We start from the raw sequence: 71,365 nt of genomic DNA on the forward strand, positions 1-71,365 counted from the left end.
ATCCCACCGAACTCGTAGAAAAAGAGATCAGACTCGTGGTTACCAGAGATGGGGGCTGGGAGAGGGGGGGATTGGAGGAAGGTGGTCAAAAGATACAAACTTCCGATTATCAGATGAACAAGGAGTAGAGATGTAATGTACAGCAGGGTGACACAGTGAACACTGTGTCGAGACATAGGAAAGTTGTTAAGAGAGAAGATCCTGAGAGTTCTCATCACAAGGAGAAACTTTTTTTCTTTTCTTTTTATTGTATTTATACAAGATGATGGATGTTAACTAAACCTATTGTGGTGACCATTTCATATTTATATGTAAGTCTGACTTTGCTTTACACCATAAATTTATACACTGATCTATGTCATTTATTTCTCAATAAAACAGGAAAAAAATTCAAACAATACAGAAATGAAGAAAAAGAACCGTGATGAAGATGGACAATTGCAATCAAATGCCATGTTCCATGCAGACTGTCGGCAGCCGCCCAAATCCAGCCTTCGTGCTCATCTCAAACGTGGCTCTGGGCACAGGTCCCCTGAGGCATCTCTGCCCAGCTGACAGGGCTCTGGACCTTCCCTCCCCTGACTGGTGACACAAGGTCGGAGGTCATCATCCCCATTTATGGACGGGGAAGCTGGATGAAGGCCCGAGTTCAGAGAGCTACCCTGGGCCAGCACTGACCCCAAGGGATTGTATCTATTTAACAGTCACCCGCAGCCCTGGATTTCCACTCCTGGCAGGAAGCAACAAGGGCACCTGTGGGCCGATGGACTAATGGTGGTCCCCGCTGCCTTGACCCTAGGAGGGCAGAGGGGAGACAGCACTGCTGAGGGCCTAAGCGCCCAGCCCCACCACAGATATTTTGCCCCACATGACCTCATTTAACACCACAGACCTTTCTGGTAGTTGTCACCCCACCCTACAGTCTCAGAGTGGGGAGGGAATGTGCTTAGGTGACATGGAGGACACCCGGACCTCCTGACTCCAGAAGGCAGACTGTCCCCACTGCCTCTGTGCCTACTGCATACAATCCACTCACTTGAAACCAGAGGTGGTGAGTTTGCTCACCAGGAGCTGTCCTGTGATGGACCAATGGGGCACATGTGCCCTGCTGTCTCCAGTGACAATGAGCCACCACGTGTGGTCGTTCTCACTTGTTCCCAACCTCTTCTAGGTTCGTGTCTCTAGTCCCAGGGAGACTTGACACTCCCCCCCAACTCCGAGAGAGTCATCTCCAAGCTCCAGACCTGAGCACGCGGCAGGGGCTGGCGCTGTCTGGTGTCTCAGGGACTGGAACAGAGGGGGAGGGTCTGCGAGTAGGGGAGACAGAGTCCCTGCTCCCTAGGCAAGCTCCATCCAAAAGAGACAGCACATTCAGAGTCAGTAGACACCTGGGCTGGGCCTGCACTGGGCGCTTTCCCATCTCTGCAGCCAGACGCTGAGAGGTGGCACACAGGCCAGTCATTCCACACCCAGGTCGGGGTGGGGACAGGCCCCCATTTCTGAACACCTCTTGGGTGCACTGAATATGTAGCAGTAATAGAGGCCCCTGCCGTCGATGCCCCATCAGGGCCAGTTCAGTAAGTGCCGGGCAGTGGGAGCAGGGCAGACAGGATCCCCACCTTTTTGAAGCTTATCATGGGGCGACAGGAGACAGGATCAATCACACACCCGCATAATAAATGTGTAACGAGGTCTGGTGCTGGAAGGAGCCCCAAGAGCATCCACCTGCACAGCCTGGCTTGGCCTAGGGGTCAAGGAGCGTGTGGGAGGAGGTGACCCCTGAGTGAGTGAGCAGTGGTTAACTAGGGGGAGGGAGACATCCTTCCCTACAGAGGAGCAGCCTGCGCCAGGCCCCAGGCCATCTCCTGAAGGAGCCTCATGCACTGCTCCCCACACTGCAGGGCTGCAGTGTAAATAAGGAAATCCATCAGAGAGTCAGAGGCGCTCGGGGAGGGGCGGGAGGGAGAACGTGGACAGCCACAGGAGCCCAGGGCAGAAGGAAATGTGCATAGGCAGTGAGTTCTGGAAGAAGACAGGGCTGATGCCCACAGGGCAGTCTGAGGAGGGCCTGTGCAGAGAAGAGGGAGAAGGGATGTGCCAGGCCAGGGGAGCAGTATGGGTGAGTCCCAGAGGCCAGAGAGCCTTTGATCTCTGTGGGAAGCAGGGGGGCTCCTGGGGCAGAGCTGGAAAGGCCAAGGGCAGGCTGGGCTCAGGAGAAAGAGGCAAAATTCAAAGACTATAAAGCATCCATCAAGCTTAGACATTTCCCCTGTTTGGCCCTGAGAGTAATGGGCTCATTCTCTTTGCCCCGGAGAGGGGCCAGACCCTGCACCTCTGCCTTAGAGCTCACGACCTGCCCAGCGAGGTGCGCCAGGAATTCGGCCCACGTTGCCCGAAACATCAGAGCCACAGAGCAGGGCTGGGCCATGGGTCCTCGGAATGCAGCCTCAGCAGGTTGGGGCTGGGCTGCCTGCTCCCGAGTTAAGCACTTTCTTTCCAGGTTTCACCTACAACACCCTTCAGAGAGCCTTTGCCACACAGCGAGCTTCTTAGATGGGGAACCAGTTGTTGAGTGAATATCAGAATTTAGCAGATGCGTCCTGGAACAGCCTTGGCCCCAGCCTTTCACTCTCAAACTCATCCTTGTACCTGGGCTTCCTCCAAAGTCCTCCCCATGGTAACTGACCCCTCATGGATGACCAGGAGCCCACCTTCTAGAGAAGCCACCTGCCCTCCAGTCATTGAGAGAGTGAGGGGAACCTTTACCCTCCCGCCTACTGCACCAGTGGGCCCTGTCTGGCTGTCTATTCTTCTTAGCATTTCTGTTGGAAAAAATATTCTTACACTTAGAAAACATAAAAAAGGAAATTGTACTAATGCCCTGTGATTTTTCCAAATCAAGACAACTATTTTCATGTCTGCATACTATCTTTTAGAACTCATGGAGAGGCAGACTTTGTTACCTCTCTGAGCTTCTATATCCACGTAGTTACTTATACATTCATTCAGCGTCAAGATTTGTCCATTCATTCAGACACTCAAGCTGTCTGAGCACAGGTACCCAGGCCAGAGAGGAGATGTTTGTGGGAGCCTCAGTGATGGAGCTGAAGCCACTGTTCTTGTCAGCATTCCAGGGTGGGGGCCGTAGAGACCCCTGCCAAGGCCAGTGTGAGGTTCTCTCTGGGGAAAGTGAGGGGAGTCCAGCAGGTGCCCACGTGTCTTCAGTCCTCGGGAGGCTTGGTCAGTGCCAAGAGCTTGGAACAGTGCCCAAGAAACAGGGGTCCAGGGACCAGCTCTGAGGTTACTGAACTGGCCCAGGGAGCCTGGAGATTGGGAACAGCATGAGATCAGAAAACACAATAAAATCATAGAACCTCAACCAAGTAGAGAATGAAACTGGGTAGAAAGAAGAATGGCATGTTCTTATGGAGAGTAGTAGGGACTTGCTGATTCATCTCTCAGTGCCCAGTGCTGAGCACAGAGCCTGGTCCATGGGAGGGGCAGTGAGTGTTTGTTGAAGGACAAGGAGAGAGTGGAGGGAAGGGAGAGAAGGAAAGAGAGAAGGGAAAGTGAAGCATGCAGGCAGGCTTCTGGAAAGCTGAGGAATCCGCAGACTCCACAGGGGCTGTGTTCCATTGGTTCCCTAAACTTTCCAACCGTGACACCAAGTGTGTCCTAAAGGAAGAGGAAGGAAAAGCTCTTGGCTGCCCTGGGTCTTGGTTGATGACTCGGAGCAGCCAGGCCTGGGAAGGAAGGGAGGGGACTCATGGCTGCCTCACCTGGGTGACAGAAGAGGAAGCTCCAGAGAGGTCACCCCAGAGGTGTGCAGGAAACAGCCTGCCTGAAGAGGGTGAATGGCAACCACAGCCTGTGGGGAGGAGGGCTGGGCCCTCATCTGAGCTACTCAGCTGATTTGGGGAACAGTCCTGACTGTACAGAGCTCCTTTGCATCATGGGAGATGATTCAGACCCTATCACCTCTGCATCACCTTCCAGACTCTTCCCCTCAGAACCCTATCACCTCACAGACCCAAGACCTCCCAGACCCCAGCAGTCTTCCAAACCCTCACTTCCCAGACCTCATCACCTCTCAGATCCAACGTCTCCCCTAAACCCCTTAAACACCAGAGAGACCAGAATCCTAGCACTACCAGGTTCTCTGAGACACGACATCCTCTCCCCACCTCCCCCACCTCTGATCAGTCACTCAGAGGGGGCAGCTCTGTGGGAAAAGACAACCCATTCTCAAGAAGGCCTTGTGACCACATCCACTCAGCATAGGACAAGTCACCCAGACACACATTCTTTGCTTGCTTGGGCTCCCTCAGGTCATCGGCTGTGACAGCCCTCTTGCCTTGGGTTCCTTCCCGAAGGAAGGAGCTGAACTTGAGGGCATCTGGTCATTCTGAACTTTCTCTTCTGGCTTCTCTTCTGCACATTGCCTTCCACAGAGACAACTACACACTGGGTCAGGGTTCCCCCTCTAATGTTATCACAATCCTCACCCTCCCTCTAGCCCCATGATGAATACACAACAGAGACCTTGCAGAGCCCTCAGACTATAGAGAGTGAACTGGGGACCTGGGTTAAAAAATCTCCTTTCTGGGGCCGGCCCAGTGGTGCAGCAGTTAAGTGCTCGAGCTCTACTTCGGCGGCCTGGGGTTCAGATCCCGGGTGCACACCAACACACCGCTGGCTAAGCCATGCTGTCGTGGCGTCCCATATAAAGTAGAGGAAGATGGGCACAGATGTTAGCCCAGGGCCAATCTTCCTCAGGAAAAAAAAAAAAAAAGAGGAGGATTGGCATCAGATGTTAGCTCAGGGCTGATCTTCCTCACACACACAAAAAATCTCCTTTCTGCTGTTTACTTACTGTGCAACTTCAGACAGATTACTTGATTTCTGTGCCTTGGTTTTCTCATCCATAAAATGACAATAGTAATCTGTCTCACAGGCTATTTGTGGATTAAATGAGATAATGTGTGTTGAGTGCCCTTTGCAGGGCCTGCCATGAGGTAAACTTTAACATGTGGAAGCTGCTATTAACAGACGCTCACAAAATTCCCCCAGGACTCATCACCATCACTCATGTGTGCCCTTTACTCTCAGAAGAGAAGTCTTCTCCCCTAGTGGGACAGATTCCATTAGAGAACATTCTGGCTCTCCCTCACACGCCTGCGTCCCACCTCATTTCCTGGCAGTCACCTCCCGGGCCTGAGGCTGTTGCTGTCACTTCCTCTTTCAGCAAGTAGAAGTTTCTGTTCTGGTCACTGCAGGAGCCGCCAACCGTGAATTCCTGTAACTCAGAAGATGGGAAGGCCATGGGAGCCTACCCCACAGTCGGCAGCTGAGAACTAAACCAGAGAATGACCCCGTGTGTGAGTCACCCCTGCCTCACTTGGAGCTCTTAGATGGGGTCCTCATGGCCTTGAAATCTAGGGAAGGAAAACCAATTCCAAAAGGTCCCAGAATCTTCATCAGCAAACAGAATCTCAGCCCCAGTAGGAACCTGCCCTTGGAGGACTCGCTTCTTCCATGGCTCACCCCCATTGCTCCCACTGTGCCATCAGCTGGCACCACATCATGATCCCGGCCAGCCTGCTCTGGACACTTCACCCTTGAATGACCTCTCAGGCCTGTGGGGGTCGATAGGGGCCTCCCAGCTATGAAGTAGGGACAGAGCAGAATTGCCACTGGCAGCCCCTTGGGCTCTGCCCTGGGTCAGGCCTGGTTCCCTGGGGTCCTGAGCAGCTGCCTTCAGCCCAGAAGGCTCCATGTTGCCTCCATGAAAACTTCTTTCCCCCTGCTCCAACACCGCCCACTCAGGGGGCTGGGTCCTCTCACCCACCTACAACTGCGCCCGCTGGCCTCTGAGTCCTGCCCTGGGAGGCAGAGGAGGGGAGCATGACTACCTTCCCCTGCTCCTTACCCCTCTGCTTCCCCACCCCCCACATCCTGCTCACACCTTCCTGCCATTGCCCCCTCCCCCACTACCATCTGTGAGAGCCCCTCCCAGCCCCCAGGTGCCTTGTCTACAGCCAGAGCAGGACCTGCTAGGTTGCAAATTCTCTTTCCCTCTCCAGGGAGCTCTTGTAGTTCACAAACTAGGTTCACATCTTCCTTCTGATGATAAGATGTGGGAATGCACTGTTGCTAACTAATTATATGAACAATACTTGCTCCCTTTTGCTCAAGTGTTTCCATGTGCTCACTACTTTATGTTACCTCATTAATTGCCCAACAACTCTACTTAAAAAAACATTTTGTTTTATTGTGGTAAAATACACTAAACATGAAGTTCACCATCTTAACCATTTTTAAGGGTACAGTTCAGTGATATTAAACACACTCACATTTTTGTGCAACCATCACCACCATCCATCCCCATAACTCTTTCCATCTTGTAAAACTGAAACTCTATATCTATTAAAAAATAACTGCCCATTCTCCCTCCTTCTAGCCCCTGGCAGCCGCCATTCTACTTTCTGTCTCTATGATTTTGACTACTCTTCATGCCTCATCTAAGTGGAATCACACAGTATTTGTCTTTTTGTGACTGGCTCATTTCACTTAGCATAATGTCCTCAAGCTTCATCCATGTTGTAGCATGTGTCAGAATTTCCTTCCTTCTTAAGGCTGAATAATATTCCATTGTAGTTGTAGACCACATTTTGTTTATCCATTTATCTGTCGATGGACACTTGAGTTGCTTTCACGTTTTAGCCGTTGTGAATAATGCTGCTATGAACATCGGTGTACAAATATCTCTTCGAGACTCTGCTTTCAATTCTTTTGGAATAGACCCAGAAGTGGAATTTCTGGGTCATATGGTAGTTCTAATTTTAATTTTTTGAGGAACCGCTATAGTATTTTCCAGAGTGGCTACTGCATTTTGCCTTCCCACCTACAGCACACAAGGGTTCCACTTCTCCGCATCCTCACCAACACTTATTTCCCATTGTTTCTTTTTTTTATATTGGTGTGAGGTGGTTTCTCATTGTGGTTTCAATTTGCATTTTCCTAAGGATTCGTGATGTTGAGACTCTTTTCATGTGCTTATTAGTCTTTTGAAAATCTTCTTTAAAGAAATGTCGATTCAAATCCCTTGCTTGTTTTTGAATCGGGTTGTTTGCTTTTTTGTTGTTGAGTGGTAGGAATCCTCTCTATATTCTGGATATTAATTCCTCATCAGATATATGACTTGCAAATATTTTCTCCAAGTCTGTGGGCTGCCTTTTTATTCCGTGATAGTGTCTCTGATATACAAAATTTTTTAATTTTCATGAAGTCCGGTTTGTCCGTTGTTTTTTCTTTTATTGCCTGTACCGTTGGTGTCCTGTCCCAGAAATCACTGCCAAACCCAGTGTCGTGAAGCTTTTGTCCTATGTTTTCTGCAAAGAGTTTCATGTCTTACATTTAGATCTTTGACCCATTTTGAGTTAATTTTTGCATATCATCTTAGATAAGGGTCTATATGTCTGTCTTTATGCCAATACTACGCTACTTTGACTACTGGAAATTTGTAGTGAGTTTTGAAATCAGGAAGTGAGAATCCTCCAGTTTAGGTCTTCTTTTTTAAGATTGTTTTGGCTGTTCGGGGTCCCTTTAGATTCCAGATGAATTTTAGGGTGGGTTTTTCAATATATGCAATAAACATCATTCAGATTTTGATATAAATTGCATAGAATCTGTAGATCACTTTGGGTAGTATTGACATTTCAATGTAAAGTCGTCCGATCCATGAACATGGGATGTGTTTTCTTTTTTTTTTTTTTTTTTTAAAGATTTTATTTATTTTATTTTTCCCCCCAAAGCCCCAGTGGATAGTTGTGTGTCGTAGCTGCACATCCTTCTAGTTGCTGCATGTGGGACTCGGCCTCAGGATGAACGGAGAAGTGGTGCCTCGATGCGCACCTGGGATCCGAACCCGGGCCACCAGCATTGCAGCGCGCGCACTTAACCACCAAGCCACAGGGCCGGCCCTGGGATGTGTTTTCAATTATTTATATCTTATTTAATTTCTTTCAGCAATGCTTTGTAGTTTTCATTGTACAAGTCTTTCACCTCCTTGATTAAGTTAATTCCTAAGTATTTTATTCTTACTGAAGCTATTGTAAATGAAATTGTTTTGGTAACTTTCCTTTCAGGTTGTTCATTGTTAGTGTATAGAAATGCAACTGATTTTTGTCTGTTCACTTTGTATCCTGCTACCTTGCTGAATTCACTTATTAGTTCTAACAGTTTTTTGTTGGAATCTTTAGGGTTGTTTACAATAAGAGTATGTTGTCTATGAACAGAGATAATTTTATTTCTTCCTTTCCTATTTGAATGACTTTTATTTCTATTTCTTGCCTAAATACTCTGGCTAGATCTTCCAGTACTAGATTGAATAGAAGTGGTAAAAGTAGGCATCCTTACCTTGTTCCCAATCTTAGAGGAAACACAATCACCGTTTCACCATTGAGTATGATGTTCACTGTGGGGTTTCCATATATAGCATTTACTATGTTGAGGTAGTTTTCTTCTATTCCTAGATTGTTGAGTGTTTTTACATTAAAAGGGTGTAAAATTTTGTTAAATGCTATCTCTGCATCAACTGAGGTCATCATGTGTTTTTTTTCCCCTTCATTCTGTTAAAGTAGTGTATTACGTGGATTGATTTTCAGATGTTGAACCATCCTTGCATTCCAGGAATAAATCCCACTTTGTCATGATATATAATCCTTTTAACATGCTGCTGAACTCTGTTTGATAGTGTTTTGTTGAGGATTTTTACATTAATGTTCATAAAGGATATCGGTCTATAGTTTTCTTGTGGTATCTTTGTCTGGTTTTGATAATCAGGGTAATGCTGACCTCATAGAATGGGTTTCCATTTTTTGGAAAATTTGAGAAGGACTGGCACCAGTTCTTCTTTAAATGTTTGGTAGAATTCACCAGTGAAGCCATCAGGTCTTTTCTTTGTTGGGATATTTTTGATTACTGGTTCAATCTCCTTACTAGTCATAGGTCTATTCAGATTTTCTATTTCTTCATGATTCTGTCTTGAGAAGTTCTGTGTCTCTAGAAATTTTTCCATTTCTTCTAGTTTATCCAATTTGTTTGTGTACAATTGTCCATAATACTCTCTTATAATCCTTTTTATTTCTGTAGAATTGGTAATAATGTCCCCACTTTCATTTCTGATTTTAGTATCTTGAGTCTTCTCTCTTTTTTCCTTAGTCCATCTAGCTAAAGGTTTGTCAATTTTGTTGATTTTTTTGAAGAGCTACTTTTGATTTCATTGATTTTCTCTATTGTGTTCTTATTCTCTATTTCATTTATCTCTACTCTAATCTTTATTATTTCTTACTTTCTGCTAACTTTGAGTTTAGTTTGTTCTTCTTTTTCTAGTTCCTTGGGTTGTAAAGTTAGGTTGTTGATTTGAGATCTTGTTTTGTAATGTAAGTGTTTCTAGCTATACATTTCTCCCCTCAGGACTGCTTTCACTGCACCCCGTAATTTTTGGTATGGTCTGTTTCAGTTTTCATTCATCTGTAAGTATTTTCTAATTTCCTTTGTGACTTCTTCTTTGATCTACTGATTGTTTAAAAATGTATTGTTTAAAAGTGTAAAAGTACTGATTGTATTAAAAGTGTTTAAAAGTGATTTAAGAATCACTAATGATTGTTAAAAGTGTAAACAATAAAAGTGTATTGTTTAAACTGAAATTTCCACAATTTTATAAATTTTCCACTTTTCCTTTTGTTACTGATTTCTAATTTCATCCTGTTTTGATCAGAGAAGATACTTTGTATAATATCTATCTCTTTAAATCTATTGAGACTTAGTTTGTGGCCTAATATATGGTCTATCCTGGACAATGTCCCATATGCATGTGGGAAGAATGTGTATTCTGTTGTCGTTGGATAGAGTGCACTGTATATGTCTGTTAGATCTGTTTGGTTTATTGTGTCATTTAAGTCCTCTATTTCTTTACTTGTCTTCTGTCTGGTTGTTTTATTCATTATTGTGAGTGGGGTATTGAAGTCTTTCTCAAGTCTTCCTTTGGAAGTTGCAAGCCTTCATGATTCCAGAGTTCCACATTAGTTACATCAGACAGATTCCACCAGTGCAGTTGTTGTCCATGTGTGGAGACATAATCCTTGTGCTTCCTACTCCACCATCTTCCCAGAATCCTCTGACCAACAGTGTTACTCTTTAAGTGGAAACTTTGTCACCTTTATAAATGGAAAAACAGCATCATTCTCCAAATATAGAAAGGAGTTTGCAAATAGATACCATGCAAACCAAATAGCAGGATAACATCCAGAAGATTCTGTGGCCAAACCAAGATCTTTATCAGCTCCTGAGAAATTGAGCAGATGAGGCCCCAATGACAGCAAAAGAAGGATGAGACCCACTGCCCTCAGGGTATAGCCTCATCTGCAGCTCGCTGTGGAGTGGCGTGAATTGACTCTCCCTCTCCAGGGGTTGAGATCCTGTCACTCCATATCTTCAACACATAGCCTTGTCAAATTCTTTAAATTTTGCCAATTTGAGGGGTCTGAGATGATATTTGTAGATGTTCTTTATATTTTCAGGTACTAGTCCTATGACAATTTTCTTTTTTGCTAATGTCTTTTCCCAGTCTGTGACTTCTGGGACAGAAGATTGTTGTTAATGACTGACTTTATCAGGCTTCTCTCTTATGGTTTGTGTTTTCTGTGTCTTAAGAAATTCTTCCCTACCCCAAGATCATGGTTTTTCTTTTCTCATTTAGGACTTCAATCCACATAGATTTGACATTTGTGTGTGGTGAAGGTAGAGATCCAATTTCATGTTTTCATATGATGGATCATTGTCCCAGAAACATTCACTGAATTGTCCAGACTTCCCCCACTGCTCTAGAACCTGCTGTTAGATGCCTGGGATATTTTGGACACATGCACAAGGACTTTGTAGCAGCAGTTGCCTCCAGTGGGTGGTTGGGGGAGAGAAGTGGAAAGAAAAATTATTTTTCCCAGTACACTATTTTGTACTTTTTGAGTTTCATCTGAACTAATAATAAAATAAAAAGAATGATTTATTAAAAAATTGACATTGGAACACTTTTCTCACCATAATTTGACACTACTTACAACCTGAAATCCCCTGGACCAGGTACTCAGTTCTGAGTGAGGGAGGGAGTGTGCGGAGTACATTTATGTCACTGAATGAAGAGATTGGCTCAAATGTGGGGGCCAAGAACTGACTTAACAAATCCTCCCCTGAATCTTTCTTGGCGGTGGTTGTTGTTAACAAGCAAAGGACAGCAGGCTCCCTGGACTTTCCAAATAATTTGAAGATACCTCACAGAGCAACTCCTCGGGGACTTTCTAAGCTCTGCTAAGGTTGGTATTCTTAAATGATAAGTTTGGTACTAGAGTTTTCTCAGGCCCTAGTTCAGTATTTTCCTAAGAAATCTGTCTTGGGAGGAGTGTTAGGCTAAGGCATTCACTGCTAGGTCTGCACACACCCACTTGGGTGGTTACAATTTTCACAATTTTGAGAAAGGTCGCCATATCACAAGTGTCACCCTGAATTTCTCATGGGTTTCAATTGCTACTTTACTTGTATTAATCAATATAGGCTTAGAGTAATTTACTGTTTTCTTTTGTTGACTGCTTTGTTCTTGTGTCAATGCTTCATTTATATTGTGTTACGGTCTTTGTGGTCACTAAGTTCGTCCTGCATTGGAAAGCTGGAACCAGACTGGTGGCTTGCCACCAAAAACCTTGCAACCCTTGTCTCAAAACCCCACAAGGGGCCAGAAGGGAAGCCAGTTCTTAGCTCCTTGTTCTGGGTTCTGTCTGCCAGGGCATCCAGTAGAGAAAAATAATGTGTCGGTTTTGTTTTCATCAGCTGTGGCATGGTGAACAAAGTCAATAGCGTGGAGAAAACAGCCCAGCTCTTGAACAAGCAGGAGTAGAACCTGGGGCTCTGCACAGAGTAGGGAGTGGAGTGAGACCAATGTGTGAAAAGGGTGGTGGGAAAGTAGGGCGTATAGAGTCCTATAAAGCAGAAGTGAGATTGAAGCTAGAAGGCACCTCTCTCCTGCACCTGGCCTGCAGACACCCATCAGGCAGCAAAATTTCCTCTCAACAGCTTTGCACCAAAGCTCATAGAATATCCAAAAGATCTCACCCATCTGTCCATTCTCTTCCTCTTCCTCACTGCCCTGGTCCAAGCCTGAGGCCTCCCTGGCTATGGCCACTGCACAGCCTACTTACTGGTCTGGAGTAGCCTTCTCAAGCTATGCTCAGGGCACTTCAAGCCTGTGATTACCACCTTCTGATGGCCTCTCCTCCACAGCACTGCATGGTTACCCCTGCCCACCCCACGTCATCTCAGTTGTTCTGGCTGTTCAGGTCTCACTGCCCCTCCTCTCAACTCCCCAGACAGAGGAAGCATGTCCCCATGTCAGGGCTTTTGTGCTCTGTCCACGTGGAACACCTCTTCCTGGAGGACTCAGTCACATGATCTCCTCTTAGAGACACCTTCCCTGATACATCCACCCCAGAAGCCCCTTCAGCCTGATGGGGTTTAGGGCAGGCCACCCCGAGATGCACCACTCTGATATGTGGATTATTTTGAGCTGAAGACAATAAAGGCTCAGAAGACTCAGAAAGAACATTTGACCTTCCCCAAAACTGCCTAAAAGAATTTAAGATAGAAGGCCTGTCCCCAGGACAAGCCATCATCATAAATAACTCTGGATATGGATAGACTTGGAGGGTCCTTGCTAAGCCCTCTTATCAAAGAGGGCTAAGCTCTTATCAAAGCTCTGAAAACCAAGTAAAAGTAGAAGCTATCCTTTGTAAGAGACATTTACATTTATAAGGGAAATCTCCATTTGTAAAGGTATCCCCCTCTCTAGACCAGGAAGAAGCAGGATGACTTCATCTCTAGAAACTCTTATCAGTGTGGAAGGCAAGGACTTAAATCTGTATATTAACCTTACTCTTGTTTACTGTGCTTTCTGGTAATCTCCCATAGCTGACTCCCCCGACCCCCAACATCCTCCTTTGTCTTTAGCTGAAGATAGTGTTTAAGATGAGAACCTCTGCCATTTTGTTGAATTACTCAGTTTCCCTTGGTGTCTCCCATGTATACATGTTATTAAACCTTGTTTTATTTTCTCCTGCTAACCTGCCTTTTTAAATATTTGGCCAGCCATAAGAACCTTAAGGGAAAGAGTGTAGGGGGAATTCTCCCTCTTCCGCAACACTCCCCACCACTTATGTCCACCTGATCACTTCTCATGGCTCTTTCTTCTGTTGAAAATTGTCCATTATCTACTTGTTTAATGAATGCTCACCCTCTGGAATGCCTGCCTTGTTCCCCAAGCCTGGAATAACGCTGGCACAGAGAAGGCCCTCAATAAACAGTTGTTGGGTGAGTCAATGAATCTCATAAGGTAATGAGGTGAGATCCTCTGAGGAACTGGAAGCCAGCCTAGTTCAGAAAGCACAGCTGGTCCTTTTGTTTACACTGATGAGAATTAACCTGCAGTTAGCACTTGATGCCGAGCTCTCTTGGGCCAGTGCCCACAGCAGCATCCTGGGATGGAGAATGCCAGGTCTGTGAGTGGGGTCAGGAGGCACCACGTTATGAATTGTCTCAAGTCTGGTTCATGATCTGTGCTGCTTACATGGGGCTGCCCTACTTCCTTAAATCTCCAATCAACATCAAAGAGCACATTTCCTCTCCCTCGGAGATCAGTCAGAATTCCCTCAGTGTGCACTCATTTTGCCCTAGAACTGGTGTCTGATATGACACTCACAGGTTCTTTACACAGTGACCAGAACTTTCTCTGTCTGTCTCTGTGTCTGTGCATTCACCTTCCACTCCACTTGATGCCTTTCAACCCCAGGTACCACTGTGTGGCCCCCACACCTCTCCTCCCTGCACCCCCTAGGGCAGCCCCTTCCCAGGCCTCTCGAGGCACTTTATTCATCAGGCATTTCTCTTACAGTAATTATTTATTAACCCAGGGAACAGGCCTGGGAGCTTTTCAAGGAGAAAACAATTTTATCCTCTCTCTAGACTTATGGCCTGGAGCATCCATGTTGGATAAACAAGTGAACGAATGAGTCTATGAATGAGTGAGTGAGGGAAGGAATGAGTGAGTGACTGAATGAATGATCTATCCTCCCTGGTTGTCATGGCACTAATACAATGGTTCTGACACAAGACTTGCAGGGGACAGATGTGACCTGGCAGGAAAGTCCCTGCTTTGTGAACCTTGGAGGCAGCCTACCCACATCCCTCCCCATCTTTTCTTCTTTCTTGCTCAAGACCCAGATTTTGGTCATGTCTTGGGACCCCGTAAGCTCCAAGGCACCTTCCCAGACCCAGTGCTTCCCAACCTTTCCTGATTCAGAAAGCACTTGGTGTACTGGTGTTTTATAAGATTTAAAGCTTCTTTTGATGGTGAACACAACACATTGACACTTGGAAAGATCAAAGCATCTGGCAAGGCACTGAGGACAAGAGATACCACCCTGCCTGCAAGTGGAATATGCACAGGGCCCAGGTTTGGCTCCATCTTATACCAAGGAGGCCTCCATAGTTGTGCTGAGATTGTGAGGTGCTTCTTTCACTACCCAAGTTCAGCTTGGTACAGAGGGTCACAGGCTCAGGATCTGAGAGAGCCTCTGTGTGCAGGAAAGCCCAGTGTGTGGTCACTAGTTGTGCTCTAATGTGTACAGCATGGAGCTGAGAAGGGCAGTCTCTTGCATCTCTTGCCCATGGGCAACTTCTGGGCAGCACAGAGACCCCAGGAGGCCCGAGGGGAGGCTGTTACAGCAGCTTCTGCAGTGAAGGAGTTTCTGAGAGCCCTAGCAGGAGGGCTGTTGATTTTCTTCTGGACAGCTCCCAGAGCCTTTGTTGGTGAGAGCCCCATCGAAGGAGGGCTGATTTGTAAGTAGCAGCATCAGTGAGATATAGTAGAATTTGTCAACGAGGAATGTGTTGCCTCCAGGACTCAAAAAGGACTAAAGATGCTGGACCTGTAAGTCCTCAATGAGTGCATTAAACAAAATACCTTGGAGGAGGAAGGCATCAATGTAACATGATAGCTGCACTCCTGGGCAAAGGGGGATGCAGTTAGGATGTAGCCTGAGAAGACTGTGCAATGGCAGAGCTATTGAGGTGCCCCGTGGGTAGCCCAGAAAAGGTGTATTGTGTCCCTTGGGAGTGTTTTAAAATGTAGATTTTATTATTGTTCAGGTGTGGCGAGGCCAACAGATCAGCTTTCAGACTGCCATTGAAAAGACAGTTTGCTACTCACAGTCCCAAGAGGAGGGGACGTGCCACACCAGGCGGGGTCACATGGGGAAGCATCAAGGTCAGTGAGGAGGAGGAGGGAGTGGGGAGCCTTTACTGAGGATTTGCAGGAAGGAATGGGCAGGGCGGGGTAAGCAGGCTGAGGATTGGCTGCTTTGCATAATTTCAGCGGGCTCTGGGGCAGAGGGCTGTCGCTAGTTGTCCGGGACCTGGCCCTGGGTGATTAGGACAGAGGGATACTGGCTTCTGGAGTGTAAGAGCCAGGAAGAGGAGGTGGTGGGGGTATGGGCTTTGGATTGATTGGTTTGCAAGTGAGTTGTCTGTATCTCTAAGGATTGGCTGCCCCTGGGAAGGGCAGTCTCCCCTTATCAGCAAGACCTCAGATGCCAGAGCATCAAGAATACAGAAAATAAGAAAATATAGTTACTACACAGAGGGGCAGGCACACTGCAGCTGAGAGTCTATTGAAATAGGCACTGAACACAACATATTATTCAAATCTATAATAGCAAAATATTCAGTGGCTGCTGATTGGATGGAGTTACTGATTTCAACGATGGGTACTGGGTATGGAGGTCTTAATGGATGGGCCCACAGCATTAAGGCTGCAGTAATTCACCATGAGGTGCCATATATCTTTTCAGGGTTAAGAGCAGGCAAAATTGGGCTGTCAATGGAGAACCAGTGAGGATAAACACCCATTTATTAATTAGATCATATATAATAAGTTTTAATCCTTGATGGCCTTGTTTTAACTTACACAGGACCATAGTAACAATTAAAGATTTTATTTATTTATTTTTCCCCCCAAAGCCCCAGTAGATAGTTGTATGTCATAGCTGCACATTCTTCTAGTTGCTGTATGTGGGGCGCGGTCTCAGCATGGCCAGAGAAGCGGTGCGTCGGTGGGCACCTGGGATCCGAATCCAGGCTGCCAGCAGCAGAGCGCACGCACTTAACCGCTAAGCCACAGGGCCGGCCCCATAGTAAAAATTATAACTGGGGGTCCATGGGGTCCCATTTTGTCAAACAAATTGTAAGTGTCCAAGATTTAATTTTACCTTATTGCTCATTGTGTCAGAGCATCTATGGGATATTTTAGGGCAATAGGTACTATAACTATGGGAAATTTAGCCAAGGCTACAGGTAAAGTAAGGCACACCTATCTTTTCTATATTATATTTAGTTTCTTTCCTAAGATTATCGGGGCTACCATGTTTAATTGTAGTGGGGGCCCCAGGTACAACTATAACTTGAGCCCCAATGTTGATTAAGTCCATGAAACTTTGTCAATTGGTGCATTTAAAGAACTGTTAAAGTTAATTTAGAATCTACGCTGTATAGGCAGAAGGCCAATCAGCACTCTTTTATTTTGTTTTACATATTTTTTTAAAGTAAAGTTTAGATTTTCAATGAGTCAGATTATGGACTTTTGTTTCAATTTAATTGTATATATGTATCTGAGAACCATTATTTTATATAATATATTTTAACATCCTCTCCCCACCATATGCAGGTTTCTTTCTTGTTTTTTTTTCAGAAGTGTGGCTTCTAGTAGCCTAAAGCCATGGTTTAGTTTTTTTCTCTGATAACTGACAGTGCGGGACTTCTAGAAGCTTACAAGAAAGGAGGGGGAGGGGCCTCCCCTCCCAGAGATCCCAGTTTGCTCTTAGGAGAGAGAGTAGCCTCTCCTTGGACAGCACAGTTAGCCCCCGTCTGAGGGATCAGGCCCTCTGCGTGTGGACACGCGGGGCCCTTACTCAGGCCCGAGCACACTGGCTGGGGCCCTGCAGTATTGAAGCAGCTGGGTAACTTCCGCAGGTGCTGGGGGTGGGGGAGGGTGTAACTCACAACCCCCCTGAGGATCTGGGGGCAGGAAGTGTGCAGGTGACAGCAGCCAGGTGTGAGCAGCAAAGAGACAGGTAGACCGCTACCCCCACCTGAGCAACATTCACAGTGAGACCCGGAGCCATTTCTCCACCACAGGGGAGGCCAACCAACGCCTTCTTCCACAGGGGTTGCCCAAAACACACCAGGGTTCTGCCCCAAATAGTAATAAAGACAAATGACACTGAAGCAGTGCCCTAAGGTTGGCCCCACCCAAGCTGGTATGCCGTCCCCAGAGTTGGGCCAATTAGCACCACTCATTTGGAATATCCCCACACTGAGGAAATTTGGGTCAGGAGAGTGGCGACCACTGGCAGACACAGCAGCGGGCAACAGGCCAACACACAAGCTCTGTGCCAAGCCCTCTGCCGTGGTCTGGACCAATTAACAAACCAAGAGCAGTCTCCCGACGAGGCCATCCAAGAACCAGAGGTCACGGCCACGCCATCCTGTCACACCACCAATGGGTTCATGAGATTTAAAGGTTCTTTTGATGCTGGACACAATACAAAGACCCTCAGATGAAAGGCAGACCCCTTGTTACTTACAGCTCCAAACCAGGGCAAGCTGCCAGGCAGGGCCACACAGGGGCTTGTCCCCGGGGACAGGAGAGCAGGCAGCTGGAGCTGGAGGGGCAGCCTGTGTGTGGGGAGTGCCCCCAGGAGGAGAGTGAGCCTGCGGGGGCCCTGGGAGGCTTCACAGCAGCAAGAGGGTCAGGGGGGAGGCTCCCAGAGGAGGGGGGGATTGGCTTGTCTGAGTGATTCCCTGGGCTGGCAGGGAACCGACACCTGCTGCTCAGGGATAAACAGGAACTGTGCCTGGGCCCCTTGATAAGGAGGGTGGTTTGGCCAGGGGCCTATCCCTGGGGCAGAGCAGGGAGGGGAAGGAGGAGGTAGGCCATTCAGGTCCCTCCCAGCTACACCAGATATCAAGGCAGAGCATGATGTGGGGCCTTGGTTTTAGTCCTTACACCACAGAGGGTGCTCTGCAGTGTGGCTTTTTTATGACCTTGGACCTTATTGCGTGGAGGTATGATGCTTCAAGCAATGCATAAGTGATCCAGTTTTTCCGCATACTTGTCAGCTTTTGGTATTGTCATTATTTTAAATTTTAGCCATTCTGTGGGTGTATGGGTTTTATTTGCATTTTCCTGGTGGTGAATGAAGTTAAACAACTTTGCACGTGCTTATTGGCCACTCGTATATCTTTTTTTTCACTCAGACCCCTGTCTGCTTTTTACTGGGATTTTGTCTTTTTATTATTGAGCTGTAAGAGTTCTTTATATATTCCAATACAAGTCCCGTATCAGATATATGATTTTCACATATCTTCTCCCAACTGTGAGTTGTCGTTTCACTCTTTTAATAGTGTCCTTTGAAGCATAAACGTTTTATTTATTTATTTATTTTGAGGAAGATTGGCCCTGAGCTGACATGTGTTCCCAATCTTCCTCTTTTTTTTTCCCTTTTTTCTCCCCAAAGCCCCAGTAGATAGTTGTATGTCATAGTTGTACATCCCTCTAGTTGTTCTATGTGGGACACCACCTCAGCATGGCTTGATGTGCCGTGCGTAGGTCTGCACCCAGGATCCAAAGTGGTGAACCCTGGGCCAACAAAGCGGAGCATGTGAACTTAACTGCTAAGCCACCGGGCTAGCCCACAACATTTTAATTTTTATCAAGTCCAGTTTATTTTTTCTTCACTTTGCTTGTGCTTTTAGTGTCATATCTAAGAAACTATTGCCTAATCTGAGGTTGCAAATATTTACTCCTATGTTTTCTTATAAGACTCTAGTAGTTTTAGTTCTTACATTTAAGTCTTTGATCCATTTTGAGTTAATTTTGTATCTGGTGTGAGGTAGGGGTCCAACGTCATTCTCCTGCATGTGGATACCCAGTTGTCCCAGCACCATTTGTTGAAAAGATGATTCTTTCCCCATTGAATTGTCTTGGCATTCATGTCAAAAATCAATTGACCATAGTCATTTCCAAAATATGTAAAGAACTCATACAACTCAACAACAAAATGGACAACCCAACTGAAAAATGGGCAGAGGATCTGAATAGACATTTTCCCAAAGAAGGTATACAAATAACCAACAGGCACATGAAAAGATGTTCAACATAACTAATCATCGTGGAAATGCAAATCAAAACTACAATGAGATATCACTTCACACCCATCAGAATGGTTATTATTACCAAGACAAGAAATAACATGTGTTGGAGAGGATGTGGAGAGAAGGGAACTCTCATACACTGCTGGTGGGAGTGCAAACTGGTACAGACACTATGGAAAACAGTATGGAGAGTCCTCAAAAAATTATAAAAAGAAATACTAGATGATCCAGCTATTCCACTTCTGGGTATTTATCCAAAGAACATGAAAACACTAATTCAAAAAGATATATGCACGCCTATGTTCATCGCAGCTGTAGGGGCAGTAACCTGCGTACCCTTTAACAGCCATGTGTCCTTCTGGCCCCCTTCTGGGCAGGACACCAACATTCTGGGCAGGACACCCAGCTCCTGGGATTTGTAATGATCCAGGGCCTGGCCAGCCCAGATCTTACCTCATCTCATTCAAAGATCATCACATCTTAAAAAAACACAGAGCCCCTCCACGTGAGCTACTGTTCCTGGGAACGCTGGCCATACCAGGGACAGCCCCTCTTGGCAAGCACATAGCCTTTGTGTCCCTGCCTATATAAACAACCCCCTCCCCACCCGTGATTGCTGGTGCACACTTTTGTCCAGCTGCACACTTTTGTCCAGCTGGCCACCACTGGACATTGCCTGTAAGTAACTCCCAATAAACCTATATGTCTCGTTCACTGTTTCTGTGTCTTTTGTGTGGTCTCTCCGCAAATTATCCTGCACAGCTCACCAACTTGGCATGTGGCCAGACAGCAGCATTATTCACAACAGCCAAGATTTGGAAGCAACTCAAGTGCCCATCAAGAGATGAATGGATAAAGAAGATGTGGTATATATTCACAATGGAATACTACTCAGCCATAAAAAAAGACAAAATCATGCCATTAGTGAAACAGAAATGGACCTTGAGGGTATTATGCTAAGCAAAATAAGTCGGAGAGAAAGACAAATACTGTCTGATTTCACTCATATGTGGAAGATAAACAAACAAACACATAAACAAAGAGAATTGATTGCTGGTACCAGAGGGGAAATGGGTGCAGGGAGAGCGAAAAGGGTAAAGGGCCGCATATGTATGGTGACAGATAAGAACTAGACTATTGGTGGTACACACGATGCAGTCTATACAGAAGCTGAAATATAATAACACATAACTGAAATTTACACAATGCTATAAACCAAGGTGACCTCAGTAAAATAATTAAAGAAAAAAATCAATAGACTATTAACATGAGGGTATAATTCTGGATTTTCATTTCTGTTTCTTTGATCTATATGTCTAACCTTTCGCCACTTCCACACTGTATTGATTACTGTACTTTGTATTGTAGTTTTGAAATTGAGAAATGCGAGTCCTCCAACTTGGTTTCCCTTTTTCAAAGTTGCTCTGACTATTCTGGGTCCTGTGCATTTCCATATGAATTTGGGGGGTCAGTTTGTCAATATCTGCAAAAACTGCCAGTGGGGTTTTAACAGGGATTGCACTGAATTTGTTGGTTAATTTTGAGGAATATTGCCTTCTAACAATATCAAGTCTTCAGATTCATATACACAGGATGCCTTTCTATATATTTAGGTCTTTTAAAATTTCTTTCAAGAATGTTTTCAGTGTACAAGTCTTATGCGTTTTAAATTAAGTTCATTTCTAAGTATTTTATTCTTTTTGATTCTATTGAACGTGGAATTGTTTTCTTAATTTTATGTTTGGATTATTCATTGCTAGAGTACAGCCAGCAATCACTTTTAATCGGCCTTTGATTAACACTTGGTTTCAATTGAAAACTTAGTTAAGGAAATACCTTCCCATATTTTAAACTGCCTCTATAAGTTTAATACACACGTTTTCCTTTTTAAGTACTTCAATGATCTGACAACAAAGTCATTTTGAGTCTTCTAATTTCAAATATTGAATTTGAAATATGATGAACCTTACCTTGTCTTAAATGTTCCAACACTGTTTACGAACTTAGACTTCAGCCTAAAACCAAAAGTTTAAAGCAATTATGCAATTACACCCCAGAGTCTGAGGGTCTCAAATCTCTAATCCATTACTTGCATAAAATTCCAGGAATGAGATTCCTTCTTGACACCCAGACTCTAGTATCTAGACATTCTGAACTCACGCACAGTCCTTCTGAGATGGGCATCTGGGCATCTGCTGGGAGGGCAGTTCCCCTCCCCGGTACCTGCAGCCCTTGGGGCCGTTCCACCCACTCAGCTGAGCAGTGATCTAAAGGTCCTGCTGGGAATTGACTGTAGCCAGTTCAAGCAACACACTTACACCAAAAAGTACGTACGAAAATGCAAGCGCAAATTTTTTTGAAAAGACTTATTTTGATGTTTCATAAGAATTCCACATTTAATATTCCACATTTAGTATCTCCCCTAGTATTTGTGTGTGTGTGTGTGTGTGTGTGTGTGTGTGAGAGAGAGAGAGAGGAAGATTAGCCCTGAGTTAACATCTGCTGCCAATCCTCCTCTTTTTGCTGAGGAAGACTGGCCCTGGGCTAACTTCTGTGCCCATCTTCCTCTACTTTATAATGACGCGGCCACAGCATGGCTTGACAAGCGGTGCATGGGTCCGAGCCCAGGATCCAAAGCTGCGTACCCTGGGCAGCCAGAGTGGAGCATGCAAACTTTACCACTACAGCACCAGGCCGCCCTCAGCCTCTAGTATTTTTAAATTTATTTTTATCATAATTACATGTATGTATAAAGGTAATGTGATAAGCCCCATTTAGTTTTCACTAAGTTTTCACTAAGCCCCATATAGTTATCCCAGTTTATCTCAATGTGAAAAAACTTGTATTATTTTCTGTGTGATCCACGGTGTGTAAAAGATTGGGAAGTAAAATGTCAGGAGGTTCTGCCAAGTGCCAGGCTGTCATCCACACACCTCACTTAGTTCTCACAACAGAGGGGCAGCAAAGAGAGTGACTGCCCAGGATTATGCCTCTGGCTGCCAGCCCACCAGCTCTCAATAAACATTTGCTGAGGAAGGAATGGCCTGTATCCACCATTTACACTTTAGTGTGAATTTATTTCTAGAACATTATTTCACCTCTACTCATGAAATGAAAGGCAAATGTTTCATTTAAACTGCACAGTAAGAGACACCTGTGAGGCTGGGTGCTCTCAGCCATACAAGTGTTTTCACCTGGGGCTGCAGAACACTCTGGTCTAATCCAGCACTGTGGACACAGAAGGTGCCAGTCTTGGGCAGATGAATCCACCCTCCTTGGGCACTGTGACTGCACTTCAGGCTGGAGGGGAGCCAGCAGCTTCCTGGGGACAGCCCCCCTCTTTGCAGACAATGTGCCCCCCAGAGCTGGGGCCATTCACCCCTGCTTTATCTTGCCCTCTTCTAGAATGCATGGGAGGTATTGCTAGTCCATTTCTCACACAAGCCACCTGAGGACCCAGGAGCCGGGGAGGTCAGGGGAGGAGCCCTCAGCCCTCTGGACCTTCCCCTCGGCAGTATGGGCCATGGGGGCTTCTGCTGGTCAGAACTAGGCCTGAACACAGCCCCACTGGTCATCCACTCTGTGAGCTGTGTGCCACCTGTGTCCCTTCTCTCACTGTCCAGAGCCCTCAGCCCACACAGAGCGAGGACCCAAACCTCCATCCCAGGGTGGGCACCGGGTGACTGAGCCGGCTGTGCCAGGACGGGCGCCTTGGAAACAAGCCCTCAGCCTGGAAGCCCCCACCAGAAGACAGCACTTCCCCTTCACTTGCTGGGAGACAGGGAGGATGTCATGTACTATCTGCCACCTCTACTCATGAATAGTCATCTTGATGACCGGGGAGAAATGTCAATGTGAGGGCTTAGGTCCTATGAAGTTCTAGAGAATGTTGGCTATTATCATAATTACTGATATAAATTACTAATTTATTTCTAACATGGAAACTCTCATCCTCCTTTTATGTGTGTCATGATGTGGAATCCAAAATGCTGGTGTTTAGTTCTTAGCTTCAGTCACACTGAGAATGCACGCCGGCCACTGGGGTTATTAAGCCAAAAATGGGATAAAATGCAGTGTTAAAAAGAACTCAATTCATAAGAAGGCAGAAAAAGAGGAAAAGCGGCACAAGGAACAGATGGGGCAAATAGAAAACAAGACACAGGAAGGAAGATTTAAATCCAACTGTATCCATAATCGCATTAAGTGTAAATGGTCTAAAGTCAGTTGCATCCAGTTGATTGTGCTATTGAGTTCAACTATATCCTTACTGATTTTCTGCCTGCTGGATCCGTCCATTTCTGATAGAAGGGTGTTGAAGTCTCCAATATAATAATGGATTCATCTATTTCTCCTTGCAATTCTATCAGTTTTTTGCCGCACGTATTTTAACGCTTTGTTGTTATGCTCAGATACATTAAGGATTGTTACATCTTCTCGGAGAATGGACTCCTTTATCACTCTGTAATGCCTCTCTTTATCCCTGATAATTTTCCCTACTTTGAAGGCTGTTCTGTCTGAAACTAATATAGCTATTACCACTTTCTTTTGATTAGTGTTAGCATGGTATATCATTTTCCATCCATTTTTTTTTTATAATTTTATTTATTTTTCCCCCAAAGCCCCAGTAGATAGTTGTATGTCATAGTTGCACATCCTTCTAGTTGCTGTATGTGGGACGTGGCCTCAACATGGCTGGAGAAGCGGTGCGTTGGTGAGCGCCTGGGATCCGAACCCGGGCCGCCAGCATCGGAGTGCGAGCACTTAACCGCTAAGCCACGGGGCCGGCCCCTTCCATCCATTTACTTTTAATCTATATTTATATTTATATCTTTATGTTTAAAGTGGGTTTCTTGTAGATGGCATGCATAGTCATGAACTGCATAATGATGTTTCAGTCAATGATGGTCCCATAAGATTAGTACCATATAACGTAGGTGTGTAGTCAGCTATACCATCTAGGTCTGTGTAAGCACACTCTATGATGTTCACACAATGGCAGAATTGCATAATGACACATTTCTCAGACCATATCCCCATCATTAAGAGATAGGACTGCAGTGGGACCTTGTTTTTGGATCCACTTTGACAATTTCTGTCTTTTTTTTCGCCTGAGAGGGAAATTTTATGGATTTTTTTTTATTGAGGTAACATTGCTTTATAATATTATATAATTTTCAGGTGTACATCATTATATTTCGATTTCTGTGTAGACTACATCATGTTCACGACCCAAAGACTAATTACTATGCATCACTGTACATGTGTGCCCTTCCCCCCTTTTACCCTTTTCCCTCTCCCCTTCACCTCTGGTAACCACCAATATAACCGCTGTATCTATATGCTTGTTTTTTGTTGCTGCTATTGTTTTTATCTTCTACTTATGAGTGAGATCATATGGTATTTGACTTTCTCCATCTGACTTATTTCACTTGGCCTAAAACCTTCAAGGTCTATCCATGATGTTGCAAATGGCAAGATTTCATCATTTTTTTATAGCTGAGTAGTATTCCATTCTGTACTTATACCATATCTTCTTTATCCATTCATCCCTCGATGGGCCCTTGGGCTGTTTGCAAGTCTTGGCTATAGTGAATAATGTTGCAATGAACATAAGAGTGCATATATCTTTATGCATCCATGTTTTTATGTTCTTTGGATAAATACCCAGAAGTGGAATAACCAGATCATGGTAGTTCTATTAATTTTTTGATGAATCTCCATACTGTTTCCCATAGTGGCTGCACCAGTTTACATTCCCACCAGCAACGTATGAGAGTTCCCTTTCCCCCACATCCTCTCCAACACTTGGTATTTCTTGTCTTGTTAATCATAGCCATTGTGATGTGTGTAAGGTGATGTCTCATTGCAGTTTTGATTTGCATTTCCCTGATAATTAGTAATGTTGAACATCTTTTCATGTGCCTGTTGGCCATCTGTATATCTTCTTGGGAAAATGTCTGTTCATATCTTCTGCCCATTTTTTGATCAGGTTGTTGGTTTATTTGTTGTTGAGTTGTATGCATTCTTTACATATTTTGGAGATTAATCGCTTGTTGGACATATGATTTGCAAATATTTTATCCCAATTGATAGGTTGTATTTTAGTTTTGTTCCTGGTTTCCTTTGCCCCACAGAAGTTCTTTAGTCTGATGAAGTCCCCTCTGTTTATTTTTTCTTTTATTTCCTTTGCCTGAGTAGACATGGTATTCAAAAAGATCCTTCTAAGACTGATGTCAAACAGTGTACTGCCTATATTTTCTTCTAGGTGTTTTATGGTTTCATGTCTCACCTTCAAGTCTTTAATCCATTTTGAGTTAATTTTTGTGTATGGTGAAAGACAATGGTCTACTTTCATTCTTTTCCATGTGGCTGTCTAGTTTTCCCAACACCATTTATTGAAGAGACTTTCCTTCCTCCATTGTATGTTCTTGGCTCCTTTGTTGAAGATTAGCTGCCCATAGATGCGTGGTTTTATTTCTAGGCTTTCAGTTCTGTTCCATTGATCTGTGTCTGTTTTTGTGCCCATATCATGCTGTTTTGATTACTATAGCTTTGTAGTATATTTCAAAGTCAGGGATTGTGATGCCTCCAGCTTTGTTCTTTTTTCTCAGGATTGCTTTATCTATTCAGGGTCTTTTGTTGCCCCATATGAGTTTTAGGATTCTTTTTTCTATTTCCGTGGAGAATGTCATTGGGATTCTGATTGGGATTGCATTGAATCTGTAGATTGCTTTAGGTAGTATGGACATTTTAACTATGTTTATTCTTCCAATCCATGTGCATGGAATATCTTTCCATTTCTTTATGTCATCATCAATTTCTTTCAATAATGTCTTGTAGTTTTCATTGTATAGGTCTTTCACCTCCTTGGTTAAATTTATTCTTTCTTTTTGCTGAGATCGTAAATGGGATTGCATTCTTGAGTTCTCTTTCTGTTAGTTTGTTATTACAATATAGAAATGCAATTGATTTTTGTAAGTTGATTTTGTACCCTGCAACTTTGCTGTGGTTGTTGACTATTTCTAATAGTTTTTGGATGATTTCTTTACGGTTTTCTATATATAAAATCATGCCATCTGCAAACAGCAAGTGTTTCACTTCTTCCTTGCCAATTTGGATACCTTTTATTTCTTTCTCTTGCCTACTTGCTCTGGCCAAAACCTCCGGCACTGTGTTGAATTAGAGTGGCAAGAGTGGGCACACTTGTCTTGTTCCTGTTCTCAGAGGGGTGCCTTTCAGTTTTTCCCCATTGAGTATAATGTTGGCTATGGGTTTGTCATACATGGTTTTTATTATGTTGAGGTACTTTTCTTATACACTCATTTTATTGAGAGTTTTTTCATAAATGGATGTTGAACCTTGTCAAATGCTTTCTCAGTATCTATTGAGATGATCATGTGGTTTTTATTCATCATTTTATTAATGTGGTGTATTACATTGATTGATTTGTGGATGTTGAACCAGCCCTGTGTCCCTAGTATAAATCCCACTTGATCATGGTGAATGAGCCTTTCAATGTATTGCTGTATTAGGTTCGCCAATATTTTGTTGAGGATTCTTGCATCTATGTTCATTAGGGATATTGGTCTGTAGTTTTTCTTCTTTGTGTTGTCCTTATCTGGCTTTGGGTCAGGGTGATTTTGACCTCATAAAATGTGTTAGGAAGTGTTCCATCTCCTTCAACTTTTTGGAATAGTTTGATAAATATAGGTACTAAATAGTCTTTGAATGTTTGGTAAAATTCTCCAGAGAAGCCATCTGGTCCTGGACTTTTATTTTTGGGGGAGGTTTTTGATTACTGTTTCAGTGTCTTTACTTGTGATTGGTCTATTCAGATTCTCTGTTTCTTCTTGGTTCAGTTTTGGGAGGTTGTATGACTCTAAGAATTTATCCATTTCTTCTAGATTGTCCAATTTGTTGGCAAACAGTTTTTCGTAGTATTCTCTTATAATCTTTAGTATTTCTGTCATATCTGTTGTAATTTCTCCTCTTTCATTTCTAATTTCACTCATTTGAGTCTTCTCTCTTTTTTACTTAGTGAGTCTGGCTAAGGGTTTGTCAATTTTATTTATCTTCTCGAAGAACCAGCTCTTAGTTTCATTGATCCTCTCTACTGTTTTTTTGGTTTCAATTTCATTTATTTCTGCTCCAATTTTTATTATTTCCTTCCTGCCAACTTTGGACTTTGTTTATTCTTCTTTTTCTAGTTCTGTTAGGTGTAGTTTAAGATTGTTTATTTGAGGTTTTTCTTGTTTGTTAAGGTAGGCCTGTATTGCTATGAATTTCCCTCTTAGGACTGCCTTTGCTGCATCCGATATGAGTTGGTATGGTGTATTTTCATTTTAATTTTTCTGTAGATATTTTTTGATTTCTCCTTTAATTTCTTCAGTGATCTGTTGGTTGTTCAGTAGCATGATGTTTAGTCTCCACGTGTTTGTCACTTTCTCAGCTTTTTTCTTATAGTTGGTTTCTAATTTCATAGCATTATGGTGGAAAAGATGCTTGATATAATTTCCGTCTTCTTAAATTTATTGAGGTTTGCCTTGTTTCCTAACATATGGTCTATCTTTGAGAATGTTCCCTGTGCACTTGAGAAGAATGTATATTCTGCTGATTTTGGATGGAGTCTTCTACATGTATCTATTAAGTACATCTGGTCTAGTTTTTTGCTTAGTTTTACTATTTCCTTGTTGACTTTCTGTCTGGATGAATTATCCATGGACATAAGGGTGTTAAGGTCCCCTACTGTTTATTGTGTTGCTGTTAATATCTCATTTTAGGTCAGTTAATAGTTGCTTTATGTACTTTGGTACTCCCTTGTTAGATGCATATGTGCTTATAAGTATTATATTCTCTTGGTGGAGTGTCCCTTTTATCATTATATACAGCCCCTCATTGTCTCTTTTATCCTGAAGTCTACTTTTTCTGATATAAGTATGTCAACACCTGCTTTCGTTTGCTATTAGCTTGGAGTATTGTCTTCCATCTCTTCACTCTAATCCTGTGTTTCTCTTTAGAGCAGAGATGTGTTTTCCAGAGGCAGCATATTGTTGGGTCTTCTTTTAAAATCCACCCAGCCACTCTGTGTCTTTTTTTGTGTGTGTGTGAGTAAGATCGGCCCTGAGCTAACATCTGCCAATCCTCCTCTTTTTTGTTGAGGAAGACTGGCCCTGGGCTAACATCCATGTCCATCTTCCTCCACTTTATATGGGACACTGCCACAGCATGGCCCGACAAGCGGTGCGTCAGTGCACGCCCGGGATCTGAACCGGCGAACCCCCGGGTCGCCGCAGCGGAGTGCGCACACTTAACCATTTGCACCACTGGGCCAGCCCCTCACTCTGTGTCTTTTGATTGGAGAATTCAATCCATTTATATTTAGGGTGATTATTGATATATAAGGGCTTAGTGCTACCATTTTATCACTTGTTTTCCAGTTGTTCTGTATTTCCCTTGTTTCTCATCTCACGTATTTTGGACTGCCCATTCAGTTTGTTGGCTCTCTGTGATGGTTTTCTCAGTTTTCTCTTTATTTATCGTTTGTGTCTCTGTTCTGATTTTTTCTTTAGTGGTTACCATGAGATTTGTATAAAAGATCTCATAGATGAGATAGTCCATTTTCTGATAGCCTCTTATTTCCTTAGTCTAAGCAGGTTCCATTCCTTCCTCTTCCTCTTCTAAGTTATTGTTGTCACAACTTATTCCATTTTGTGTTTTGAGTTTGTGGTTAAAATGAAGTGATTATATTTATTCTTGATGTTTTCCTTCCCTTTATCTTTAATGTTATAATTATGTGTTTGCTAATCTGTTCTGATAGAGAGTTGCAGTTTTCTGATTTTGTGTGCCTGTTTAACTCCTTGCTCAAGGCTTTGTAAACACTTTCTTTTTTTTTTTTTTCAGATATGAGGGTCTTCTTGATCATTTCTTGTAGGGAAGGTCTTGTGGTGATGAATTCCCTCAGCTTTTGTTTATCTGGGAAAGTTTTTATTTCTCCATCACATCTGAAGTGTGTTTTCACTGGATAGAGTATTCCTGGCTGAAGGTTTTTGTCTTTCAGAATTTTGAATATATCATTCTGCTCTCTCCCAGCCTGTAAAGTTTCTGCTGAGAAATTCGCTAAAAGCATGATAAGGGTTCCTTTGTAGGTTATTTTCTTCTGCTTTGCTGTCCTTAATATTTTTTCTTTGTCATTGACTTTTGCCAGTTGTACTAATATATACCTTGGAGATGGCCTTTTTACATTGATGCAATTACGAGTTCCATTAGCTTCTTTTACTTGTAATTCCAGCTTCTTTTCCAGGTTTGGGAAGTTCTTAGCTATTATTTCTTTGAACAAACTCTCTGTTCTTTTCTCCCTCTGAAGTACCTGTAATCCTTATGTTGCATTTCCTAATTGAGTTGGATGTTTCTTGGAGAATTACTTGATTTGTTTTTAGTCTTAGTTCTCTCTCCTCCTTCATCTGAAGCATGTCTATATTTTTATCCTCTAAATTGCTAATTCTATCCTCCATTATATCAGCTCTGTTATTTAAGGACTCTAGATTTTTCTTTATCTCATTCATTGTGTTTTTGTCTCCAACATTTCTGATTGTTTTTACTTTATAGTTTCAATCTCTTTTTTGAGGAATTCCCTCTGTTCATTGATTTTGTTCCTGATTCATTGAACTGTCTTTCTGAGTTCTCGTGTAACTCATTGAGGGTTTTTTTTGATATCTATTTTGAATTCTCTGTCATTAAATTGTAGATTTCTGTGCCTTCATGATTGATTTCTGGGTGTTTATCTTTTTCCTTCTGGTCTGGAGTATTAATATACTTCTTCATGCTATTTGATGGGGTGTATTTGTTCCTTCATATAGTGATAGTATCTGGTCACAGGTTCCACCTCCCATCACTTGGAGGAAGGGGCAGGAGCTGTGTATTCTGAGCCCACTGCAAACCCTGTCAGCTGTGCCTGTCTGATTCTGGGCCACTCCTTTGACTACAGTGGCCCTAGGGCTCTCCCACTGAATGGGAAAGTGATCATGTTGGGGCTCAGGGCTGCTGCTGCCTGCTCCCACAGTCTCACCAAGACATTCTCCCCCCTTCAGGGCCCCAGCAGTACTGTGTGTGTCTGTGGCTGCTGGGAACTCATTTGCTTGGGTATGCAGATCTGCCACTGTCTCTTCCTAGGTCACACCAGCCATTGTGCTTGGTGGGCAGGGCCTTCCCACTGGATCTGAGCATGGGCCACTCCCTGGGGACTGCAGTGGCACTTTAGGCTTTCCCATCAGACAGGAAAGTAATTACACAAGGGCTCAGGGCTGCTGTCACCTGTTCTCGCAGTCACACCAAGGTATGCTCCCACCCTCAGGGCCACAGCAGTGCTATGGGTGCTCCAACTGGGAGAGCAATCACACATGTGCAGGGCTGCCAGAGAGCTGGAGTGTGCTCACCTATCTCCACTACCCTCCTAGGGGTAGTCCCTCTACCTTCAGATATATAGCTACATGGGTCTCTCAGACATCATGATGTGCTGTGTGTGTATCCTCCATTGATCAGTGAATGTCCATTTATTTGTAGTTCAAAGCGGGGGAGATAAAAGGAACAGCTCCCTCCACCATGGTTCTGATGTCATGTCAACTGATTTTTGAGAAAAGCTTCAATGTAATTCATTGAGGAAAATGATAGTCATTTCAACATGCACTGCTGGAACCCTTGGATAGTCACGGTAAAAAATAAATCTCTACCTTACTTTAGGCTATATATCAAAATTAACTCAAAATAGATCATAAACCTAAATATAAAAGTCACTGATTGTGATGACTTCACAGAACATAACCACTGCAAATAATGTGAATCAAATATATATCTGATATACATGCAAACACACACACACACACAGAGCCCAATAGAAAACCTGCAAAAGATTTCAACACACTCTTCACAAAAGAAGACATACCAACGGCCAATGAGCACATGAAAAGTTGTCTGACATCTTTAGTTGTTAGGGAAATGCATATTAAAATCTCAGTGGGATATCAGTAGGCACCCACAAGAGTGGCTAAAATTTGAAAAGACTGACAAAATCAAGTATTGTTGATGATGTGGAGGAACTAGAACTCTCATACATTTCTGTGGGAGTGTAAAATGGTACAACCATTCTGGAAAACAACTAGATTTTTTACCCAAGAATAAAGAAAACATATGTCCACACAAAGACAAAGCTTTATTCATAATATCTCAAGCTGAACTAACCCAAATGTCCATCGACAGATGAACACATAAACAAATTATGACATATTTATACAAGGGATACTAGGGAAAAAGATCAATAAAAGGAATGAACTACTGAGACCTCAACAACATGCATGAATTTCATACACATCACACTGAGCAGAAGAAGCCAGGTACAAAACAGTACATTCTGTAAGAGTCCCTTTATACAAACCTCTAGAAATGACAAATTTAATCTATAATGACAGAAAGCAGATTAGTGGTTGCCTGGGGCTGAGGGGTGTGAGTGGTAGGGACTGATGAGAAGGGGTCCAAAAGAACTTTGCTGTGTGATGAAAATGTTGTATATTTTGATTGTGGTGATTGTTACACATGTGTATGTGTTCGTCAAACTTATCAAAATGTATGTGCAAAATGGATACATTTTATAATATTTGAATTATACCTCAATAAAGTTGGTTTAAAAATATTAGATAAGAGTAAAAGACTAACAAATATCTCAAGAGTGCCTCTATTATGAAATAGAGAGGGCACACAAACAGAAAGTGCAACTTGGAAGAAAAAGAGATTATAAAAGGGAGAAGAAAGAATCCACAAAATTATTAATATCTTAGAGAACAAAAGAAGATAACAGATCAATGAAGCAAGAGAAGAACACCTTAGAAAGGAAAATCAGAGCACAAAAGAAAGCTTTTGAAAATTAAAAATAAAAAAGCAACAGTAAAATGAAAAACACAGTAGAACGGTTGGGTGATAAATGTGAGGGACTTCCCAGAAAGTAGAGCAAAATGACAGAGATGGAAAATGGGAAAGCAACGAAGCTTAGAGGACCAGTTCAGAAACTCTAATAGCCAAATAAAAGAAGTTCTGAAAAAGTACAGAAAAAAAGAGAGAAGAGGAAATCATCAAAAAAAAAAATAGCAACTCTGGAATCTAGACTGCAACAGAGCAATGCTTCCTACACACATCAAAGGGAAATTATTTTTCACTCAACTTCCATACCCAGCTGAACTATTAATCAAGTGTGAAGGTAAAATAAGACATTTTCACACAGGAACAGTCTAAAAAGCAATCACCTCAATTCCCATTAAACTATTTGCTAGGAAGTTACTAGAGCATGTGCTCCCCAAATGAAGGTGTGAACCAAACAAGGGGCAAGGACTGTATGGACCACAGGGAACTGCAGAGCAACATGGGAGAGAGGAGGGAGCATGCAGAGGGACAATGAGGGGACAGCTGGGCACCAGGAGTTGAGGGCGACCTACGCAGACTGGAAGGCTCTGGGAGAAACTTCGTCAGGGAGAGGAAACGATAGCATATCTGTTGTGTCTGACAATCTTGAGAAAGAATGAGAAAACTGCCACAGTATTCAGGTTGAGTTAATAAGTAGAAAAAATAAACTTCTCTCCCTTAAAAATAAACACAAAACAAAAAAACACAGACTATTATTAACCATATGGAAAATAAAACAACAACAACAAAACCTAAAGAAAGAAAAGTAGTCCTGGCACACTAAGTTGCTCGTCTCTGAGCAGGCGTGGAGCTGACTTGGAAGTCTGGCTGTGAGGGGAGAAGAGCAGGAGTCATGGAGGGGTTTCCCTTTGGTTTGGTTTGCTTTGGGTTGTTGTTAGTTTCCTGTATTCTGGTTTTTGCTGTTTCTTTGTTGACCTGTTTTGGTTGGTGTTGGTGTTGACGTTGTCTTGAGGAGGCAGATATTTGAGAATATGCTGTTGGGGGAGCCCCAGCAGGGAGCAGGGCCGCCACTGAAGGTTGGGGCTGGGGGAACATTGGAAGGAGCCCTGAGGTCCGGGAGTGTGGGGGAGTACTGGCCTAGGGTAGGTGGAGGGGCTCCATGTGATGGGAGGATGGAGGTAGGTCTGTAGTGTGGGAAGGGTGGGGAAGGAAGAAGTAGCCCAGGAAGGACAAGGCAGGGGAAGGTCCTCTGATGGGCTTCTTCTTTTAATTTTTAGAAATAGGCAGTGAAGGCACTCACTGTGCTGGAGGGGGAGACCAAGAGGGGCTTGTGGAGAGATAGGAGTTTCAAATGATGCTTCAGGCCATGGATGGGCCTCCACTGCTGGCTGAGGGTCTGCTGAGGTTGGAGGCAGGGAGGGCAGTGGTCAGACACACCAGCCTCTGCAAGTCAGCGTGTTCTCGGCACTCTGGGTAGGAGGACAGAAAGAGAGAGAACCATCTCTCCTTGACCAGGGAGGATGGAAGGGTCCCTCGTGCCCATACTCTGGGCAGGTGACAGGAGAACAGTCTTGCACATTGTCTGGGCCCAAGTGGTGATGTGGAGGCCCCAAGGGAGCCAGAAATCAGGACACCAAACCCACACGTGCCCGTGTGGTGCTGCCCAAGAAAGGAAAGGGCCTTTATCCATCCTTGTCCCGTGCCCCTCTCCCAGCCACCTGACACCTCACGGACCCTGACGGCCTCTGCAGCCACATCTGCTCTTTCTCACAGCTGTCTGGGAAATAACTTCTCTGGACCCAAAGAGATAGAGTTTGCTTAAGCAAGACGGGGATTCTTCCCGCTCCTCACAGATTGGGGGAGAGTCCATTCCCTATAGGTGTGTTCTCCTATCCCTGATGGAGAACATGATCATTGAGAGGAAAGTTTCAGAGTGGGAAAGAGAAGGATCTTGGTGCTTGAAACACCACCATGAAAGCCTTTCTCGAAGATTTTCAAGGGTCTCTTGCTAAAATGCAAGCATCTTCGGGAGCAGCAGCCCTTTTCAACCCCAGCGGTGAACCGGGGCAGCTGAGAACCTGTATCCAGCCAGGTCTGGGGTGGGAGAATGGGGGAGACAAGTGCTCAAGGGAGGCGGGAACATCAGGGATGCATTAATCTATGCGACACTTCAGCAGGGACGGCTCCATCCCTGCCTGGGCTCTGGGTCATCCTGCCCTGGTTCAAGGTCTGGCTCAGCCACTTACCAGTGGCCTCAGATGGGCAATGTTCAGTGTCAAAACCTGACCCTGAACTGCATGGTGGAAATGATAACAGGATTGTTGTAGGACTGTTGTGAGGTGACAGCAGAGAACATGTGGGGAGCTCTTAGCTTCAGCCACACTGAGAATGCACGCCGGCCACTGGGGACCCTCATGTGTAACACAGGAGGGAACAAAGCTGAGCAGACGGTGAGGGGCTTTCTTGATCCCTCCATCACCCCTCTCCCCCCACCTTTCTGCCTAGTGAGGCCAGAAACCCCTGCCCCTTCCATTACAGCAGGGGGCTATGACAGAGCACGGAGGGCACCCTGTGGGGAGACCCCCACGAATGGGTCAAGCATCCTTCACCTGTTGGCATCAGGGGTCAGAGAACTGCGGGACTCAGGTGAGTGGGGTGAAGGGCAGAGCAGCCCTAGTGGAGCATCTGACTGACAGGCTGGCGCTGGGCAGGCTGTCTCGGTGTGCACTCCTGTCACTGTTTGCCCAGGGCAGGGCACAGGCCAAGACGGGGGCCCCAGCCCTCCTTATAGAAGTGAGAGATCCGTGGAAATATGCTGTCTGTCCCCCTGCACTTCCCCTGCTGGCTTTCCCTTCCTGGCCTGGGTGACAGGAATGAGTTCTAGGAGGGGCCCACGGGGCCAATTCCCTTCCTCCTCCCTCTGCCACAGCCCATCCTGGGGGCTGCACAGAGCCCCTTGGTCCTGCTAGCCTCACTCTATCCTGTTGGGGTGGGTGTGGGGGAGCATCTGCAGAGAACTGATCAGGGCCTCGGCCTGGGAGGTGGGGGGAAAAGGAGTGCTTGCAGGCCTAAGGAACAGAGGGTCGGGGTGTGGAGAGCCAGGATACCCAGCAGCAGGAGCCGGCTGGGTATGGGACAGCTCCCTGGAGGATGTGACATGCCAGCTGTTCAGAGTTTAGGCTGGTGGATGACATTATCTCCATCATCATCATCATCACCATCATCATTGTCGTTCATATTACACTGCAGGCAGAGTGTGCTGGGTGATTTGTGCATGATGCTTGGGGGCAGCTGTGCCCGTCAGTGTAGCCGCTGGTGGATGCGTGTCCTGTGTGATCCACAAGGTTGTCATCAGTTCTAACCCCACACACTGAAGGCCACAGGGTCTCCCTGTGGGCCACAGAGTCTGGACATTGTATCCTCACACTCACAGGGTGGCTGTTTTCCGGCCCTGGCCATGTCATCAGTGCAGGTTGCTGATTCAGCCCCTGTCTCTGTTGGGCCTCAGTGCAGGTGGCAGAAAGCAGGGGGCTATCTTAAAAGAGGAGGGCACAATGCCCTGAGGTCCATACATGTTGTTGCAAATGGCAGGATATCCTTCTTTTTATAGCTGAACAGTATTCCACTGTATATATAGATACACCACATTTTCTTTATCCATTCATCAGTCCACGGACACCTAGGTTGTTTCCAGGTCTTGGCTATTGTGAAAAATGCTGCAGTGATCATGGGGGTGCAGATATCTCTTCAGGATAGTGATTTCCTTATGATAAGTGAGTCAGACAGAGAAAGACAAATGCTGTGTGATCTCACTTCTGGGTGGAATCTAAAAAAACAAACAAACTCATAGAAACAAATCAGATTTCTGGTTGCCAGAGCCAGGGGTTGGGCGTGGGAGAATTGGGTGAAGGGGGTCAAAAGGTAGAAACTTCCAGTTATAAGATAAAAAGTTCAGGGATGTAATGTACAACATGATGACTGTAGCTGACAATACTGCTCTGTATCTTTGAGAGTTGCTAAGAGAATAGGTCTTAAAAGTTCTCATCACAAAGAACAAGAAAATTTGTAATTATGTGAGGGGATGGATGTTAACTAGACTTATTGTGGTGATCATTTCACAATATATACATATATCAAATCATTAACGTTCTACACCTTAAACTTATACAATGTTTATGACAATTATATCTCGATAAAACTGGGGGAAGGAAGAGGAGCACAGCAGGGGCAGGAAGCCGAGGGGGGCGGCTGGCAGAGGAGGGTGCCCGAGGCCGAGTGCCAGCTCCAGCACTAACCAGCTGGGTGCTCTGCATGACTCTCTGGGCCTCTGGGGCCTCCTGTTCTTCATGGGTAACTCCCCCACCCCCTCCCAGTGCTGCTGTCCCCCGAGGGGTGAGGCTTCTCAGGCCTGGCTACTCAGGCCCAGGTGACTGAGGGTGTGAAGGGTCTGGTCAGATGACCCTGACCCTCTCGGGCCCTCACGGTGCACTTCACTTAGTGGTCAGAGGGCTCTGGCAGAAATGGCCTCCTTCCCAGGCGACTGAGGTTTGGTTTACTAGATGGGCTATTTTAACCTCTGTCACGGCTGATTAAACTTTCAGTTCTGTGAGGAAAAGCAAAACTATCAATCAAGTTTACGACAATGTCAGGAACATGGTTAATGAATAATGAACACAAAGGAATAACCATCATCTGCCCAGCGTAGAAACTTCAGGATAATTCTAGACATTTCCCTCCTTCATTCCCATCATGGTGACCACAGTTGGTACTTCCTCATCCTTCCTCAGTCCCAGGGGCTTAGCTGAACCAAGTCCTTGAATCCTCCCAGCAACCCATGAGGCGGGATGAACATTCCCATTCTGCAGACAAGGGAACTGAGCTGAGAGAGGCCACACTCGGGTTCAGGGATCCGTCAGAACCCCGTCCACTGGCTCTCAGTTCACCAACATCTGGTCAAGTCCATCCCACTCCCCAGCCAGCCCGTCTGCCTGTCCCCCTGCTGCTGCCAGACCCTCAGCGTCTCTCACCTGGACAGCTGCCACTGTCCCACAGGGAGTCCCCGCAGGTGCCCCTGGGTAAAGCACAGGCTGCAGCCTCGCTCTCAGGGGAACCCGGGCTTCATAACCTCCTGAGACCTCCCCTCCCCCCCTGCCTGGCTGGATCACCCCCCTGGCTCTGCCTAGGAAAGCCCTCCCTGCCTTCTCTGCCTGGCAAAGGCCCCCTCATCCCGGACACACCTCCCAGGAGGGCAGGGCCCCTGGCTGGGTTTTCCCGACACTCCTTGTTTGTCATTTGGAAACTTCAGTATCCTCTGTCAGTGTTGTCAGTGTTGTGGTATGGGGACTTGTTTGGCATGACTGCAGCTCTTGCTCTCAGAGGGACAGTGACCCTGTCACGGTGAGATGTGGCACATGACAGGTAACTTTGGTGCTGTGTAACCAGACCCCTGGAAATCACCCCTACTTGCTGTGTGACCTTGGGTAAATCATTTAACCTCTCTGTGCCTCAGATTCCTCATCTGAATGGTATCTACCACATGCAGTTGTCACAGGGACTAAGTGAAGAAGGAAAGCACTTCCAGCAGCACCGGCACCCAGTGTTGTTGGCAGTCCCGTCCCTGGTGTCTGCCTCCTAGCAGGCTCTCGGTGACAGTGTGTTGGCTGAAGGAAGTCCTGGAGGCTGAGCCCTCTGCGTGGACCACACCTCTCAGGGTCCATCTGTAGATCCTGCACTGTGATTGTCCCCGTGTTCCCTGTGGGGGAAGAAAGAGGTCCCAGGTAGGAGCCCAGGGTCTGCCTCCAGCGACCCAGCTCTTAGAGGCTGCCATGACCGGGTGTGATGGACACAGAACACAGGCCTCTGGATCACAGAGAGTGGGGAAAATCACTTTAAATCTGTTTTTCCAAATTGTGTTATTTTAAATGGCTTGGGTGGATGCCCACGTGTGCAGGGACACTTGGCTGGGTCAGAGGCACTTTCTCTCCTGAAAGTCCCCACTGTGACCCCAAACTGGCCCCCAGTGATTCCTAGAACAACAGGGCATGTGTGTGGGCCCCAGAGGCCTGCTCACTCCACCCACGGCTGGCAGTGCGAGCCCTCTGCTGTCTCTTTAAGGTCAGCATAAGGAGGCCTCAAATCCCCCATTCAGGCTGCTGCCGGGCTTTTGATAAGAGGTGCTTTTTAGAGTTTGGTTCTAGAACGTCAATGAAGCTCATCTCCTATAAACTGTGTCCTCTCCAGGAGGAGGGCAGATCCAGTGGGACCAACTGTGAGCAGAACAGGGGGTCAGGGGACTGGTTCCCAGAGGAGGACTGTGTGTGGATGAAGCCCCTCCCAGGCCCCCCTGCCCTGCACTGGGAAGGCCACCAGGAGAATGCCCCCAGGAGGGGCCCCAGAGCCCCACGAAGCAAGGAGGCCACAGCCACGGAAGTCATAGGAGAGAGCCTCCCACATGTCCCGGGTGGACGTGACCCACAGCTGCCTCTGCTGTGGCCTCCCCTGATGCCCCCTCAGCACATGTTTGTGGGGACCGTGGTCTGTCCTGTCCTGCAAGCTGTGGCTCTTGGTCACATCAGAGACATCAGCGTCTTCTTCATCCTTTCTCAGGCCCAGGGGGCAGTTAGCTCTTTGTCCCAGGAGCTTAAAAACCCCAGTTACCCATCTTCTTTACAAAGGCATCAGCTGCAATGGGAGGGTCTTTTGCTTTGTGGGGGCTGCAAAGTGGAACTCGGCAGCTGCCTGAACTGGCATTGTGGTGACTTTGCAGCTGAGAGCAGCCAGCCCCTTTCAATAAGGACCTGGACTCGGCCACGTGGCCTGCTGCAGACCCGGCCAGTGGTCTGGGGCTGTCCCAAATGCCCGGCTTCATCCCCCTCTGAAGCCCCTGCCCACTGGCATCAGGGCCACTGCAGGGTCTCCTCTTACTGTCACTTCCTGAGAGGTCAGGAGACAGACCTGCATGAGGACAGATCTGGGCACCCTGGGCAGTAAGCGGGCACAGGGCCCCAGGGACAGAAGGAGCAGCCCTAAGTCCAGCTCCAGGTCTCCCAGCTGAGTGAGTCTGTTTCCTCACCTGTAAAAGGACGGTCACGGCCACCTCCTGTGGCCACGGGGAGGATGACAGGAGGCTATGGAGATGGAAGGTGCTTACCTAGTGCCTGGCCCAAGGCAAGAGCTCCAAAAATGGCAGGAGGATGGTTACACAGGTGCAGATGTGGGTCCCTTGGGCTGTCGTGTTTGGGTGTTGGTGCTACCTGACCTTTTGTCCAAGTTAGGGCCACCAGGCAGGCAACATGTAAGGAATGTCTCACCTGGCCTTGGGGTAGCACCAACCTATGCCCCAGAGGTTCCCTCCTGCCCAAGACCCAGAGGCAGAGAAGTGAGGCATGCTGGCCACAAGAAGCTTTGGGGGCCAGACACCATTTCACATCTGCAGGGACCTATGGTCCCAGCACACAGTAGGTGCTCAGTCAATATGCATTCTCTGTGGTCTGATACCTTTTGGCTATTGCCCAGCAGGCTTCTTAAATGACCCCTTCCCCAGCCCTTTCCTCCCAGGGCACGTGGGCTTCCAGGGGAGCAGAGTCCCAGCAGGAGGCCTGCCCATCAGCCAGCACTGGTACTTCCAAACCCTTCCTAAGGAGCTGGATGCAGACAGAGCTGAGCAAGGAGATGCGTGAACAAAGGATCTGCACCAGGGTCGGTTGGGGGAGGAAGGGTGGTCTGAGTGAAGGAAAATCAAGACCGGGGGAGGGCATTTTTTGAGGCTGCCCATCCCAGTAACATCCAAGGTGAACAGGATGCAATCAAATGCCAAATGAAACTGCAGGTTCCACAATGACTCGGGATGGGAGGAAGGAGAGTCACGTCTGAGCATCATCTGCAAAGCCTTAGACTAATAAGGGTTTTATCCTTAGACCAATTTGCAACTGAAAAAGAGAAAACAGAGAAAGACCATATCAAACTTTATTTAAACAGAATGATTAAAATTTCAAAACATTGAGAAACCTTTGGAAAATTCAACTAAGACTTGGTTTCTTTTTTTTGGATGAGGTCAAAAATGTGCCTCTAAGGGTAAAGGGGCACATATGTATGGTGATGAATAACACTAGACTATTATATTGGTGGTGAACACGATGCAATCTATATAGAAGTCGAAATATAATGATGTACACCTGAAATTTACACAATGGTATAAGCCAATATGACCTCAATAAAATAATGAAAAATGAAAAAAAATGCGCCTCGGTCAGCACCATGGTGCTGGCTCCCTGGAATGCGATCAGGCAGTTTTGTTGAAAAAATGAGACTTCCCTCAATCAACACTTGATTGCACATTTTGTTAAAAATGTGACAAACTTCCTATCATTTATTAATTTGTCCTTTAATTTTTCAAGATAAAGCCCCAATTAAACCTTTGCTTCTAACTTACTATGAAGTTTTTTACTTAAATCTTGTTTTACTTGGACTCACTAAAAGTGGCCCTTTTCTGGTATAATTATCCTGGGATAACAAAGGACCTCCTGGAGATACCACTGAGACCCAAGTTAGTCATGGGGTCTCCAAGGTGGAAGGGAAGGAAAATGTCACCCAGTGAAACCTCGGCCTGAGGCTTGAAGCTTTGTCCTCATGGTCACTCCCCAGAGGTCAGCCAGCCCCTGCCCGTCCGCCTCCACGGCTGGGGGCTGAAGGTTTCTGAGGCCCCTGTTCTAGTGTCCAGCTCTGGAATGTCATGGGTTCTCTGAGGGAAGGATGAAGGAGCACTTGACACCAGGAGCTGACCTTCAGGGTTCCTGACTGAGCGCCCCTTCCTATCATCTCCTCTCCTTTCACCCGGACATCTCATCCGGAAACGTGGCCTCATCACTGTCACTTCACTTCCTGTCACTCTGTAGTCTGGCCCCCTTCCTCTCCTCTCGAGCGTCCCAAGGAAATCCTAAAAACAGTTTATTATCCACATCACTAATTGGAACAGAACACACAGCCCACCGCCCAGAACATTTCTGATCAGCTTCACAGAGTAAGAAGAAACTTCTGCACCTTGTTTTCTTGTGGCTTCAGGACCCTCTAGTTGAGCACAGACCCCTTGTCTTATAGGAAAAGGAAGGGGACCCCCAGGCTGGTACTTGGTGAGTTTCCAGGGAGGGTGAAGCCATCTGACGCCCCCAGTAGCGGGGAGGTTGGGAGACCGAGCGCCGGGCTCCCTGAGTGCAGTGGCCGAGCACACACAGCTGTCATCTGAACTGCCATTTGACGCTGCCTCTAGAGATTCCGTCTAAGCCAAAGGATTCCCCAGAAAGAAACTGAAATGACGGTGTTCCTGATACTGGGGAATTAACAAAACCCAAAAAACACCCCACAAAAGTATTGAACACAAAGGAACTTTATAAAGTATTTCAAAGGTCTATCTTCCACCGTGGACATCTGCAAATATTTGTTGGGTGAGTTTTATCCCTATGACAGGAGAATATCCATGAAGACTCAGAAACATGCCACAGGATGGGTGCTCAAAAGAGCCTGTGGAAAATTCCAGTAGAGAGTTCTCAAGATCCAGTCCAGTGGTCAGCAGGGGATCTTTGTTTCATGGTCTCTCAGATCACAGTCCCCACTTCCCACCCCACTGCCCCCTGTCACAAATAGGAAATGACCCTGAAAGACGGCTCAGTACTTGGAGGCTAAAGGCAGCAAGTCCCCAACCCTGACAGGAGGGGACACGGGAGAGTCAACATAACACCCACAAGACACAGAGCGTTGCTCTTCTTTTGGTTTCTTTTTTCCACCATCGAGAGCATTTCTGCATTCTAAAAAGTTATGCTGGAAGGTGGCCAATCAGTGAATACTGTTGGGTTTTCAGCTAAACTTCTTCCGCTTTAAAGTTCCAAAATCTTTCATTGGATTAAACAGAAATCATATGGACCGTGTACAGCAGAGTGGCTACGCATGAAAATACCTGAAACCAAGAAAAATAACCATTAATGGGAATGCATGGGGAGAGGGCAAGGCATGGGCTGTCCGTACTGGGCCGGCTGCTCACATATCCCTCCGGATGACAGCCCTGAAGTGCGTGGACCACTGCTGCTTCCCATCACTCACGCAGACATCCTCTCTTGCTGAGCCCAGATATGGCCCCAGAATGCTTTCGGCACAGAGCTCCAGGTGACCTAATGATCCACTGGACGTGGCCTGGTTCTGTGACGTTGGGCATAGGGTCAAGAGTTTCCAGCACAGGCACAGCATTTAGGGGCTACGCACCATGACTCTTGAAAATGCCCATAAATACCAGCCGTCCCCGAGCCTGCTCTCTCCCTGCCCCACGCGGGGGCCAACCCTTCACCCTCACTGACCAGAGGCGATGAGTAACCCAGTTATTTAATAACACATTTAAGAGAACTCATCTGGGAACTCTGAAGTACTCTGGCTGAAAGGAGCAGTCACACATGAGTGAGCGGCCCCCCAAAAAACACCTCTCCCCGTCAGGTGGGAGCAGTTTACTGTCTGAGCTGTTCCAGACCCCGTAAGAACCCTGGGCAGAGGCACCTCAGAAGTCCCCACAGGAAGAGGAAACAGAGACTTATTTTCCAAGTGAGGGCAAGATATGGCACCTTGGGGACATTGACAGCCAGGGACATGAAGGGACATCCTTATGCTTTCAGAAACCCCTCTCGCTAAACAGCTGCCCTTATTGCCCACCCCTGTTAAGATCCGGAAATCTCCAGATTTCGGCAGAAATTTCCAGCTACCCTCAGTCAGCTTCCACCAATCCCAGGGATCCCTCCAGTGCAGACACTGTGCTGCCAGCAAAGGAGGCGGAAGCTCAGCTTTTGAGGCAGGTCCCCATCAGGAACCACAGAGGGCGAGAGGAGGCCAGATGCTTCCAAAGGCCAGGGATGTGTGGGAGAAGGTCTTGAGACACCTCCCACACCTTGGACTGGCCATCCCCGAGACCACAGGAAGGGCATGTGATGGTTGGGCAGGGTCTGGGGTTAAATCCTGAGTAATCATGACTCCTCCTCCCCTGTGCACTGACACAATTGATACTGTGAATAGAAAGGCGAGACTTCACAGTGAACAGAGCTCATATTTCTCCTTGGTGGTCTCAGCCCAGTGCCCCTGCCTGCTGAGAACATCGTGATGCTTGATTCTGACACTCCTGACTGCCTGGGCATGGTCATGTTTCTCCAACTCAACTAACAAACGGGGGGACACGATCAATGGTGGACTGGATAAAGGGACGCTGGTGTAGTCATGAATGGAACACACCACAGCAACGAGAATAAACACTGTACATCTCCACCCAACAGTGGGGCTGAGCCTCACACACCTACGGTGGAGAGAAAGAAGCCAGACATAAAGGAATACACACTGTGTAATTCCATTTACATGAGGTTCACAAGCAGGCAAAACCGAACGAGGCAGCTGGAAATCAGGACCGTGGTCATCCTTGGTGTGGGTGCACAGTGATGGGGGCAGGACAAGAAGGGGATGTGGGAGCTGTTTATGATGTTCTATTTCTTAATCTGGATGCTTGTTACACAGAGGAGTTCACTTTATGGAAACTCATCAAGCTGTACAGTTGTATCCTGCTCACTTCTCTGGATCTGTGCTGCATTTTGATAAAAATAAAAGAGAAAGGTCAGAAAACTGTAGATTCCAGTGGTTCTCAGCTAGAGATCTGTCCAGTGGGCAGGGGCATTAATTCAGCCCATCTGGGTTGTTCCATCAAGTGCTGACCCACTAGTCACATTCCATCTACATTTCAGTACCATTGTCTGCAATAATTTTACAGAACTTGTCAAATGTCTTGCTGATGTCTGTTCAGAGAGAAGGCTTCTGGGGTTGGGATGGGGGAGGTATAGGCTCTAAGGTGAGGGGGAGATGAAACAGTGTCATTTGAAGGATAACAGAGAAGGCAGATTACCAGTCTCCCAAGGGAAGGGAGAGCAACCTAGGGGCTGCCTGGCTGTCCTACTGTTTAGAAACCAGCCATCTTGGGAGATGAGCCAATACGGGAGACATTCCCACACTGTGGGATATGTGAGGGGGTGCAGGGAACATGAGGTGGCCATGTTGATGACCTGGGGAGCAGGCTGGGAGCATAAGAGGAGCATGTGGCTTCCCCCGGGCAGGGGACGGGCCCACAGGGACCAGCAGACAAGGCTTTAAGGAACTTTCCCCCAGAGCCCAACAGTGCCCACCCTGTGGGTTTTCTCTCAGCCTCTGCTCTGTCCTCTCCAAAATGGGGGGACGGCACAGCTTTGGCTCCTGGAGCTGACATCTTGTGATCTGTCATTACATTTGACCTTGGAATTTCCATAATTCATAGGATGACATCTAGAAATCTGAGGAGCACTATTTCTGAAACTTTTTCTTATTTTTTAAACAATACTCATCGCTAGAAATACATTTAATATGGTTATTGAGTTAGCACACTGGTGAAAGCCCACCCATGCACAGCTCTGGAAAAAAGTTTTATGAAACAATACATTCTCTTATCCTGTCATTCCAACTCATTCTAACAAAAAGAAAATCCAGGTCACGACCTCACATGACCTCACCCACCAATGGGTCTGGCCCAGCAGTTGGAGAACGTTTCTTTTAGAACTCAGAGGCCCGCACGCAATGTGCCCCCCAGTCACACACAGCTGGCACCCCCATTTGTTCAGCTAATGGGGTGAATTAGGTTCAAGCTCCTGTTCCACCCGGTGCTCCGGGTGAGGCCTCAGGAGGAAGCTGTTTAATATCTCTGCAGTCCTCGAGGGAAACGTCCAGGAATTACCGTCTCATTTCATAGACGAGCAAGTCGAGACCCAGAGAGCACAAGGGACCTGCACAGGGAATTAGTGGGGATGTGACCTCTGGCCCCTCCTCCTCCCACAGGTTCTCAGAGCTGTGGGGCAGGAGACACCGTTATGAAGAGCTGAGGGCCTAATCGCAGCAGCAAACACCCACAGCTGGGGGTCTGGACTCGCTGGGTCCAGAAGGGCCTCCCCACCACCCCAGCCCCACAGCCAGGGCCCGGGGAGACACTGGCCACTCGATTTTCCAGCCCAGGCCTCAGTGCTCCCTGCCTGACTGTGTGCTTCCATGGAAGACCACTCAGGGAGAGCCAGGAGACCCAAGTGGCCAGACTCACTGCTCCAAACTGGTGCTGAGTGTGGGTGACAGAGCTCCTGGCCTGGACACCAGCCCCACCAATTCCTGGTGATCTAGAGCAGGTTATCCATGCTCTTGGTGCCCTGGCTCTCCACCTGTGAAATGGGGATGATAACAGTGCCAACATCCCAAGGCTGTTGTGAGGGTTCAATACGATCCTTCACGGAGAGCTCAGGCAGTGCCGGGCACTCAGCACTCATGTCTCCTCACACATCCACCCTCCACAAAGCCCACCCAGAGACGGACCCCCGGGCCAGCCCAGGTCTGGGCAGCGCAGCACTGACCGGATGATGAAGGGAGTCTTGGGCACTTCCCTTCCCTTCTCCGGGCCTTTGTTTCTTCGGAAACGAGGGGAAGGTTTATTTTATTCCAAAGTTAGTGAACTAAGAAAAGATGAGAGAGCTCGGCCAGCCTTCCACTCAGACCCTCTGTCAGTGGGCAGTGGGAGCTGTGAACTCAGGCCGGTTGACTGGGAGACTCACCGCAGCAAAGACATTTTCAAGGTATTGTTCAGGTGGGACTGTATCTTTCATGGTGCTGGCGGCCAAAACTTCTAGGAGTGAAGAGACGATGTAAAACAGGGCAGCAATATGGTGGTAGACTCTGACCTGCAGGGTCAGAAAGGGCTTTCAGAGAGATGGGGTGCCCAGACGTGGAGACATGGGGCAGCTGTGGTCCCAGCAGAGACCGTCCACCTGACCTGTCCCCTCCCAGCATGGCTCAGGTCCCTTGGTCATCTTCTGCTACTTCCTTTGACTCCCCGACCCCATCCACCATCACCATTCCTCCAACACCTTCCTCCCAGGGGTCCTTTGTCCAGCTGAGTTTTATCTCACTGGTTTGGGGGCAGAGTAAGGACTTCAGCTGCTTTCCCTTGAGGGGGGATCAAGTGAGGGGGCCGCTTCTGATTGAATAGGTAGAAATTGGTTCTGGACCTGAGGAGTGTCATCCATGGTCACAATCCTAGTTCAGATGTGGCCTCGGTGACCAGTGCAGGTGAGAGAGGCCCAGGACATTTCCATTGTTATTTTGTTGTTGTTCATTTTGGGGGGAGGCGTGAAGGGGGCCCCAGGTATGTTTACACACAAAAAGGTACCAGAATAGGGTTCTGAGTTATTGGAATTTGGAGGTGATTTCACAAGTCTAAGTAGGAGACCTTTTGAGAGTGAGAGGCCCGGCCAAATGGCCCCCACCCTCTTCCAGGGGACATAATGGGCAGAGGTCCCAAGCGTAAGTTTCACGCTCTTCATGGGCCTCAAAGCAGAATTTATGCAGAACAGAGACCACAGGCCATCTCTGTCCCCCACCAAGCCCCTCTCTGGTGAGCCGGCTTTAGAAGGCTGTGACGGGGAGCTGGGCAGTAAGCAGGGCCTCACACGGGCAGCCAAGGCCAGTCCCCAGGACCCTGCTCCCCCAAGATGGAACCCAGCCCTCCTGGATGATAGGAGGTGCCGACAGGCCCTGGCAGGTGCAGGCGGGATGGGAGGGGGGTGGGCTGCTGGTTACCCATGAAAAGGCCGTCCTGCAGGAGGAGGCAGAGCAGCCCCAACGGGATCAGACAGCGACAGCCACCCTCTGCCCTCACCTCCTCCTGACCTTGCTGCAGGAGCCCTGGGCTGCTATGCACACTCGGAGCTGAAGGCCTGGCCAGCTCAGCCTTGGAACGCGGGTGGGAGACGTCTACAGGGCAGCCTCACCCAGCGCTGGAGAAGCCAGCCTCCCAGGGCAGAGGGTCCAATACTACCCACCCCCTCAAACATCCAGGAATGCGACTCACCAGGGTGACCCAGGAAGTCTCCCCATCATGGGCGCCAATTATGTAGAGGACGAGCAGGGCAGTGGTGCCTATGAAGCAGAACACAGACACGAACATCACCCAGCCCTGGTACAGGGGGAGGGGCACCAGGGACGAGGCGATGAGGATCCACACCAGGCCCCCAAAGACCTGCAGAGGGAAGGAGGGCAGGGGTGAGCATCAGACCAGGAGAGCCCATGGCCAGGAAGGGCCAGACCCAGGAGTCATGCTGCAGCACAAGGGGCAGAAAATAAGAAGGAGGCAGAGAACAGCGGTGGGCACTTCTCCACCAAAAATGACTCTTTCACCCCCAAGGCTCTAGCCTGGATCTCCAATCTCAGTGTTTCCCAATCCCCTGCTTGCTTGCTTTTATTCACTTTTTAAATATAATTTTAATTTGTTATGTAACAAGCACTAATACAGTTATATGCGAGATGCTGTCCTAAGCACTTTACAAACGTTAGCTCAGTTAATCCCCACACAACCCTATGAGCAAGGTACTGACCCATTTGTCACATGGGGAAAGTGAGGCACATGGAAGTTAAGTAATTCATCATCCTAAGAAAGGAGTTATGCCATCCAGTATTAACATCAGAAGGGCTAATTTTGAGATTATATCTTTCCTAGTATTTTTGAAATAAAAATATCGTTTCTTGGGGCTGGCCCCATGCTGGAGTAGCTAAGTTTGGCATGCTCCACTTCAGCGGCCTGGGTTTGCGGGTTTGGGTCCCCGGTGCAGACCTACGCCACTCGTCAGCCATGCTGTGGTGGCGACCCACATACAAAATAGAGGAAGACTGGCACAGCTGTTAGCTCATGGAGAAACTTCCTCTGGGGGAAAAAGAAATCCTCTCTCATGAAATGGTAGTAACCAGGAGATTTTTAGTTCTTTATTGGCAAAATAAATTAGCCACACTATGTCACTAGAGTTTTTTTTTAAAAATTGGTTCCTTAAATCCCCAAGTCCAGGAAGTGCTCTGAGTGCTGGAGCTGGGGCTGGAGAGAGGGCCCAGGTCAGCCCAGTCTCCTCGGGTGGCCGAGGATGGGCGTGAGAGAAGCACTCCCCCGTCATTACCCAGAAGACACCCCAGTTGATGCTCACAGGGTCAGTGAGTCCCAATCAAAGGGGAGAGTAGGGACAGACGTGGGGTCACAACACCCCTCAGTGCCACAGTCCCGCTCCCCCTGTGGACAAGCATACCGCAAGCTGGGATTCTCTGCACTTCTCTCCCCTTCTCCTTGTCCCTCTTCATCCCAGTGACATCAGCTCAGCCTCATCCACTGTCCCCACCCGGACAAGTACTGTGCTGGGAGTGGGCTGGGACATGGCTGGAGACGACTTTGCAGCCAGAGGTTCCATGTTCCAGAGAACATGTTCACATGTTCTCAGGGAGCCCTGCGTTCTCCTTTGCAGCATTCAACACAAGACAGATGTATCTGGTTAGTGACAAAATGGCACTGCCCCTGACCAGGTGAGGGAGGGGGTGAGGGTCCCCCTGCTCACGGCTGATCTGGGGTGTGGGACACAGGGAGGCGTGTCCAGCGTCTGTCAGTGTCCAAGTTAGTTACCTGGCCCTCAGGGTCTCTTGTGAGAGGGCTGTGCCTAAACACGCGACTGATGGACCAAATCCCAAAGGAACAGTTGGCCTTGCACATGGAGGGGAGAGCCCTCAGTTATGGAAGCCCACGTGGGACCCAGCGGGCTGGAGATGTTTGTATGAGGCCAATGGACATCGCATTGAGGGACACTGAATGCCACATCAGGAAAACGGTTTCTTTGTCACTGTCTTCAGTTTTTCTGACTAAGGCAGGGAGAAGGGCTCAGGGTGGAGCCAGGTGTCTGGACTCCCCTAGAACAGGTGTTCCAAGAACGGGCAGGCAAAGGCGATCTGGAGAAGGGCAATGTTTTTATTTTTAAGGTAGTGATAGAGGTATTTTGGAAGAAAATTGACTGTAGAACACATAGGAGGTAAATGAATGCACAGGTGGTCCCTGGAAATGGTAAAATCTGAGAAGGCGGCTCTCAGAGCCTGGTCTGCAGACTCAGCTCACTGCACCTCCTTCAGCTCGATTCCTCCCGTGTGGCTCAGTCAGGAACCAAAGGCAGGATAAGTGAGGGGAGGTCAGAGCGCAGTCACCACACCGAGTGTCACCACAGAGTCCTAAGTGTGCACTAGCGAGTGTGGCCCCAGCTCTGGGCTGAGCTTCCAGCACCCAGTGCAGAGGGAAGCTTCCAGGTCAATCCCAACTCTCCACCTGCTGTGGGCGTGTGCTCTCACAGTGTGATGAAGACTGTGTGCCAGCTCCCTAGGAATGCTCGCTCCTTCTCTCTCTCTCTCTCTCTCTCACGTGCGCGCGCACACACACACGCACACACACACTTTCTTTCACACACACACACTTTCTCTCACACACACACAAACACACACACTCTTATGCAGCTTCCCGGGGTCTATGGAAGAATCTGTCCACAGGAGCAAAGACCCGCTGTGCCCCATCCCAGCCCTGCCCCCTGGTACCTCAGGACCCTGTCCCCCATCTGAGTCCACCTCCTTCAAAAATCCTTATAAAAACATGCTGACTTTTTTTCTTCGTATGGTTTAACTATAGCACTAAGTTTCATAGTAAGATGGTGGGGAGAAATTCTCTCTCTTTTAGACAGCTCTAATGAGAGATAATTCACATACCATACAGCTCACCCATTTAAAGTGACAGTTGAATGGTTTTAGGATATTCACAGATCTGTGTTACCATCTAGATTTGGGATTCAAAGAGAGAGGAGGGGAGTTCAGGTCTGTAGCTGATATTACCAGGGCGAGTGTGGACTGGGAAAGGCCCTGTTCAGGCCTGCACCCCCACTTCCCTGAAGTCCAGGGCGATCTTCTCTCCACAGTACCCACTACACCTCTGCCCCCCAGCACTGGCCGTGAGCATGATGAACAATCAATGACCAGTATCACCCTCCCACACGAGGTAGAAGATGGTCACCAGCTCCTGAGTGGAGGAAAGCTCCTCCAGATCCACAAAGCTGGGAGCTCTCACACAGGCTTGTCTTGGCCTGGATGGAAATTTTTCCTACCACACCTGTACCCCCTGGCTTTATCCAGCAGGCTAAACAGAAACAAGGAGGTTCTGGGAAAAATACGGGTAAGCCATCTCTAAGAGACAAAATCTGTGGAAATGTAGACCAGACGGAAGAGGCTTCAGTGAGAAAAACAAAAGGTATTGATGGGAGTCACCAAATAGGTCAGTAGTGTAGTCAGTCAACAAAACAGGTGTGCGCCTGCCAACAGTGAGAAGAAACCCCCATCAATGGCCTGGCGCTTCTCTGAGGGTCCCGGGGTCTCCCTGGGGAATTGGTGGTGACTGTCAGTTTCACCCTCTGTCTGCCCTTGGGGTCAAGGACCCTGTTATGATTCACAAACATCAGCCAGCTGGGAGATGAGACCCTAGCCCCTGTCCTACCCCTGCCCGCTGAGAACAAATGTGTCAAAGGGCATGGTCCATGCAGGGATATGAGCGGACTCAGGGTCCAGGCGGGAGACAGACCATAAGCAGGGGTCTGCAGGACAGGAAAGGGGTGTTCTCAGGGTGGGCTTCCAAGTGGAGGTGTTGGGTAAGCCGGGCCTGAAGGAAAGAGGACTTAGCCCCCCCATGCCACCTGCACCAAAGGAGTACCACAAATGGAGAGCAGTGAGAACTGGGGGGCTGGTTCTGGAAAGAGTCCTAAGACAAAAACCTGGGTGCTTCCCTCCTGCCGGGCCCCTCAGTCCAACTGTCCCTCACTTATCACCAAGCAGCTGCAGGGCAGGGTGGGGGCTGGGGGAGGTGGGGCACAATTTTGTGCAGAAGCTCTCCTCTCCCTGCTCCAGTGCCCGCCCAGACAGTGATGCAGTGACGTGACGCCGATGACAGATCAGTTCTGAAAGGTTTAATCCCGGGCCCTCTGGTGACTGGTTCCTTCACCTTCGGGCAGATGCAGCACTTTGCTCTGCACTCAGGATTCACAGAGCTTTCCCCACCCGTACTGGCACCAGGCGGGCAGGGCCGTGCTGGAGAGGCTCAGGAAGTCCCCACCCCCAAGGCAGAAGGCAGGACAGGACTGCCATGGCCCCCTCTTCCCCTTTGGCCACCCCATCAGGCTGACCAGGGGTAGCTCCGAGCAGAGGAGCCACTGGGAAAGCCCACAGAGCGTGCTGTCTGTGCAGTACTTGGGGACCCCAGGGACAAGTCACGTGTGACCTCCACAGCCCCGCCCACCCCCAAATCTCACTCTCCCCTGCCTGGTGCACCCTGCCCGGGAAGGTCGTCTAAGATCAGAGGTGGTGCGGGATCGCCTCACAGCCCCTCCTGCAGTTGCCCCCTTTCAGCGCGGATTGGCCAGTGGATCTCGGGGCAGGTGTTTGACTTATTAGTAAATTAATGATAATTGCACATAATAGCTATTGAGCAGGAGTGTGTGCACCACGTTGTTTGAAGAGCTCTGTGGACATTACACTCACTTACTCCTCACAGCAAGCCTTGAGGTGGGTGCTATTACAGCCCCATTTCATTGATGCAGAAACTGAGGCACAGTGGCCTGCTCACATTCCACAGCTGCTGAGGGCCGGCTCTGACAGGCTGCCCATGGAGCCAGGTCAGGACGTCCCTGCATGTGGCAGGTACCCAAGGAGACCCACAGGCCGTTCACCATGAAATCTCCCCGGTGTAGGGTCGGCTTTGGAAATGGCCATGAGAATAGTAACATGGGGGGAGAGGAGACTAGCCCCTTAGCCGTCATCCTGCTCCCAGCCGCCCTGGGTCTAGAGGAGAAGAGATCACAGAGGAGGAAGCGATGGGAGGCAGGCTCCCCTCCCCAGCCCTCCACTGGCTCAACAGGCTCTGTTCCTTCAGAGGAAAGAACACCAAGGTTTGTGTTTAAGACCAAAACACAAGAAAAGATCAGAACCCTGAAGGGCATGGCTCCCTCTTCAGCAGACACAGGGCTGTGGTCCTCATCCCCGGGTCCATCAACACGACCTTTGTCACCCCCACCCCGACCCCTACTAACAGGGTAGGGATGTGAGCTTCACCTTCTGTCCTTCCTGCTTTGCTCTTTTCCTGGAGTGACCCCGCCCCCCAACAAAGCCTGTGCCCTGGGCCCTCTAAGGGCCTCCTTCAAAGTTGGACCATGGAGTTTCAGGGGTCCTCCCCCTCCTCCCCCTCTCCTCCCCTCTCCCCTCCCAGCCCAACTGCCTTCTAACAGGAGCGGGGGCTCTGGTGTGGCATTTCAGGTCAGCTGAGACTGGCTGTGTGGCCCTGGGCCTTCCTCCTCCCCCTGCTTGTGCCTATCAGTGTGTGATGGCTGCTGACAAGGCTTTTCTTTTAGTTCCTACATAGTTTTCTCAGGTCCTCGGGCCTTGGTGCATTGAAGCGATTCAACACAGGGTTGTTTAGCCCCAGTGTGGGCAGAACAGTAGCTATTACTGAGCTGGGACTGGTAGAGAGCCTGGAGCGGAGACTTAAGGCCAGTAGGTCACCCTAGGAAGTCATTATGCTGCTGGTGCCCAGCAGGAGCCGACCAGGAACCAAACCTTCCACCAGAATCTAGAAGGCAAGTCAGGGCTCCATGATGCAGACAATCCAGGGACCTGCTCCGTGCTCCCGGGAACAGTCTGAAACCTGTGAGGAGTCGGCTTGCACCTCCCCATGGCATTAGTGCTTCAGGGACGAGGGGGCCCCTCACCCACTGTCCCCATCCATCAGCACCGAGGAGAACCCCTGCTGGGCTATCCCATCAGCCCTGCCCTTGGCGGCCTTTGGTCCAAAACACTATTTCCAGGGCCTGGTACTTGAGAGGCCAGGAGGGAGCCCCAGACAGGCTGTGTCACAGGTGGAAGCCAGGGCTCAGCTCTGAATCCATCAGGAGTCAGCCCCCAGCCCCCACCCAGTCTAGACTGGCTGGCCCCATCACACCTCAAGGCAGGCCCCAGGGGGCCCAGTCCCCCACCCTAGCGATCCCTCAGAGAAGATGCCTGAGCCCAGAGCAAAGCCAAACCCTTCCTAATGCTGCAGAAGCGGCCTCGGCCAGCAGCCCAGTGTGCTCTCCACTCTCTGTGAGCCTGTAGATGAGCCATTTCGGGAAAGAATGTTCCAGTGGGTGCAAGCCCCTCCCCACTCTGGGCCTGGGTGTCCCTATCTAGAAATGGTGGGGCTGGGCACAGTGGTGTCCAGGGTTTCTTCTAGATGTCACTTCCTTGATTCTGGCTAGCCCCAGGACCAGAAGTCACTCAACTCTCACAAATGCAGTGATATGGGGCCACCAGGCACCTTTGGTCCCCTTAGTCCTTTCCCCAAACCCTCCATGGATGACAGAACCTGCTCCCTTTGCTGTTCACACCCTCCTACCTCCATCAGCCAATAAGAAGCTGGGGTCCTGTTTTTAAACAGTCAGTTTTGGACAGGTTTACTCTTTTCCAACCAACTCTTCTGCAGTGGGGGTGCCGGGAAACCAGTCTCCGTGGCTGCGATGCTCTGCACCCACAGAATACACACAGCACACCCCCTCCCAGCTAAGGGCCTGTGGCTCCTGGGGAGTTTACGTTGAGGGCAGTCTGAAGCCTAGTGACACAGTGAGCACTTCACCAGGAGCCCAGGGTAGGAAGCGCTTTCTCACAACCACCAGCAAAGCTGTGGGGCTCCAGCCTCAGGAGGGACCAATCACAAGTACAGAGGCCTTAGGACTGCTGAACCTCAGCCAAGGCAGAAGACTGCTCAGCCAGCCTCCTCCCCTCCACCCACACCACACATAGGGCAGAATGACTGTGTCAGAGCAAAGGATGGCCTGTTTTATTATTTCCAGATCAAAGTTGTCGCAAATCCATTCCCTTGCCAGAAAATTTCAAAGGTCAGAAGAGAATCATCTAGATTCAGCTCCTCCTACACCAGCCCAATCCCCAAACCTCGGTTGGTGATGCTCAGGTTTCTTTTGTTGATTTTAGTAAACGAAATCCTAACCCTGGACAAAGCTGGGCGCCTCTACAAGGAGGTCGCTCTCCAACAAGGGCTTCCTCTGCGCGGCCCATGGGAAGGGGGTCAGAGCGCAGCTTCGGAACCAGCGCAACAGATGGAGCCTGGCCCGCTTCCAGCATCTGACTCGCGCTGCGATTTTGGTTTTTCCACCGAAGTCCTGGAGACTCTTTCCCCCATTGTAGTTGTTCTAAAACGAACAACTGGGGTCGGTTTGCCTCGGGGCAGGCTTTCCTCACCCGGGCCCCGACGCTCCTGGGAAACGCGCGATCTGTGGATCTGGTCGGGTCAGCCATGCGGAGCCCCCGCTACAGCGCGCGGCACAGCCCATCCCGCCCCCTCCCCGGCTCAGCGCGCCAGCCACTCACAAGCTCCCAGATGAAGAGCAGTTCCGGGAAGGTGGTGAAGACAGCGAATCCTCTAGGCGATCGTCTGTCGTCCACACCGGCACGCCGGCGTCGGCTTAAGTAGAGCAAATAAGCAGCTTGGCCTCCGACCTGACCGCTCGCCTGCTCGGCAGACCCCATGGGCCCGGACGCCCCTTGAGCGGGTTGAGAGCAGAGGAGCCCGGGACCCGGGAGGGAGGTGCCCGGGCCACCGTCCGCCCTGCCCTGTCCGAGCCATTGGTGCGCGCCCCAAAGGACCCGCCCGAGTGCCTCCTGCGCCGCCCTGAGCGACCGGAGGGCGCGCCGCAGGCTTGCGGAGCTGGGGTCGGGGCCGGACTCCTGCGTCCCATCTCCGGTGGCCATCTTCCCTGGGGAGCAGGACAAAGCCACTTCAGGGAAGCTCTTACACGCTTTGCACTCTTCGCAGGTGGTCACCATCCCTTAAGGATGATAACAATAACTAGGCTCCCAAAACTCCCCACCGTGGCACCCCTCGGGTCACCATTGCTTTAACTGTTCTTAAATTGTGTCTTCATCTTGCCACTGGGCGCGTTAATATGAGCGACCTCGGCGTCCAGGCTCACGGTGAAACGAGGTCCTAGTCCCGCCCGCAGCTGCAGGCTGGAGGTCTGCAGGGTTGGTGTTGAGACCAGCTCTGACCACCAGCCTTTCTCCCCGCGCCTTCGGAGCCGGCGCCAGGAACCCTGCACCCAAGGTCCACGCCACTCAGTGCTGGAGCTTCCAGTCTGTCTGTATGACGGTAGGAGGTTTCTCGCGGCCCTGTCACCCCCGGAGGAGGTGGTGGGGGGTGGCGGTGCTGGGGCAGATCTGCATGGAATCCAAGGGACAGGAAGGGCCTCCTAGAGCAGATCTATGCCCTCTCTCAGAGGGGGCAGCCCTGCGCCTCTGCGGTGCAAGACTCCTCCTCCCTGTGTCCTGTGACTACCTGTTGCTGCTGGGTTTTTGTTTTCTGGATCACAATTTGTTCTTTTTTGACTTTATTTTTAAACAAGTATCACACTCCAGGAGTTTGCCTGTTTTGTTTTTTGTTTTTAATTTAGATACTATTAGTCCTACAAATCCTAAAGCTGAAAATCTGCCCACAGTCCAGGGCATGCCCCCAGCTCAGACTCCCCAGCACTTCTGTGGCTTCACCCACAGCCACAGCAGGGCACAGCCCCCCTCTCTCCAGTGGGACCCTCACCCTCTCCCCTCTACACAGCTCTTCTTCCTTCCCAGTCCCTATGGAGAGAAGTAAATTCCTGGACATGTTTTCCAAAAATTAAAATAAAATACCATGCCCATGAGCTGTCCCTTCTACCACTTACGGAGAGGGACCAGGCCTCTGAAATGAGAACACCCCACTGCACCTCTGGGAGCCTCCTCAGAGCTGCTGGCCTTGGTGCCCTGAGACCCAAGGTGTCCATCTCCTTCCTCCCGAGGAGACTCTGGTGGGGACAAGCCAAAAGTCGCTCTCAAGCAAATCCATCCAAACCTGTTTGGCAATTTCTCTGTCAGTACTCACTAATTAAAACACACAAAGGTCTTCCCAAGTCTTAATGGTCTCTTTGCCTGGCCTTGAAGTTTTCTGTCTGTTAGTTTTTTGATTTGGTTGGGTTTTCTGCTAGCTGTTTCAAACCTGTGTTCCTGAATTCCTCAGGCTGGGCTGTGACTCTGGGGAGAAGGCACAGCCCCCTGGTGTAGCCCAGTGAAGCTGAGCGGCCCCAACCCTCCTGTGAGAAGGCCTAAGAGGCCACAAAGGGTTTAGGAAGGTCCCTTTCTCTGTGACCCTCATCTCACCTCAGTCCTTTGCTCAATGTTCCTCGTTCTGACCACACTCCACCCTCTGCAGGGCAGCTCCACCCCACTCCACCCGCCTGTCTCCTTCCTTCCATATCACGTCCTCGGTGCCCAGCCAAGACCCCAGCCCATGCACAGTGCTCAGTACATATCATCCACTGCCAGGATGGACCCAGCTTTGTCTGTGCTTGACCGCCTGAGGAGGAAGTGGAATGACTCTGTGTGAACGGAGAGTATTGTCGGTAGAGACAGGTCTGTCTTCATGTCACAGAGCTTCCCCGGGATGCTCTGGGCCACCAGCTGATGATTTAGGTGGTTCACATTTATAGGGAGACCAGGACCACACTGTGGCTTCCAGCAGGACATGAAAAAACCACCTCAGCCAATAGTAACTCATTGCAGTGTCCTCGGTCTTCCTAGCTGCATAGTGGGTGTGACTGTGGGGGTCAGTCTGGGGAGGGTCTGGGCTTCTGTCAAAATAATAACATGGCCTAGGGTGGGTGTCTGCAAAAGGAGCTAGAAAGTGATGATTGCTGTGCCAGCCTGAGGGTGGAAGAGGTCCCCTCCAGCTTGTGTGTTGAGCGGGGAGGGAATTGGAGGTGGGAGAAGGGATGGAGGGAGAGGAATGTGTTCAAGGAACGATTCCTGGGGCAGAACTTGCCAATAAATAACAGTAGGTGTGATTACTTTGGGGTCTGTAGACTGACTCCCATTTTACTGATGAGGTGATGGAGGCTCAGAAAGATTGAGTAGCTGCCCAAGGCCACACAAGTGGAGCTCGGCCTTGACCCTGAGTGACGCTGTGCCCCCACAGCTGCGAGCCCTTGATTAAGACCATGCTTGGGCCGACCCCGTGGCTTAGCGGTTAAGTGCGCGTGCTCCGCTGCTGGCGGCCCGGGGTCGGATCCCAGGCACGCACCAACGTACCGCATCTCCGGCCATACTGAGGCCGTGTCCCACGTACAGCAACTAGAAGGATGTGCAGCTATGACGTACAACTATCTACTGGGGCTTTGCGGGGAAAAAGATAAATAAATAAAATTATAAAAAAAAAAAAAGACCATGCTTAATGGAGGGATGATCCGTAAGGAAGTCGTGGTGTATATATATATAATGGAATACTATTCAGCCGTAAAACAAATGAGAAATTCCTACCATTTCTGACAACATCGATGGATCTAGAAGGCAATATGCTAAGTGAAGTCAGGCAGAGAAAGACAAATACTGTATGATCTCACTTTCCTGTGGAATCTAAAATAAACAAACAACAACAATAAAAATCCCATCAAACTCATAGAAAAAGAGATCAGACTCGTGGTTCCCAGAGGTGGGGGCTGGGGGAGGGGGTTGGAGGAGGGTGGTCAAAAGGTACCAACTTCCGGTTATGAGATGAACAAGGACCAGGGACGTAACGTGCAGCAGGGTGACCACAGTGAACGCTGCTGGATGAGACACAAGAAAGTTGTCAAGAGAGAAGATCTTGAGAGCTCACACCACAAGGAGAAATTTTTTTTCTTTTCTTCCTATTGTATCTCTATGAGATGATGGATGTTAACTAAACTATTGCGGCAATCATTTCACATTTATATGTATATCGAACCATCATGCTGTACACCTTAAACTTATACAGTGCTGTATGTCAATTATTTCATAATAAAACTGGAAAAAAAATTCAAACAATACAGAAATAAAAAAAGAACCGTGCTGAAGATGGACAATTGCAATCAAATGCCATGTTCTGTGCAGACCGTTGGCAGCCGCCCAAATCCAGCCTTCGTGGTCATCTCATACGTGGCTCTGGGCACTGGATCCCTGAGGCATCTCTGCCCGGCTGACAGGGCTCTGGACCTTCCCTCCCCTGACTGAGGACACAAGTTGGGGGTCATCATCTCCATTTATGGATGGGGAAGTTGGATGAAGGCCTGAATTCAGAGAGCTACTCTGGGCCAGTGCTGACACGGAGGGATTGTATGTGTTTAACAGTCACCTGCAGCCCTGGACTTTCACTCCTGGCAGGAAGCAACAGGGCACCTACTGGGCTGATGGACTAACAGCGGTCCCAGCTGCCTTGACCCTAGGTGGGTAGAGGGGAGACAGTACAGCTGAGGGCTTACTAAGTGCCCTGGACCACCGTAGGCACTTTGCCCACATGACGTCATTAACCCCACAGACATTTCTGGTAGCTGCCACCCCACCCTACAGCCTCAGATGGGGAGGGAACGTGCCCAGGCCACATGAAGGACACCCGGACCTCTTGACTCCAGAAGGTGGACTGTCCCCACTGCCTCTGTGCCTACTGCATAAAATCCACACACTGAAAAACCAGACGTGGTGAGTTTGCTCACCAGGAGCCGTCCTGTGATGGGCCAACGGGGCACCTGTGCCCTGCTGCCTCCAGTGACAATGAGCCACCACATGTGCTCGTTCTTGCTTGTTCCCAACCTCTTCTAGGCTCCTGTCTCTTGTTCCAGGGAGTCTTTGCACTCACCCCTGAAAGAGTCATCACCAAGCTCAAGATCTGAGCACTCAGCAGGTGCTGGCAGTGTCTGGTGTCTCGGGGACAGGAAGGGAGGGGGCAGGGTCTGCGAGTAGGGGAGACAGAGTCCCTGCTCCCTTGGCGAGCTCCATCCAGAAGGGACAGCACATCAGAGTCAGTAGACACCTGGGCTGGGCCTGCACTGGGCGCTTTCCCGTCTCTGCAGCCAGACGCTGAGAGGCGGCACACGGCCAGTCATCCCACACCCAGGTCGGGGTGGGGACAGGCCCCCATTTCTGAGCACCTCTGGGTGCACTGAACATGTAGCAGTAATAGAGGCCCCAGCCCTCGATGCCCCGTCAGTACCAGTTCAGTAAGTGCCGGGCAGTGGGAGCAGGGCAGACGGGATCCCTGCCTTTTTGAAGCTTATCAGGAGGGCAGGAGACAGGGATCAATCACACACCCGCATAATAAATGTGTAATGAGGTCTGGTGCTGGAAGGAGCCCCAAGAGCATCCACCTGCACATCCTGGCTTGGTCTAGGGGTCAGGGAGCTTGTGGGAGGAAGTGACCCCTGAGTGAGTGAGCAGTGGTTAACTAGGGGGAGGGAGAGAGCCTTCCCTACAGAGGAGCAGCCTGCGCCAGGCCCCGGGCCATCTCCTGGAGGAGCACTGGGCCCTGCTCCCCACACTGCAGGGCTGCAGTGTAAATACGGAAATCCATCAGAGAGTCAGAGGCGCTCGGGGAGGGGCGGGAGGGAGAACGTGGGCAGCCACGGGAGCCCAGGGCAGAAGGAAATGGGCACAGGCAGTGAGTTCTGGAAGAAGACAGGGCTGATGCCCACAGGGCAGTCTGAGGAGGGCCTGTGCAGAAAAGAGGGAGAAGGGACATACCAGGCCAGGGGAGCAGCATGGATGAGTCCTAGAGGCCGAGAGCCTTTGATCTCTGTGGGAAGCAGGGGGGCTCCTGGGGCAGAGCTGGAAATGCCAAGGGCAGGCTGGGCTCAGGAGACAAGAGGTAAAATTCAGAGTATAAAGCATCCGTCAAGCTTAGACATTTCCTCTCTTTGGCCCTGAGAGTGATGGGCTCATTTTCTCTGCCCTAGAGAGGGGCCGGACCCTGCACCTCTGCATGAGAGCTCACGACCCGCCCAATGAGGTGCACTGGGAATTTGGCCCAAGTTGTCCAAAACCTCAGAGCCACAGAGCAGGGCTTGGCCAGTGGGTCCTCGGAATGCAGCCTCAGTAGGTTGGGGCTGGGCCGCCTTCCCGAGTTAAGCACTTTCCTTCCAGGTTTCACCTACAACACCCTTCAGAGAGCCTTTGCCACACAGCGAGCTTCTTAGACGGGGAAGCAGTTGTTGAGTGAATATCAGAATTTAGCAGATGCATCCTGGAACAGCCTTAGCCCCAGCCTTTTACTCTCAAACTCATTCTTCTACCTGGGCTTCCTCCAAAGGCCTCCCCATGGGAACTGACCCCTCATGGATGATCAGGAGCCCACCTTCTAGAGAAGCCACCTGCCCTCCAGTCATTGAGAGAGTGAGGGGAACATTTACCCTCCCACCTACTGCACCAGTGGGCCCTGTCTGGATATCTGTTCTTTTTCTTAGCATTTCTGGTTTCTGTTGGAGATGATACACTTACACTTAGAAAATGTAGAAAAGGAAATTGTACTAATGCCCCCTGATTCTTCCAAATCAAGGCAACTATTTTCATCTCTGCCTACTATCTTTTAGAACTCATGGAGAGGCAGACTTGTTACCACTCTGAGCTTCTATTTCCCTGTAGTGACTTGTGCATTCATTCAGCCTCAACATTTGTCCATTCATTCAGACACCCAAGCTGTCTGAGCACAGTAACCAGGCCAAAGAGGAGACGCTTGCTGGAGCCTCAGTGGTGGAGGTGAGGCCACTGTTCTGGCAGCATTCCATGGTGGGGGCCTTCAAGGCCCTTGCTAAGGCCAGTGTGAGGCCTCTCTAGGGAAAGAGGGGGGAGTCCAACAGTTGCCCACATGTCTTCAGAACTTGGATTGCTTGGTCAGTGCCGAGAGCTTTGAAGAGTGCCTAAAGAAACAGGAGTCCAGGGACCAGCCCAGAGGTCTCTGAATTGGTCCAGGGATCCTGGAGATCTGGAACAGCATGAGATCAGAAAACACAATAAAATCATAGAACCTCAACCAAGCACAGGATGAAACTTGGTACAAAGAAGAATGGCATGTTCTTATGGAGAGTAGTAGGTACTTGCTGATCCATCACTCGGTGCCCAGGGCTGAGCACCGTGCTTAGTGCATGGGAGGGGAAGCAAGTATTTGTTGAAGGACAAGGAGAGAAAGTGAAGGAAAGGAAGAGAAGGAAAGAGGGAAGGGAAAGTGAAGCATGCAGGCAGGCTTCTGGAAAGCTGAGGAACACTCAGACTCCACAGGGCTGTGTTCCATTGGTTCCCTAAACTTGCCAACCATGACACAAAGTATGACCTAAGGGAAGAAGAAGGAAAAGTTCTTCACTGCCTTGGGTCTTAATTATGACTCAGAGTAGCCAAGCCCTTGGAAGGAAGAGAGGGGACCCATGGCTGCCTCACCTGGATGACAGAGGAAGTTCCAGAGAGGTCACCCCAGAGGTGTGCAGGAAACAGCCTGGCTGAGGAGGGTGGACGGCAACCACAGCCTGTGGGGAGGAGGCCTGGACCCTCACCTGACCAACTCAGCTGGTTTGGGAGCAGTCCTGACTGTCAGAGCTGCCCATTGCATCATGGGAGATGATTCAGACCACATCACCTCCCAGACTCATCTACTCACAAACCCATCACCTCACAGACCCGAGACCTCCCAGACCCCACCATTCTCCTAAACCATCACTTTCCAGACCTCATCACCTCTCAGATCCTACATCTCCCCTAAACTCCTTAAACATCAGAGAGACCAGAATCCTGGCACTACCAGGTTCTCTGAGACACGACATCCTCTCCCCGCCTCCCCCACCTCTGATCAGTCGCTCAGAGGGAGCAGCTCTGTGGGAAAGGACAACCCATTCTCAAGAAGACCTTGTGACCACATCCACTCAGCATAGGACAAGTCACCCAGACACATGAGGTCTGTGTCCATACTGTGGGAGATCACGCCAGTGCTGGAAAAGGGGCAGTAGACACCCACGTGCTGACACAGAAGGATGGCGAGGACAGCATCTTTTGGAGATGAAAAGAAGAAGTTGCAGACCAATACATAAGGCATAAATCAATGTTTCTTTTTTAAGAAAATATGCTTGTAAATGCACAGATACATAAGTACCTGGAAGGACAGAAGTCACACTTTTCCCAGTGGTTCCCTCTGGGGATGGGGATTTGGGAGGCAGGGCTAAGGGCAGGAGAGAGATGTCACTTTCCCTTAAATAATGGACATAGAGTATAGAACTTGTGATTGGAAAACTCATTAAAGGAAAGCACATGATGGCTCCAGCCTGCTGACCAGTGCAGGTCCCTCTGCCCTGCCATGCCAGGACTCCTGCAGGAGGCAGAGCCAGCTAGCTGAGGCAGGAGACCTTGGATGTCAGAGCTCCCCAATTCTGGAAACATCATTTTTCTTCTCCCTCCCCCTAGTGGCCCCAACCTCTCAGAGACAGGCTGGGGGTGTGACTGTCAGAGCTGGTCGCACACCTGAGACCAGGGACAAGGAGGCCTGCCTCCCGCCCCCTGGGGGCCTGGCTGATGGACGCCCCAAGCTCTTTGCTCCCTTGGGCTCCCTCAGGTCATCGGCTGTGACAGCCCTCTTGCCTTGGGTTCCTTCCCGAGGGAAGGAGCTGAGCACTGGGGCATCTGGTCATTCTGAACTTTCTCTTCTGGCGTTCTCTTCTGCACATCGCCTTCCACAGAGACAGCTACACACTGGGTCAGGGCTGCGCCTCTAATGTTATCACAATCCTCACCCTCCCTCTGGCCCCGTGTTGAATATACAACAGAGACCTTGGAGAGCCCTCAGACTATAGAGAGTCAAATTGGGACCTGGGTTAAAAATCTGTCTTCTGCTGCTTACTCACTGTGCAACTACAGACAGATTACTTGATTTCTGTGCCCTGGTTTTCTCATCTATAAAATGTCTGTAGTCATCCCCCTCTCAGGCTACTTGTGGATTCAAGGAGACAATGTGTGTCGAGTGCCCTTTGCAAGGCCTGCCATGAGGTAAACTTTAACACGTGAAAGCTGCTATTAACAGACGCTCACAAAATTGCCCCGGGACTCATCACCGTCACTCATGTGTGCCCTTTCACTCTCAGAAGAGAAGTCTTCTCCCCTAGTTGGACACAGATTCCATTAGAGAACATTCTGGCTCTTGGTCACACTCCTGTCTCCCGCCTCGTTTCCTGGGGGTCACCTCCCAGGCCTGAGGCTGTTGCTGTCCCTTCCTCTTTCAGCAAGTGGAAGTTTCTGTTCTGGCCACTGCAGGAGCCGCCAACTGTGAATTCCTGTAACTCAGAAGATGGGAAGGCCGTGGGAGCCAACCCCACAGTCGGCAGCTGAGAATGAAACCAGAGAATGACCCCATGTGAAAGTCACCCCTGCCTCACTTGGAGCTCTTAGACGGGGTCCTCATGGCCTTGTAATGCGAGGGAAGGGAAACGAACTCCAAAGCGTCCCAGAATCTTCATCAGCAAACAAAATCTCAGCCCCAGTAAGAACCTGCCCTTGGTGGACTCGCTGCTTCTGTGGTTCACCCCCCTTGCTCCCACTGTGCCATCAGCTGGCACCACATTATGACATGGACCAGGTGACACCCAGGGCAGCAGCTGGATGCCTCCGCCCCTGCCTCGTCAGGACTTAGTCACCCAGCCAGCCTGCTCTGGGCGCTTCACCCTTGAATGACCTCTCAGGCCTGTGTGGGGAGATGTAGGCTGACCCAGCTCTGAACTAGGGACAGAGCAAAATTGCCACTGGCAGCCCCTCGGGCTCTGCCTTGGGTCAGGCCTGGTTCTGGGGGGTCCTGAGCAGCTGCCTTCAGCCCAGAAGGCTCCATGTTGCCTCCATGAAAACCTCTTGCCTCCTGCTCCAGCACTGCCCACTCAGGGGGGCTGGGTCCTCTCACCCACCTACAACTGTGCCCTGCTGGCCTCTGAGTCCTGCCCTGGGAGGTAGAGGAGGCTTCCCCACCCCCCACATACTGCTCACACCTTCCTGCCATTGCCCCCACCCCCCACTACCATCTGTGGGAGCCTCTCCCAGCCCCCAGGAGCCTCCTCTACAACCAGGCCAGGACCCTCTAAATCACAGATTCTCTTTCCCTCTCCAGAGATCTCTTGTAGTTCACTAAATAGGTGGACCTCTTTCTTCTGGTGATGTGGTGTGAGAATGCCTGTTACTGATTATGTTAACAATACCCGCTCCTTTTGGCTCAAGTGTTTCCACGTGCTCACTATTTTACATATGGTATCATTAATTGCCCAACAACTCAAAAAAACATTTGTTTTTTTATTGTGGTAAAGTACGCTTAACAGAAAATTTACCATCTTAACCATTTTTAAGTACAGTTCAGTGGTATTAAGTACATGCACACTGTTGTGCAACCATCACCACCATCCATCCCCATAACTCTTTGCATCTTGTGAAACTGAAACCCTGTACCCATTAAACAATAACTGCCCATTCTCCCCTCCCCCTTACTCCTCACACCCCCCTTCTACTTTCTCTCTCTATGATTTTGACTACTCTAAGTACCTCATATAAGTGGGAGCACACAGTACTTGTCTTTTTGTGACTGGCTTATTTCACTTAACATAATGCCCTCAAGGTTTATCCATGTTGTAGCATGTTGCAGAATTTTCTTCCTTGTTAAGGCTGAATAATATTCCATTGTAGGTATAGACCACATTTTGTTTATCCATTTATCTGTGATGGGCACTTCTGTTGCTTCCACATTTTAGCTACAGTGAATAATGCCGCTATGAGCATAGGTGTATAAACTCTTTTGGTATAGACTCAGAAGTGGAATTTCTGGGTCATATGGTAGTTCTAATTTTAATTTCTTCAGGAACCACTGTACTATTTTCCATCGTGACTGCACCTTTCTACATTCCCACCTACAGTGTACAAGGGTTCCAATTTCTCAACAGCCTCACCAACACTTCTTTTCTTTTTTTTTTTATAGAAGCCATCCTAATGGGTGTGAGGTGGTATCTCATTGTGGTTTTGATTTGCATTTTCCTAATGATTAGTGATGTTGATCCTCTTTCCACGTGCTTATTAGTCATTCGTACATCTTATTTGGAGAAATGTCTATTCAGGTCCTTTGCTCATTTTTGAATCAGGTTGTTTGCTTTTTTTGTTGTGGAGTTTTAGGAATCCTCTCTATATTCTGGATATTAATCTCTCATCAGATATATGATTTGCAAATATTTTCTCCCATTCTATGGCTTGCCTTTTTACTCTGTGGATAGTGTCTCTTGATGTACAACATTTTTAAATTTTCATGAAGTCCAATTTGTCCATTTTTTCTTTTATTGTCTGTGCTTTTGGTGGCCTGTCCAAGAAATCACAGCCAAATTCAAATGCCATGAAGCTTTTGTCCTATGCTTTCTTCAAAGAGTTTCACATCTTATGTTGATAGCTTTGATCTATTTTGAGTTAATTTTTGTGTATAGTGTTAGGCAAGGGTCCACATTCATTCTTTTACATGTGGATATCTAGTTTTCCCAGAACCATTTGTTGAAAAGTCTGTCCTTTCCCCATTGAATGATCTTGGCCCCCTTGTCAAAAATCATTTGACCGTATAGGCAAGCATTTATTTCTGGGCTCTATATTCTATCCCATTGGTCTATATGACTGTCTTTATGCCAATACCACGCTACTTTGACTACTGTAGCTTTGTGGTGAGTTTTGAAATAAGGTAGTGGGAGTCCTTCAGTTTGAGTCTTCTTTTTCAAGATTGTTTTGGCTGTTTGGGGTCCCTTTAGATTCCACATGAATTTTAGGATGGGTTTTTCAATATCTGCAAAAAATGGCATTGGGATTTTCATAGGAATTGCATGGAATCTGTAGATCACTTTGTGTAGTATTGACATTTTAATGTCAAGTCTTTCAATCTAGGAACATGGGATGTGTTTCCTTTATTTATATCTTCTTTAACTTCTTACAGCAATGTTTTATAGTTTTCATTGTACAAGTCTTTCACCTCCTTGGTTAAGTTAATTCCTAAATATTTTATTCTTTTTGATGGTATTGTAAATGAAATTGTTTTAGTAATTTTCTTTTCAGATTGTTCATTGTTAGTTTATAGAAATGCAACTGATTTTATGTGTTGACTTTGTATCCTGCTAATCTGATGAATTAATTTATTAGCTCTAACAGTTTTTTGGTAAAATCTTTAGGGCTGTTTACATGTAAGGCTATGTTGCCTATGACCAGAAATAATTTTACTTCTTCCTTTCCAGTTTGAATGCCTTTTATTTCTATTTCTTGCTTAAATGCTCTGGCTAGATCTTCTAGTACTAGATTGAATAGAAGTAGTAAAAGCAGGCATCTCTATCTTGTTCCTGATCTTAGAGGAAATGCTTTCAGTATTTCACCATTGTGCATGGCGTTCCCTATGGGTTTTTCATATATGGCTTTTATTGTGTCGAGATAATTTCCTTCTATTCCTAGTTTGTTGCATGTTTTTATCATAAAAGGGTGTTGAATGTTGTCCTAGGATTTTTCTGTATCAATTGAGGTCGTCATGTCGTTTTTTTTCCTTCGTTCTGTTAATGTAGTTTATTACATGGATTGATTGTCATATGTTGAACCATCTTTGCATTCCAGGAATAAATCCCACTTTGTCATGATGTATAATCCTTTTAATATGCTGCTGAATTCTGTTTACTAGTGTTTTTATTTTTGAGGATTTTTGCATTAATGTTCATAAGGGATATCGGTCTATAGTTTTCTTGTGGTGTCTTTGGTTTTGATAATCAGGGTAATGCTGACCTCTTAGAATGGGTTTGGAAGTGTTCCCTCCTCTTCAATTTTTTGGAAAATCTGAGAATGACTGGTAGTAGTTCTTCCTTAAATGTTTGGTAGAATTCACCAGTGAAGCCATCAGGTCCAGGGCTTTTCTTTCTTGGGATATTTTTGATTACTGATTCAATCTCCCTACTAACCATAGGCCTATTCAGATTTTCCATTCCTTTGTGATTCTCTCTTGGTAGGTTTTGTGTTTCTAGAAATTTGTCCATTTCATCCCCATTATCTAATTTGTTTGTGTACAATTGTTCATAACACTCTCTTATGATCCTTTTTATTTCTGTAGAGTTGGTAGTAATGTCTCCACTTTCATTTCTGATGTTAGTCATTTGAGTCTCCTCTCTTTTTGTTTAGTCCATCTAGCTAAAGGTTTACCAATTTTGCTGATTTTTTTGAAGAAATAGTTTTGGTTTCATTGATTTTTCTCCATTTTTTTTAATTCTTTATTCCACTTATCTCTGCTCTAATCTTTAGTATTTCTTACTTTTTGCTAACTTTGAGTCTAGTTTGTTCTTCTTTGTTCTGGTTCCTTAGGTTGTAAAGTTAGGTCACTGATTTGAGATCTTTCTTGTTTTCTAATGTAACTGTATAGAGCCATACATTTCCCCCCTCATCACTGCTTTCATTGTGCCCCAAAATGTTTTCCATGCTGTGTTTTAGTTTTCATTCATCTCTAAGTATTTTCTAATTTCCTTTGTGATATCTTCTTTGACTGTTTAAAAGTGTATTGTTTAATTTCCACAATTTTGTAGGTTGTCCAGTTTTCCTTTTGTTACTTATTTCTAAGTTCATCATTTTGTGGTCAGAGAAGATACTTTTCTATAATATATATCTCCTTACATCTACTGAGACTTAATTTGTGGTCTAATATATTGTCTATCCTGGACAATATCCCATGTGCACTTGAGAAGTATATTCTATTGTTAGGCAGAGTGTCTGTATATGTCTGTTAGATCTGGTTGGTTTATTTTGTCATTTAAGTCTTCTAATTCTTTATTTGTCTTCTGTCTGGTATTTTTATCCATTATAGTGAGTGAGGTATTGAAGATCCCCCAAGTCTTCCTTTGGAAGTTGCAAGCCTTCGTGACTCCAGAGTTCCAAAATTGTTGCATCAGATAGATTCTGCCAGAGCAGTTGTCCAGGTGGGAAGACAGATTCCTGGTGCTTCCTACTCCACCATCTTCCTAGAATCCTCTGACCAACAATTGTACTTTTTAAGTGGAAACTTTGTCAACCTTGTAAATGGAAAAACAGCATCATTTTACCATGTATAGAAAAGAGCTTGAAAATAGATACCATGAAAACCAAACAGCAGGATTACATTGCAGAAGACTCTGTGGCCAAACCAGTGTCTCCATCGGGGCCTGAGAAAGTGTGGCGATGTGGCCCCAATGACAGCATGAGAAGGATGAGACCCACTGGCCCTCGGGTTACAGCCTCATCTGCAGCTCCCTGTGGAGTGGGGTGAATTGACTCTCCCTCTCCCAGGGTAGGGATCCTGTCACTCCACATCTCCAACACCTACCACTGGTAAGTTCTTTCAATTCTGTCAATCCAAGAGGTCTGAGATGGTATTTATAGGTGTTCTTTATGTTTTCAAGTACTAGTCCTGTGACAGTTTTATTCTTTGCAAATGTCTATTCCCAGTCTGTGACTTCTGGGACAGAGGTTTGTTTGTTTTTAATGAAGTAGACTTTATCAGGCTTCTCTCTTATGGTTTGTGTTTTCTGTGTCTTAAGAAATTCTTCCCTATCCCAAGATATGGTTTTTCTTTTCTCGTTAAGGACTTCAATCCACATAGAATTGACATTTGTGCATGGTGAAGGTAGAGATCCAATTTCACTTTTTCAGATGATGGATCATTGTCCCAGCAACATTCACTGAATTGTCCAGACTTCTCCCACTGCTCTTGAACCTGCTTTTAGAAGCCTGGGATATTTTGGACACATGCACAAGAACTTGGTAGCAGCAGTTGTCTCCTGGGAGGTCAAGTGGGTGGTTGGGGGAGAGAGGTGGAAAGAAAAATTATTTTTCCCCACACTAATTGGTACCTTTTGAGTTTCATTTGAAACAATCAATAAAATAAAAAGAATGATTTATTTAAAAAATTGAAAAGAGAACACTTTTCTCACCATAATTTGATGCTACTTACAACCTGAAATCCCCTGGCTCAGGTCCTCAGTTCTGAGTGAGTGAGGGAGTGGAAGGAGCACATTTACTCCTCTGGAAGAAGAGATTGGCTCAAGTTATGGGCCCTGGGGAACTGTCAGGCTGCTCTCCACAGGCCAAGAACTGACTTAACACATTCTCCCCTGAATCTTTTTAGGTTGTTGTTGTGTTGCTCTCTTTTTCTTTTTCTTTTTCTTTTGCAGGGAAGGATTCGCCCTGAGCTAACATCTGTTGCCCATCCACCTTTTTTTTCTTTCTCCCCAAAGCCCCAGTGCATTGTGGTATATCTAGTTGTAACTCCTTCTATTTCTTCCATGTGACCCATCACCACAGCATGGCAACCGAAACATGAGGGGGGTGGTTCCTCACCCAGGAAGCAAACCCAGGCCACTGAGGTGGAGAGCGCAGAGCTTTAACCACTAGACCGTGAGGGCTGGCCCGGCTGCTGTTGTTCTTAGCAAGCGAAGGACAGTGGGCTCCCTGGACTTTCTAAGTAACTTGAAGACACCTCATGAAGCAACTCCTCGGGGACTGTCCAAGCACTGCTAATGTTGCTATTCATAAATGATAAGTTTGGTACTGGAGTTTTCTGGGGCCCTGGTTCAGTATTTCCCTAAGAAATCTGTCTGGTGAGGAGTGTTAGGCTAAGGCTCCCACTGCAAGGTCAGCACACACCCACGTGGCTGGTTACAATTTTTACCATTTTGAGAAAGTCACCATATCACAAGTGTCACCCTGAGTTTCACGGGTTTCAATTGCTACTTCACTTGTATTAATTAAGGTAACCTTAGAGTAATTTATGGTTTCTTTTGTTGATTGCTTTGTTCCTGTGTCGATGCACCATTTCTATTCTGTTATGGTCTTTGTGGTCACCAAGTTCTTCCTGCATTGGAAAGCAGGAACCAATCTGGCGGCCAGCCACCAAAAACCTTGCAACTCTTGGCTCAAAAGCCCACAAGGGGCCAGAAGGGAAGCTGGTTCCTAGCTCTCTGTTCTGGGTTCTGTCTGCCAGGGCAGCCAGTAGAGAAGAGTAAGGAGTCAGGTTTGCTTTCATCAGCTGTGGCCTGATCAACAGAGTCAATAGCACAGAGAAGAGAGCCCAGCTCTTGAACAAGCAGGAGTAGAACCTGGGGCTCTGCACAGGGCAGGGGGCAGGGCGGGACCAGTGTGTAAAAAAGTTGATGGGAAAGCAGGGCGTATGGAGCCCTAGGAAGCAGAAGTGAGAGTGAGGCTGGAAGGCGGCTCTCTCCTGCTCTAATCCAGGCCTGCAGACACCCATGGGGCAGCATGATGTCCTCTCATCAGCTTCGCACCAAAGCCAATGGAGTCTCCAAAAGATCTCACCCATCTGTCCATTCTCTGTCCATTCTTCTCCCTCACCGCCCTGGTCCAAGCCTGAGGCCTCCCTGGCTGTGGCCACTGTGCAGCCTCCTTGCTGGTGTGGAGGAGCCTTCTCAAGCTATGCTCAGGGCACTTCAAGCCCGTGTTCACCACCTTCTGATGGCCTCTCCTCCACAGCACTGCCCGGTTCCCCACTGCCCACCCCAGCCTCATCTCGGGTGTTCAGGTTGTTCAGGTCTCACTGCCCCTCCTCTCCACTCCTCAGACAGAGGAAGCCTGTCCCCACGTCAGGGCCTTTGTGCTCTTTTCATCCAACACTCCTCTTCCTGGAGGACTCAGTCACATGATGTCCTCTTAGAGAGACCTTCCCTGACAAGCCCACCCCAGAAGCCCCTTCCTCCCCACATCACTAATTATGTCCCCCTGATCACTTCTCATGGCACATTCTTCTCTTGAAAATTGTCCAATATTTGCTTGTTTAATGAATGCTAACCCTGTGGAATGTCTGCCTTGTTCTCCAAGCCTGGAATAACGCTGGCAGAGACAAGGCCCTCAATAAACAGTTGTTGGGTGAGTCAATGAATCTTACAAGGTAATATGGTGAGATCCTCTGAGAAACTGGAAGCCAGCCTAGTTCAGAAAGCACCGCTGGTCCTTTTGTTTACACCGATGAGAATTAATCTGCAGTTAGCACTTGATGCCGAGCTCTCTTGGAGCCAGGGCGCACAGGAGCGTCCTGGGATGGAGACTGCAGGTCTGTGAGCGGGGTCAGGAGGCACCACGTTATGAATTGTCTCAAGTCTGGTTCATGATCTGTGCTGCTTACATGGGGCTGCCCTACTTTCTTAAATCTCCGATCAACATCATCATTTTCTCGATGGATGCACATTTCCTCTCCCTCGGAGATCAGTCAGAATTCCCTCAGTGTGCACTCATTTTGCCCTAGAAGTGATATCTCATGTGACGCTCACAGGTCTTTGCACAGTGACCAGAACTTCCCTGCCCTTCTCTGCATCTGTGCATTCACCTTCCACCC

The 71,365-nt window shown here is 47.7% G+C and overlaps 1 protein-coding gene across 5 annotated transcripts; it reads right to left on the reverse strand.

Annotated features, from left to right (window-relative positions):
- Positions 1 to 38,000: 38,000 nt before the first annotated feature.
- Positions 38,001 to 54,999, reverse strand: LOC147912059 (MAL-like protein). Of its 5 annotated transcripts, none has more exons than XM_087426147.1 (4): positions 54,544 to 54,999; positions 47,150 to 47,317; positions 45,855 to 45,980; positions 38,001 to 40,148 (listed from the first exon to the last, which is right to left on the reverse strand). In XM_087426147.1, the coding sequence occupies exons 1-4, from the start codon at positions 54,997 to 54,999 to the stop codon at positions 40,110 to 40,112; spliced, it is 789 nt and encodes a 262-aa protein (XP_087282273.1). In that variant the 3' UTR covers positions 38,001 to 40,109. The 5 variants fall into 5 exon arrangements, with proteins under 5 accessions (XP_087282273.1, XP_087282274.1, XP_087282272.1 ...); XM_087426148.1 differs by lacking the exon at positions 38,001 to 40,148 and adding an exon at positions 40,172 to 42,169 and having other exon boundaries at positions 45,855 to 45,925; XM_087426146.1 differs by lacking the exon at positions 38,001 to 40,148 and adding an exon at positions 40,172 to 42,169.
- Between the last annotated feature and the right edge of the window lie 16,366 nt (positions 55,000 to 71,365).

Source organism: Ceratotherium simum, chromosome 40 (genome assembly GCF_057802395.1).
Source record: "Ceratotherium simum simum isolate JZ-2026a chromosome 40, ASM5780239v1, whole genome shotgun sequence".
Taxonomy (NCBI): domain Eukaryota; kingdom Metazoa; phylum Chordata; class Mammalia; order Perissodactyla; family Rhinocerotidae; genus Ceratotherium; species Ceratotherium simum.

Excerpts from the sequence above, each read along its gene's own strand:
- LOC147912059 (XM_087426145.1), bottom strand. The coding sequence starts at position 54,999 with ATGGTGACCACCTGCGAAGAGTGCAAAGCGTGTAAGAGCTTCCCTGAA. Across the intron at positions 45,981-47,149 it reads AGACTTCCTGGGTCACCCTG|GTCAGAGTCTACCACCATAT; the intron begins GTGAGTCGCATT and ends CTGACCCTGCAG. Across the intron at positions 43,823-45,854 it reads TTGAAAATGTCTTTGCTGCG|CACAGATCCAGAGAAGTGAG; the intron begins GTGAGTCTCCCA and ends ATCAAAATGCAG.